At 48.3% G+C, this 68,740-nt stretch overlaps 3 protein-coding genes across 15 annotated transcripts; all 3 read left to right on the top strand.

Annotated features, from left to right (window-relative positions):
* Positions 1 to 11,297: 11,297 nt before the first annotated feature.
* Positions 11,298 to 23,970, top strand: MSL1 (MSL complex subunit 1). Of its 4 annotated transcripts, none has more exons than XM_036339094.1 (9): positions 11,299 to 12,692; positions 15,350 to 15,573; positions 16,627 to 17,009; positions 18,919 to 18,966; positions 19,427 to 19,491; positions 20,117 to 20,184; positions 20,622 to 20,746; positions 20,918 to 20,990; positions 21,401 to 23,970. In XM_036339094.1, the coding sequence occupies exons 1-9, from the start codon at positions 11,925 to 11,927 to the stop codon at positions 21,489 to 21,491; spliced, it is 1,845 nt and encodes a 614-aa protein (XP_036194987.1). In that variant the 5' UTR covers positions 11,299 to 11,924; the 3' UTR covers positions 21,492 to 23,970. The 4 variants fall into 4 exon arrangements, 3 of the variants coding, with proteins under 3 accessions (XP_036194987.1, XP_036194989.1, XP_036194990.1); XM_036339097.1 differs by lacking the exon at positions 11,299 to 12,692 and adding an exon at positions 14,189 to 14,341; XR_004972666.1 differs by lacking the exons at positions 20,918 to 20,990; positions 21,401 to 23,970 and adding an exon at positions 18,780 to 18,834 and having other exon boundaries at positions 11,298 to 12,692; positions 20,622 to 20,703.
* A 1,419-nt stretch (positions 23,971 to 25,389) lies between these two features.
* On the top strand, positions 25,390 to 43,072 carry CASC3 (CASC3 exon junction complex subunit). 6 transcript variants are annotated; one of them, XM_036339091.1, is made up of 14 exons: positions 25,396 to 25,713; positions 26,111 to 26,138; positions 26,448 to 26,485; positions 33,425 to 33,583; positions 33,669 to 33,808; positions 34,323 to 34,499; positions 34,646 to 35,334; positions 37,636 to 37,700; positions 38,472 to 38,586; positions 38,826 to 38,924; positions 39,155 to 39,369; positions 40,187 to 40,309; positions 40,489 to 40,552; positions 41,496 to 43,072. In XM_036339091.1, the coding sequence occupies exons 1-13, from the start codon at positions 25,483 to 25,485 to the stop codon at positions 40,510 to 40,512; spliced, it is 2,103 nt and encodes a 700-aa protein (XP_036194984.1). In that variant the 5' UTR covers positions 25,396 to 25,482; the 3' UTR covers positions 40,513 to 40,552; positions 41,496 to 43,072. The 6 variants fall into 6 exon arrangements, 4 of the variants coding, with proteins under 4 accessions (XP_036194986.1, XP_036194983.1, XP_036194984.1 ...); XR_004972665.1 differs by lacking the exon at positions 40,489 to 40,552 and having other exon boundaries at positions 25,391 to 25,713; positions 40,141 to 40,309; XR_004972664.1 differs by lacking the exon at positions 41,496 to 43,072 and having other exon boundaries at positions 25,391 to 25,713; positions 40,141 to 40,309.
* Positions 43,073 to 46,609: 3,537 nt separating this feature from the next.
* On the top strand, positions 46,610 to 60,905 carry RAPGEFL1 (Rap guanine nucleotide exchange factor like 1). Of its 5 annotated transcripts, none has more exons than XM_036339060.1 (15): positions 46,610 to 47,507; positions 50,313 to 50,391; positions 51,290 to 51,425; positions 51,618 to 51,715; positions 54,217 to 54,329; positions 54,522 to 54,689; positions 55,400 to 55,512; positions 55,601 to 55,723; positions 56,269 to 56,447; positions 56,578 to 56,668; positions 57,131 to 57,181; positions 57,512 to 57,599; positions 57,783 to 57,847; positions 58,212 to 58,266; positions 58,876 to 60,905. In XM_036339060.1, exons 1-15 carry the CDS (start codon positions 46,985 to 46,987, stop codon positions 58,998 to 59,000), a joined length of 2,007 nt encoding a protein of 668 aa, XP_036194953.1. In that variant the 5' UTR covers positions 46,610 to 46,984; the 3' UTR covers positions 59,001 to 60,905. The 5 variants fall into 5 exon arrangements, with proteins under 5 accessions (XP_036194953.1, XP_036194955.1, XP_036194956.1 ...); XM_036339061.1 differs by having other exon boundaries at positions 46,612 to 47,507; positions 55,415 to 55,512; XM_036339062.1 differs by lacking the exon at positions 50,313 to 50,391 and having other exon boundaries at positions 51,304 to 51,425.
* Positions 60,906 to 68,740: the final 7,835 nt, after the last annotated feature.

The raw sequence follows: 68,740 nt of genomic DNA, 5'->3' as shown, positions 1-68,740 counted from the left end.
TGGGACCGAGGGCTCTGGGCTGTGTAAAGGCCAAGGGGCTGCCTGGGAAGAGACTATGCCTGGAAAAACCATGTTTCTTTCTTGGGTGTTTGCTCCCCTGGTGCCTCAAGAGAGACAAAAGGAGACAGTAGCAGGATAAAGAGCCAGGAGAGGAGCAGAAGGGCACCCAGTGCCCTTCACTCCTTCCCCTTCTTCCCTCCTGTTTCCCGGGCCAGCAGAGGACAGGGCCCAGTGTGTTTGTGCCGGCTAGAGGCTCACGCGGGCTGCCCGGGTCACATGGGCTGGGCATGTGCAGCCTGCTCCATTTCTACCACAACAACTCGCTCATAAACAGCCGGGCTGCTGCTGGCGGTGGCGGTAGAGACATGTGCAAGCGAGGGGGTGGGGCACGTGGCCCTGCCCGAGCCAAGGGAAGGCGCTCGCTCAGCACTGCCCCGCCCTCCCCACACTGGGGCTGCCTCGCCACAGGAAATTCCTAGTGCTCCCTTGCTGCTGCAAAACATGTTTTTGGGAAGTGACTTTCAATAAGGATGGAGTCGATGGGCTATTAAAAAAGAGAGAGAACGGGTAATTAGTCGGAAAGCTGGTCCTTCCTTAGATCCCTGTACTGGTTGGGGTGGAGGGCTGAGCAGGAGTCAGGTGTTTCTAAGTCTTACCTGTTTCTCCCTTCTAAACCTATATGAAAGCGGAACCAGCAAGGGCTCCATGGTGAGTGTTGGGGTGAGGAACAGAGTTCCCTAAGATGGTGGCCCCAGGACTAGTAGCAGGGTCAGCAGCAGTTGAGGACCTATCAGAAATGTAAATCCTCAGACCCCCTTGAATCAGACACTCAGCAGTGGAGCCCAGCAATCTGACTTTTTAAAAATATATATTTTTTTATTGATTTGAGAGAGGAAGGGAGAGAGGGAGAGAGAGAAAAACATTAATGAGGAGAGAGAATCATTGATCAGCTGCCTCCTGCATGTCCTCCTCTGGGGATCAAGCCCACAACCCAGGCATGTGCCCTAACCATGTGCCCTAACTGGGAATGAAACCATGACCTTCTGGTTCATAGGCCTACGCTCAACCACTGAGCCACGCTGCCAGATTCAGCCATCTGAGTTTTAAGGAGCCCTCCAGGTGGTGGGTTTGGTCCCCAGTGAGGGCACATACCCAGGCAACCAATCAATGTTTCTCTCTCAAATTTCTCTCTCTCGCCCCCTTCCTCTCTCTAAAATAAATTTAAAAAATAAAAAAGTTTGGCCAGAGTGCATAACCAGATACAGTTAGAATCAGTGAAAAAAGCATTTATTGAGTTCCTACCTACCATGTGCAAGGATTCTGGAAATGAGGGCAAATGAGTAGTAGGAAGAGAAATAGCTGAGATCTGAAAGGGAAAGGGGCGGGGGGGGGGGGGGGGAGGAGAGAGAGATAATAAGGGGAAGAGAAGGCTAGGATTGTAATTGTGAGTCTAATTGTTTATCTTTCCTCCGTCTTACCTACTTTTCTTCCTGCCCCGAGGCTCCTGTTAGAGCAATGGATTGGGGTTTAAATGGTTTTGAGGTTGGAGGTAGAAATTGGTCCCTTGTCTATTTTTGCTGGCATGGAGACCCCAAGCTAGATGCAGCCATAGGTCCTTGCTTCCCATGCACAACTAAAAAAGGATATGAGCAACACACACACACACACACACACACACACACACACACGCTCCCTGGGATCTCCGAGGCAGGGCTAGGGAGAGCCAAGAATAGGAATGAGGCCCCAGAGGGTTGGAAGTACCCCACAAAATGAGTTTAACAGATAACAAGCAGGAAAAAGTCTTTCAATGGGGGAGGGTGGGGACAATCCTGGCCTTTTCCAGCTTCCTGAGACCCAGAAACTGTGACCAGCAGCAGCAGAGGGTCCCTAAGGCAAGTCACAAAGGCTCCTGAGAAGGAGACCTGAGCCTGGACAGCTCAGTGACTGGAGAGTGCTGAACTGGGGATCAGAAGGGTTCCCTGTCGCAAGCAAACAGAACAAGGGTGGGCATGGGTGGCAGGGGGGTGGGGGGGTGGGGTGGAGGGGGTGGAGGAAGCTAGGGATGGGAGCCTTGCTCAGCCCTCTCCTCAGGCCTTCCCTCCCCCATCACATGCAGCCCCTCAGGGGCACAGCTCTCCTACTGTCTGAAGTGTGACCCGTTGACTCCTGGTCTCTCCCTGCTCATTATGAGGAATAGACTTTCCTGTGATTCGCATAATGCCCTTTCTTAGGCTTCTCTGCAAGGTTTCCTCTCTGCCTGAGACACTCTGGGCTCTCAAGGAGCAGACATCCCTGCAGGCTCAGCTGCAGTGACCTACATCAGCTCCTCCAGGCCCAGAGGATGGGGGTTGAGGTCTCAAGATAGGAACTGGGGAATCTGGCACAGGTCTACAGATGATGACGTCAGAAAGGCAGGCTGCAAAAGTGTTATGGGCCAGAGTTCATCCACCTGGCGCCAGCAGAGCCAAACAGTAAACATCGAGAATTGCAGTGGAGGAATATTGGCTATTTTATTGAGGAATGGCAACACCCCAGAAGAATGGAGAGAGAATGCTCAAAAAAAAAAAAAAAAATGGCATGTAGGTTCCAGATTACATAGGGCAAAGTCACAAGACTGGTGGGTTAGGGGTTGTGCTGGACACTGATTGGTTGGAGGTAAGGTAAAGGTAATAAGTCATTTCTTCATGTCTTACGGGCAGTTCTGAGGCCTTTTCCAGGGTCCCTTTGTCCAGTTTCATGGGAAAGTAGCCAGGGAATAGTTCCACCTTAGAGATCAGGAACTGAAACATAACTTAGGTTAAGATGTTATCTTTAGCCTGCCAGAGGTCCAGACTATGTGCTCATTGGTCAGATCTGGACTACTGTTTGGTGCCTCGAGGACTGCTGATTTTCAGGGGAAAGGCTCTGTCTGGGGCAGGTTGGGAGAAGAGAGAGAGAGAGGATTTCTAGAATTTAAAACATGTAATAAGTCATAAGGACACCCAGTTTGAAAAATGGCATGAAGAAAGAGCGAGGCAGGGGCACCACTGGATGGAGTGTAGATGATATCAGAAGACTCCCTAACCCCCAAATGCAAACACATTTCTGAGCACAACCCCTTGCATAGGTGCCAGAGGTCTTTGACAGGCCTGGTCTCCATTCATTAGATCTGGGAGTGGTTTCTGCTGCTGCTCATTCCTGCTGAATCCACCCCAGTCTGCTGCAGCTGCTGGAAAGGTTTCTTTGGGCTTGATATGAACCAGTGAATTGGATTTCAGTTGATTGACTTCATGGACATGGAAGTTGAAATCCACTCCCAGGCTTTACTATATAGAGACACACGTACTTCCTTAGACCCACAGATTCTGAAAAGGATCCATAAGGAACCCCGTTACTAATTACCATTCATAAACCCCTGACTTTGGGACCCTGGCCGCGGAACCTTTCCTTCTAGCTACAGGCCTTCTGGGACAGGGAAGGCAGGTTCTGAAATAGGTGCTTTTTCTCTCTCTATGAACCACCGTGTTTAGGATGCCCACTGCCTCCAGATTGTGGATGTTTTGCCCTGGCAAGGAAATCCTATTGTGGGGGCAGGAAATTAGGTGGTGGTGACAGAGAATAATAGATGAGCCCAGAGAAAGAAAGGGAGGGAGGGAGGGAGGGAGAGAAAGAGAGAGAGAGAGAGAGAGAGAGAGAGAGAGAGAGAGAGAGAAAGAATATGAGCCTGAGCTGGTGAGCAAGCTGTGCAAAGGGTGGCTCTCCCTGTCCAAAGGGCTTCCCCTTAGCCAAGCTCCACCCCAAAGCCCAGGAAGTCCACAGCTTGGCACCCAGCCAGGGTGAGAGCATTCCTCAGGACTCTGACAGGCTGGGGGGATGGTGCTGGTGTTCCCACCGCCAGGATGGGGGAGGGGAAGGAAACGCGCAGGGGAGGAAATGACCACAGAGAAGAGGGTGAGGGTAAGAGGTGGGGAGCTGGTTCTCTGCCACGAGTTCCTATTAGAGAGAAAGTGGAGGCTGAATGCTTCCCAACGGCCACAAGAAGGGTCTGCAGTTTCAGAGCAGATGACCCCTAGGTCAACTCTCTGCTCAGGGTCATTACTGAGGTCTCACACTGTCCTCTGGGCTCGCTCCCTCCCTCCCTCCCTCCCTCCCTCACCCTGGGGCTGTGGTTGAGCTCGGGAGCCCCCGAGTGGTGAATATGTGGAACTGCAGGTGGGCGTAGAGAGGAGCTCATAGGGTCTCCCTCCGTCTCTCCACCAGGCCCCCTCCCTTCCCTCCCCTGGGCCCAGGACTCTGGAAACAGCACCTGATAACGGGAGCGCTGACAGATGCTGAGTTGTAGGAAAGCAAGCGTCTTCCCTAGTCCTTAACGTTCTAGCTGAGGCCTGGATTGCTTTTGGGCTGTTTCCCTGGAAAATAGGACACTATTTCCCTATTTGCCCTAGGACTCCTTCCATTTTCTTCCACACATGCCCCAGAAGTAGCATGTTTATTGGCTACAATGAGGTCCCCTCCTTGCACCCCAAGATTTGTAGTTCTTGGGCTGTTTACTATTCATGACTTCTATGACTTTGGAGGGACAAATAGCCCAGGAATCATTGTGATTTTATGTCCCTTCCTTCTCTGAGCACTGTCAGATGCACATACAACTCTTCCCCCCAGCCAGTCCCCAACCACATACCTTCCATCACCCCAGTTCCCTACCCAGTCTCTCAACCCCACATCTCATGTGGGGAAAAGGAGTGGGGAGGAAAACAGCAAAGCCTAGGCCAGAATTTTCCCCAAGGAAACCGGTTCCCTCTGTTTGGCTTCACTTGACCTATTTTCTAGCTTTTCCTGGTTAGTCCCCTTGTTCTGTGCACCACGCCTTCCCACTGGGCTAATTTTTGCTGTCCTGCCCACTCCCCCTTCCTCCCACATGGCCTTCTGGGGTTCTCCCCATCCAGAGCAACTGTTCCCAATGTTGAGAAGAGGAGAGTCCGTTTTGGAAATAACTTATGTCAGCTTCGGGAGTGTGAGCCCATAGAGGGAGAACTACTTTGTGTTGTCAGGGGAAGGGAAGGTAGGGAAGGAGGCAAAAAGAACCCTCACCCCAGGAGAGGCTGTGTTCCCGCTATCCAGCCCCTAATTAAAGAACCGGGTTCTCAGACAGCTCTCTCTACCAACACCCTGAAGAACTCCAGGGAAATGGAGGGGGAGGAGCGGTAACCGACTTTGCAACTAGGGATTAACATTTTATCCAACTTGACCCCAAGTAATTTTTTCTTTTTTAAATTGACTTGAGAAAGATTGATTTGTTGTTCCATTTATTTGGTGTGTATTCCTTGGTTGATTCACGTGCCTGACGGGATCAAACCCTCAACCTTGGTAGATTGGGAGGATGCTCTAACCAACTGAGCTACCCAGCCAGGGACAAGAGGGTGAGGGAGATTCTCTTGAATTTGCCTCATTTGTGGTGTGATCCTTAATGTTATTAACTAGGGAGCTACGTGGATATGGAATCATTTTAAGCAGAAACACCCATTTCCCCTATTGTACTCCGGCCCTCAATCAGCTTTCCCCTCCTCCCCCGGCTGCTGCTCCACATTAACCCTGAAGGGGGCACTTTTGTTCAGTCGGTAGTTGGTGCCAGCCCAAAGGGAGCCCCAGGAAGGAAACATAACAATTGGTCACGTGCTGGGGGTGGGGTTCTCGCAGGGGTTGCTGGGACAGGGAAGGGAGGTCCACGTGGAGTGGGTGGAGCTCACTGAAAGTTTTGGCGGGGCTGGCAAAGGAAGAAAAATACCCAAATTTGAGTTGTGATTTAAAAAAAAAAAAAAAAAGTCAGCAGGGAGGGTGTGTTCCGCCCTCGGAGAGGCCTAGCAGAAGGGAGAAGGGGAGCGGCCCACGAGCATCTTGCTTGTGGACGCCTGGAACGCAGGGCAGGGTGTCTGGGAAAAAGAATTCTGGAGCAGGGGCCGAGCTCGGAGCCGGAAACCTCTGTGGCTGCGTGCTGGTTCCCACCCCCACCCTCCCGGAGAAGGGAAAAGCGGCCTCTCCGCCCATGGTCTCATTTTGGTGCCATGTGGGGCTGGGCTAATGCCAGGTACGCAACCCGTCTTTATTTACCTTTCCAAGAGACTCGGGAAGCCGCTAAGATGAATCCTCTCTCCCTGGGAAAAAGCCAAAACAAGCCTCCTTTTTAAAAATATATTTTTTTAATTGATTTTAGAGCGGAAAGGACAGAGAGATAGAAGCATCAATGATGGGAAACAGTGATGGGCTGCCTCCTGCATGCCCCCTACTGGAGATCAAGCCTGCAACCCAGGCGTGTGCCCCAACCGGGAATCCAACTGTGACCTCCTGGTTCATAGGTGGATGTTCCATCACTGAATCATGCAGGTGGGGCCAAGCCTCCCCTTTTCACTACCTAGTTGTGCCTCACGGTCAGCAGGAAAACACAGCTTCACGCAGGCTTTGAGCCAGAAGGAGCTCGAAAGATGGTCTAGTTTAATTTTCTTTTGGGGCTGGGGAAACCAAGCCCCAGACAGGTAAAGGGCTTGCTGCTGCTCTTTTCCTACCACAGGCATTCCCTTCAAAGAATGTAGGTCAGAGGAAGTGTACTCCACCTTTCTAAAAGCCTAGGGCCAGAGGAATGGTAAAAGTGTTGGCTCAACTCCATCTGCACCTTTAGCCAGAGGGCAAAAGGGAATGATCATTATCCCATTAGAAATAAATAGGCAGAGAATTGTTTAGGAACTTGATTTATGGGTCCTACTCCTTTCCTAGGTTCCCTCACAGGTAAAACAGCTCCACTTTCTCCCTCTTGGCCTTCACTCTTGGCTCTCCAGTGTTCTTGTATGTCTTAGTTCAAGGATTACTACAGCTTCAAACCTAATGATTTGGAAGCAAGATTTCTCGTTCCTTACTAGAAGATCTTCTCTTACCAGGTTTCAGTTTTCGGGTGGATTATCCACCTCATCCTGTGAATTAAGATCAGAATTCCAATCCCAAAATGCCAGCCTTTTGGCTTTGGGGAAGGAAAGCATGTTTTCTTCATCTGGATCAGTGAAATCCTAGACTGGACTTTAGAGCTGTTAAGGTTCCAAGAAAAAAAAAAGTGGGGGACAGATGTAAGACTGCCAGCCTTTTATTTTGCCAAGTAAGGGCATTAAAAAACGACCTCCACTAGTTGCTACTTACTATCACCCTCATTTCACAAAAGAAAGTACATTTTAACACACACACAATAGGAAGCATGTAATCTCAGAATAAATAACAGTCCTAGGCTTCCTTGCATTGACTTACATGGGTACTATAGTGCCCCCCTCCATTTTGTTGAAAATAGATTCTAGTTTGGTCTATGGGTCTCTAGACCTGAGTGCCAAACCCAGCCCAATGCCTGTTTTTATATGTGCTACAAGCTAAGAATAAACTCAGAATTTTTTAATACATGAAAAATCTAGAATAGTATTCCATGACACATGAAAAGTAAATGAAATCCAACCCTGGCCAGTGAGCTCACTGGTTAGAGCGTTGGCCCTCACACCGAAGGGTCGTGGGTTCGAATCCAGGTCAAGGGCATTTACCTGGGCTGCAGGTTCATTCCCAGACCTAGTCTGGGCACATGAGAGGCAACCCAGTCGACGTGTCTCTCTCACATCCATGTTTCTCTCTCTCCCCTCCTCCCATCCTCCCTCCCACTCTCTTAAAAAAATTCAATGGGAAAAATATCCTCAGGTGAGGATTAACCAATATATGTAATACTACAATGGCAAAGTTAAATAGTGCAGGAGACCCGAAGGGCTGTCAAAGCCTAAAATATTTACTGTCTGGCCGAAACCGGTTTGGCTCAGTGGATAGAGCGTCAGCCTTCGGACTGAAAGGTCCCAGGTTCGATTCCGGTCAAGGGCATGTACCTGGGTTGCGGGCACATCCCCAGTGGGAGATGTGCAGGAGGCAGCTGATCGATGTTTCTCACTCATCGATGTTTCTAACTCTCTATCTCTCTCCCTTCCTCTCTGTAAAAAATCAATAAAATATATTTTAAAAAAAATATTTACTGTCTGGATTTTTCATTGTTGTTAATCCTCACCGGAGGATATCTTTTCCATTGATTAGAAGGGACGGGGAGAGAAGAGAGAGAAACATCAATGTGAGAGAGCCACATCAATCCATTGCTTCCCGCACGTGCCCTAACCGGGGCAGGGAACCTGCAACCCAGGTATGTGTCCTTGACCAGAATCAAACCCACAACCCTTGGGTTCATGGGCCGACACTCTAACCACTGAGCAATGCCAGCCTTTGATGGTACAGCTTGGCTGATAAATTATCCATTCCTTAACTGGGCCTTCAGACCTTCATAATCTGGTCTCAAAACCCACTTGGCCTGCTTTATCCCCTATACTCCTCACCATCCAAGCTAAACACCAGCCAACTTCTCCCATTTACTCCAATACATTCTTTTGTCCCATGCCTTCACAATATTCTCATGTCTGAGATGTCCTCCCACAGTCTGCATCTTCAAGACCCACCTCAGTTGTCATTTCCTCAATTCCTTCCAAGATAGTATGTTCTTTCTTCTCTGTGCTCCTAGACAACTTTCTTCTTCCCCAGGTTTTACTATTTTTTATGCTATGCTGTTAATATGACTGTCACTCTCAAGGTCAAGGGTAGATGCTTTGTCTTTAATATAACTAAACAGCTCATTTACTCATTCACTGAATATTTATTAAGTGCCTACTGTGTGCCAGGTATGGTTCTAAGTGCTGAGGATACAGCAGTGAACAAAACGTGAAGCTTACATTCTAGAACAGCCGTTGGCAAACTACGGCCCGCGGGCTGGATCTGGCCCGTTTGAAATGAATAAAACTAAAAAAAAAAAAAAGACCGTACCCTTTTATGTAATGATGTTTACTTTGAATTTATATTAGTTCACACAAACACTCCATCCATGCTTTTGTTCTGGCCCTCCGGTCCAGTTTAAGAACCCCCATTGTGGCCCTCGAGTCAAAAAGTTTGCCCACCCCTGTTCTAGAAGGACAGAACAACAAATAAGGTAAATTACATGTTAGATGGTAATAAGTTCTACGGATTAAAATAAAGCAGAAAAGGGGAGAGGGATTTGGAGGGGAGCTGTGAGTTTACATAGGGTGGCTAGAAAAGATCTGATGAAAAGATATTTAGAGAGAGGATATCTGAAGGAGTGAACCAGGTGGAGGGAACAAGCGAAAAGACCCAAGCAGACATATGGCAGGTGTGTTTGAAAAACAGCTAAGAGGTGAGTGTAGCAGGGGTGGTGAAGAAAGGGAGAGCAGTAGGAGTGGAAGTCAGAGAGCAGTACCAGGGGGCCAGATCCTATGTAGGCCATAATAATGATGATTTTATTTTTACTCCAAGTAAGATGGGAAGCCATGAGTTTTTTGTTGTTGTTAATCCTCACCTGAGGATATTTTTTCCATTTATCTTCAGAGAAAGTAGAAGGGACAGGTGGGATCAAGCCTGCAACCAAGGTATGTGCCCTTGACCGGAATCGAACCTGAGACCCTTCAGTCTGTGGGCTGATGCTCTAACCACTGAGAAAACCAGCTAGGGCACCATGAGTTTAGAAGAGAGAAAAAAACATGATCTCACTCATGATCGCTATGGCTGTTGTGCGGAGAACAGATTTAAGTAGGGGAAGGCAAAGGTTGAAACTGAGAGACTAATTACAAGGTTACTGCAATAAAGAAGTGAGATATGGTTAGGGCCTAGACCAGTGGTTCTCAACCTTCCTAATGCCGTGACCCTTTAATACAGTTCCTCATGTTGTGGTGACCCCCAACCATAAAATTATTTCCGTTGCTACTTCATAACTGCAATTTTGCTACCGTTATGAATCGTAATGTAGATATCTGATATGCAGGATGTATTTTCATTGTTACAAATTGAACATAATTAAAGCATAGTGATTAATCACAAAAACAATATGTAATTATATACGTGTTTTCCCGATAGTCTTAGGCGACCCCTGTGAAAGGGTCGTTCGACCCCCCAAAAAGCAAGATTTAGGTGGGGGAAATTCAGGAGTGTGATTTTAGATGTAAGTGTGAAATGCCTATTAGACATCCAAGTGGCTATGTCTCCTAGGGAGTTGGATGCACGATTCTGAAGTTAGGGGGTGCATCCAGGGAGAAGACATGCATTTGGGAGCTGGTCAGCGTAGAGCTGGTATTGACCGTTTTCATCCTGGAAGAGATCAGCATTTGAAATCGCCTCCCCCCACATCACATCCCCCTTCACTGGTCACCCCTCCTCATCCCAATACTTCCCTGGCGGACCCGGGGCCACGGGGTCTGGTGGAAGGGGACTGGGCGCTCCTGGCTTCTTAACCACTCACACCCAGAGTTTAAATGCCCAGCGCGCCATGCTGTGGGCCCACCAGGCAGAGACGTCAGTTTTAATGAGAGGTTTTCACAGGAGGCCAAGAATGTTAGTCTTCTTCATCTCCAAACGGGTTGAAAATATATACACAGACCTCAACAGAAAAGGAAAACAACCAATTACAACGGAAAGCTTTTTCACGAGGAATTCTGGGAGGACTTACTAGCTAAAGTTGCCTGGAAATTAAGACACACAATGAACCCTGAAAGGCGGCAAGAAGCGCTCAGCAAGTCCGCGCGCCCTAGCGTGTGCCTCCCCGGGAAAGGTAACCCCCTTTGCTCCAACCCTGCAGGAGCCCCCAGGACGGGAAGGAGGCGCCGAGGCTGGGAGAGAACTGTCGGTAGCTGGCAACACCCATTCCAGGGAGGTTGTGGCCACCTCCCCGGGCGGACATCATGGATGGGACCCCCTCCGACAACCGGGGGTCCGCCCGTTTCTGACCTGGATCCCTTAGAGACAAAGGACTTCACTTCCCCCCACACAGTGTGGGACTAATGGGTGGCTAGAGCTCCACCCCGGAAACACCAACCGGCTCCCCGGGGAGACTGAGTCACGAGCTGGTCCAGGAGGCGGGCAGGGCTGCAGGGGCCGCTGGCCCGGGGCGCGGGGTCCACGTCCGCCCAGGGCGCCCTGCCGCCCCCTCCCGCCTCAGCGCCCTTCTCTCCGCTCCTTTTCCCCGGGAGCCTCCGCAGGCCCCCTCCGCCGTCGCCGCCCGCGCCCGGTCTTCCCTCCCCGCGCCCCGCGGCCCACCTTCACCCCGCTCCTCCGCGGGCTGCTCGGTCCTCGCCCGACCCCCGGCCTCCCCGCGCCCCCTCCCGCCCCCTCGCGGCGGCGGCGGCCCCTTGCACAATAGCGCGCCCGCCTCCCTCCTCCCGGCTCCCGGTTCGCTCCCGCCCGCGGCCCGCCCCGCGCATGCGCCCTCCGGTCGGCGGCGGCTGCGGCAGAGTCGGCTGCGAGCGGCTCCGTTTTTTTAAAGGGAAACGCTGAGGCGCCGGGGGTGACTGTGGGGGAGGGGACCCCGAGCCGCGGAGACCCCCGAGGGAGGCGACAGACCCCCTCCCGGAGTAGGAGGGCTTTGGGCGGACCCATCCCTCCCACCCCCTCCTGAGGAGGCGCGGGGGGGAAATGGAGGCTCGGGGCGGCTGAGGCGAGCTCGGGGCGGGGGGCCGGGCGGGGACGGGGGGTGCGGGGTGGGGAGACGAGGCGGGCCCGGCCGGGCCAGGGGGGGCCGCAGCGAGCGCCGGGGATGAGCTCGGGGGCGGCTCGGGGCGAGCTCCTGCCTCTGAGGCGAAGGCGGCGGCGGCGGCAGCAGAGGCGGCGGCGAGGCCCCCGTGGGCCGGCGGCGGGCCTCAGCCGCGGCCTGCACGCGTCCGCACGCCGGCGGGATGGCGCCCGGGCCCCGGAGGCGCCGCGCTAGCCGAGGCCCGCGGCCGCGCTGCTGAGGCGAGCCCGCCAACTCCCCTCCCCCTCCGCCCGCGACCCCCCGCACCTCGCCCCTTCCCCGCCCCCTCCCCGTCGCGGGCCCCGCGCCGCTCCGGACCACTATGACCATGAGATCCGCCGTGTTCAAGGCGGCCGCGGCCCCTGCCGGCGGCAACCCCGAGCAGCGCCTGGACTACGAGCGCGCCGCGGCGCTGGGCGGGCCCGAGGACGAGGCCGGGGCGGCCGAAGCCCACTTCCTCCCCCGGCACCGTAAGCTCAAGGAGCCGGGGCCGCCGCTGGCCTCCGCCCAGGGCGGCAGCCCCGCGCCCTCCCCGGCCGGCTGCGGCGGCAAGGGCCGCGGCTTGCTCCTCCCGGCCGGGGCGGCCCCCGGGCAGCAGGAAGAGAGCTGGGGCGGCTCGGTGCCCTTGCCCTGCCCGCCCCCGGCCACCAAACAAGCCGGCGTCGGGGGGGACCCCGCGGCCGCCGGCGCCGGCTGCAGTCCCCGGCCCAAGTATCAGGCGGTGCTGCCCATTCAGACGGGCTCTCTCGTGGCGGCGGCCAAAGAGCCGACGCCCTGGGCCGGGGACAAGGGTGGGGCGGCTCCCCCAGCTGCCACCGCCTCGGACCCGGCGGGACCCCCACCACTACCTCTGCCCGGGCCGCCACCCCTCGCGCCCACCGCCGCCGCTGGGACCCTGGCGGCCAGCGAGGGCCGATGGAAGAGTACGAGGAAGAGCCCTCTCGGGGGTGGCGGCGGCGCGGGAGCCTCCAGCCAGGCCGCCTGCCTCAAACAGATACTCCTGCTGCAATTGGACCTCATCGAGCAGCAGCAGCAGCAGCTGCAGGCCAAGGAGAAGGAGATCGAGGAGCTCAAGTCCGAGAGGGACACGGTACGCGAGGGGTTAATCGGCGTGCGGGGCGCGCGGTGCGCATGCCCGGGGCCGGGGGCTGTGGGAGGTTGAGGGATCCCTGGGTTGGGGGTAAGGAGGGCGGCCACCGGCGAAGGAGAGCCTCCGGGGCCGGGTCCTGGGGAGCCAGACCCGCAGACACGTGGGGTCGGAGGGCAGGGTGAAAGGGCAGCCTCCCGAGGGGGCGGGAGGGGGGCGGGCAGGGAAGGTTGCAGGCGCCAAAGGGTTAATTTAAAATGACAGCGCCAGGCTGGTGGGGAAGATGTTTGGAGTGGGGAAGGAAGAGCTGGCTTGCGAGCGGTTGGAAATGCCGTGGTGGGATGCACCCGTGGCGGCTTTGTGGCAGGAAAGAGCCGCCGGGTCAGAAAGGCAGGTCCTGGAGGAGAGGGACGCGGCGGCTGTAGCATCTCTGGGCAGGAGAACGGTCGGCCTGCTCGCCGGCAGAGGGGCAGAGGGGGTTCACCGTGGAACCCTGTTTCAGTTTTCTTAAATGATAGGAAGAGACCGACTGCTTTCGAGTTGAGTTGTTTTTTAAAAAAAACTGAAATCTGTTCTAAAACCTGACCCACTGAGCGGCTCCCTTGGATAAGAATGGTGTTTAGCCCTGGCTGGTGTGGCTCAGTGGGTGGAGCGTCGGCCTGCGGACTGAAGGGTCCCAGGTTCGGTTCTGGTCAAGGGCACATGCCCAGGTTGCCGGCTCGATCCTCAGTAGGGAAGGTGCGGGAGGCAGCCAGTCAGTGATTCTCTCTCATCATTGATGTTTCTGTCACTCTTTCCCTCTCCCTTCCTCTCTGAAATTAATAAAGATGTTATATAAAAAAAAGAAAAGAATGGTGCTTAGAGGCTGGAAGGTGTTAAGGCATCAGGGGAAAGTGAGCTTATTAAATGTGTTACATAGACCCCTCCACCCCCCAAAATCTCTATATTTTAGAATCTTAAGGTAGCAGGGAAGTCATTTATTATTTATTTGTACTTCTGAGCTGCCTTAAGGGCACCTTATGTGCTGAAACATATTCCTTCAGATATCAGGAAAGCTGTGGTGATGGGGTATTACTGTGCTAGCATACCTTGCAGCTGCCTAAAAATAAACATGGTTTCTACAATTGTGTTAAGGTTGCAGCAGTCCCTGCTCTCTCTCTCTCTCTCTCTCTCTCTCTCTCTCTCTCTCTCTCTCTCTCTCTCTCTCTCTGCCAAGGGCTGAGCACGGGAGCAGAGGGCTATTCATTGTGTTTGCTTTCCGAATGAATTGCATTAGGCAGCGGCTGTTGTATTGAAGGATGCATTCTGCAAGGTGGAATGGGAGCTGGGTAGATTTCATGAAAATACCTCATGGTGTTGATTTGTGGAAGTTACTCAACATGGAGGTGGCACTGCTCGGCGACTGTACTGCAGTCCAGGGGTGTGATGGTACTGTAATTACAACACACCTATCCTTACATTGGAGGGGGAGCAGGAGAAGAAATCAAGGAAATGTCACCCACAAACCATGGCTAAGTAATGTTCAGGCTGCGAGTCAAAACAGAAGGGCATGAAATGAACTCTGGTGCCGGGGGCTCTGCTGGCTGTGGAGGTTTCTCTCAGTTCCTGAGGTAATGGCCTCTTTGCAGATGTTCCTAGGCAGGAAAAGTGAGGTGAGTCAAGGATAGAGTGTCAGTCTGAACTTGGCATTCGCTGCTTCCTTGTGTATTGCAGTCTTAGTGTTGTTTAAGCTTGTTTCTCTTTTTCCAGTTGTTGTTTGGCCTCTACTGAAATCTATGTACAGCTAAGTAGATGTTACAGAGGCAACATCAATATCACTGTCTAACCCAAATAAAATTCTTATTTATAGGGTATAAGTGGCACAGCTGGCACCTTTTCTCAGAACATTTTAATGTGATGTTTTCAGTGATAATGGACTTCTATTTTCTATTTGATTCTGTAGTTCTCCCTTTAGAGTAAAAAGACTACTTTTAGTCAATATTCAGATAAATAGGTATTATTTTCTTCTGTTGTCAAGTGCAAAGCAGCAAAGCAGTATGCATATTTCATCATTGATAGGATTTATGGGTAATTTCTATTTCAATTCTTCCAAATGTTCATTGTTTACATGACACCCATCCACCCAACCAGACCCCTTTCAAATAACACTGCAATCCCTATTGGCACTGTGACTGTGTGAGCTTTTAATCCCTTCTCAATGCACTCTTTGGACTTTGCCCTTGCGTATAGCGTCTTGGAGTGGAAGTAGAGAGGATAGGATTTGGAGAACCCTAGGGCCTCCTAAAAGAACCTAAGGTTAATTCTGGAAACTACCAAGCTGACTTGGAGCCACATGGTTAGCCGTTGCAGGGACCATGCCATTTAAAAGGCATGTTGTGGCCCCTCCCAGTGAAGAGGATCTTCTTTCAGAAGAATGAACTACAAATTCCCCCACGTCCCTACCCAGCTAGGTTAGCCCCTAAAATTAAGCAATGTAATGTTCCTTGTCTTCTCTCTTGTGTTTAAGGAAAACTATTTAGATTAATGTCTGCCTATTAAAAATAAGTTGGATTGCTGTGGTCCATGGAAAGAGGTAGAAGACCAGATGGATTCCTACGTGGCCTAAGTACCTGCATTTAATTTTTTGTGTATTAAGTCTGCATTTTGCCGCTCTCTTTTAGCTCCTTGCTCGGATTGAACGTATGGAAAGGCGGATGCAGCTGGTAAAGAAGGATAACGAGAAAGAAAGGCATAAGCTGTTTCAGGGCTATGAGACTGAAGAGAGAGGGGAAGCGGAGCTATCTGAGAAAATTAAACTGGAGTGCCAGCCAGAGCTTTCTGAGACGCCCCAGACTCTGCCTGCCAAGCCTTTCTCATGTGGGCGGAGCGGAAAGGGACACAAAAGGTGTGCTTAACTTTGTTACGCTGTCTGGACATGCTGAGGACCCTTACTTCCAGTGACTGGCAGTAGGGTGTTGGGACTTAGAAATTAGCTTTACTACAACCACATTCTGAATTATGAGGTCTTCTGTGTTGAGAACGTATCTTGAGACATTTTTGTGCAGGCTATAAAAGTCTGTTAGGAACATTTTGGTCACAGTAGTAATTACAGAATGCAGAGTACATCATAAAGAGAATGGACAACAAATGTGACAGCTGAGTTTCTTAAAGAAAACTACAGCAGTTCACCTCAAGTCAGGAAGTGTTAAACTCCTTCATTGTGCTAGGTATTGGTGGATATAAAAAAGTAAGATCCAAAAAAAAGTAAGATCTAACTGTCCTTAGACTCAAGAGATTAGCTGAAAGGATGGCATAAATTTTAAAAACTAACAATTCGACTGCAATAAAATATGCAGATAGACAACAGTAAGATGAACTAAGTTTTCTAAGATTCAGGGATAGTAAAGATTATTTTGAGTTAAGTAGGAGATGGATCTTGAAAAAGAAGTATAGACTTTAGGTTGCTAAAAAGAAAAGGAGATGGCATTCTAGGAATGTGGGGTAGTGGTGGGGCAGGGGGGGGAGGATAGTGGTAGGAGAAAGAGAGCCAGCAGTTAGCAAGAAAAAAGAAATAGAGATTGTAACTATCATAGTATAGGATGGGGGGGGGGGGGGGGCTGTGAGGAGAAAGAAGAGCTTGGTCTTTGGTTGACAGTAATGAAATAAGCCACAGGGTAGTGGCACCTAATATTAGCTGAAATGTCTTGAAGAAAATAGGGACCTTTTTAGTTTTAGTAGGCAATAGAATGCTATACAAGTTTTTAAGCATGTAAACTCACTTGTTCAGTAAACATTTACTAAGGGTCTATTATATATACACCGTTAAGCATGACTGTCAAATGAACCTAGATATTTAGATACCTGAATACAAGCTAGTTCTCTTACCCCAAAATGAAATCAAATCAGATTTTATCCAAGAGTCAATGAATTGTATTATGTTTTCTCCCCTATCTAATAGGAAATCCCCATTTGGAAGTACAGAAAGAAAGATTCCTGTTAAAAAGCTGGCTCCTGAATTTTCAAAAGTCAAAACAAAAACTCCTAAGCACTCTCCCATTAAAGAGGAACCCTGTGGTTCCTTATCTGAAACTGTTTGTAAGCGTGAATTGAGGAGCCAAGAAACTCCAGAAAAGACCCGGTCTTCAGTGGACACCCCGCCAAGACTCTCCACTCCCCAGAAGGGACCCAGCACCCATCCCAAGGAGAAAGCCTTCTCAAGTGAGATAGAAGATTTGCCGTACCTTTCCACCACAGAAATGTATTTGTGTCGTTGGCACCAGCCTCCCCCATCACCGTTACCATTACGGGAATCCTCTCCAAAGAAGGAGGAGACTGTAGCAAGTAAGGCATAGAGAACACTTGCTCTTATACCCTAGTGGTGGCGGTCAAGCTAACAAGTGTGAAAATGCCCTTGGCATTTTTTAAAAAGTGCAATCAATAAAGCAGAGTTCTGTCAAGAATGAGTAAGTTAACAGCCAGAGACAGACACTGTGCAGGCATTGCAAATAGATGGAATTACAGCAAAATGTGCTCAATGTATTTGCCTGCTTACAACACTGGGAGATGTGTTTGCCAGTAAGTTGCTCATCACAAGAGCACCAGACTTGGGGGTGTAATCTCCGGCAACTTGCATGCCCTCTGAAAGAAGGGTTTTCTGTGCTGTGAAATGCATAGAACTTATACTTTGCTATGCACGACTGTTCCTGCAATTGATATTGTGTGAAACCTGGGAGGGTGGTCTTTGGGTGTTCTCAGGGGCCAATGGTAATTTTTGGGTTGGGGAGCCAGCTTGGGGTGGGGAATTTCACCTGGGCCTCCGCTCTTTAACTATATAAACATTTATCTGTATCTCTATGTCCCGGTCTGGGGGGCAGGAGGAATCTATGAAAGACCAACAGTCTTACTTTATCTTACTATACTTCACAAAGGTTCTAAATGTGAAGAGTTTACTTGGATTGCAGTAGCCCATTGGTTGTTCATATATTTAAATAAAATGGTCTACAAACTATTTTTCAAACAATAAGGACTATCTTGGGATATCTGAGCTGCTTGGGGAGGGTGTGGGGTGTGGGACCTTGGTCTTCATTCCCTTTTTTCTTTATGGCTTCCACACAGAGATACTCCCCTGTCTCCTACATCAATCAGTAACTGCAATGTGCCTTCAATTGTGTAATGTTAGTCTGTGACAGTCACTGTGGGTGCTCCGGGTGATGGTCGGGGAAGCCTTCTTGAATAGAGCTGCAGCCCCGAGTTTCTACTACTGTGTCTTGCCCCAGCAGGGATGGGGATGGGAATCCATTCCAATAAGATAAGAGCATTCTCCAGGCTTTGTCAGGCTGTTCTGGTTACAAAATTAAGTGGGGAAGATAGATTACTCTTCTTAATTATCTAAAATTCATTAGGCCTCACATTTGAGTACATGAAATAGGCCAGGATCCTGACCTAGGTTTAGGTTTTTTGTTGGTTCAGTCAGTTGAACAGGTTCATCCTTAAGTTAACCTTCTGGCTGTCATGGCAATACTGTGTAACAAGAGAAACGGTGAAGCAACTTCCCATCCGGGATTGGGAAATAGCTTGGTCCAGAGCTGCTCTATGTGACTGGCTGTTTTTGAAAACCGTATCTGCCCTAGTACAGAACATTGGAAGCACCTCTGAGATTGTGGGCATAGCAGGCAGTACAGAAGGAGTCTGATTCGGGGGGTGGGGGGATCCCAGTCCTTTGAGGAGCCTGAGTTGTGAATAACATGTGAATCCTTATTCTTGATGCCCTATCTCAAGAGGAAGTCTCAATGGCTTGTTCTAAGGAAGCCAAAGTCTTTGTGCATGTTGTTCAGGCTGGACCAGCAAGGTAGTTTGTGTGGAGGGAGGAGGGAGCTGTTTAAGAAGACTACATATGTAAGTTTTGAGAACACTGATCTTTTATTTGAAAAATAGGGTCAACTTTTACTCACCTGCCATGTTCTGAGTTTAAGGTTTGATATCCTTGGCCATCAACTGTTGCAGGGAAACCACCCTAAATAATGAAGAAAAGAAGTCGTCTCAGTGTAAAAAAAAAAGTGGTGGGCTTATTTTCTTTTCTTTTGTCTGTTGTTCCCTCTTCCCCTCCCCCAGAGAGAAATTCTCAAAAGAACAACTCAAAAAAACCAAATGGCTTCCTAGTGAGAACGTCAGTGATGCTCCTTTCCTCCATTTTGGGTATGGGCGTTTTTCTTTTTACACTGAGATGATTCTTCTTTCCTGCATTATTTAGGGTGTCTGATGCCATCAAGTGTTGCAGGAGAAACTTCAGTCTTGGCTGGTGAGTAGAATAGGAATTGTGCCGGCTGGGCCTGGGGGGGCTGGGGGGTGGGATGGTGGATGGTTGGGAGCTGCGTTCCCCATCAGCTGGATGTGGGAGAGTGAGACTCCTTGGTGTATGATTACACTATAGACTTCAAAATGACTACAAATTTCAGTTGTTTTTCAGGAACTGCAATAGCATCCATTATATGAATTGTCAGGTATTGACTTAGGGTTTTTTTTGTGATCCTGTGTTTGGCAGACTGCCATGGCATTTTAGGTTTTTTTATACCATAGCGAGGACACTGAATATGGCTTCAGGTGAGGCCATAGAATGGATTCCTATCACTTGGTAACTTTGTCTAACTGGGGAGAGACCTCTTGTCCTAGTGAATAGGAGGAGGGTTGTGTGATCTTGGATTTAAGAGTGGTTCCACCCCTCCTCCCTTTCTTTTTCTTTTTCTCTTTTTTTTCTCTAGTTCCTTCTTGGAGGGACCACTCAGTAGAGCCTCTAAGGGACCCAAATCCTTCAGACCTTTTGGAGGTAGGTACCCAAGACCTGTCAGTGGAAGGTAGTGAGAGACAGAGTAGAAATAGGAGTGTAATGTGAATATGTCATAATAACTGTATGGATGGGCTAAATAAAACTTTAAAGCCAGAGGTTCCTTGAGAGATTATCCACTCCAACTCTTCATTGTATAGATGAGAAAACTGAGGTCCAGGGTGGTTAAATAATTTAGCTAGGGAGTGTTCAAAGCTAGAGTTCATGTTAAGTAGAAAAGTTAGCATGAACCACCACTCAGCAACAAAATTATATATTCCAAACTCATTTGATTCTTAAAAGTTTGATATTTATTTTAAACTCTGATTCTTATCAAGTATGGCGGGTTTATGACTGTCTCATGAGTTGTTTTAGTTTAATGTGACTTCCACTTGGAAAGTTATGGAAATGACTTTGAAATTTGGAGATTCCACAAGGCTGGGGATAGGGGAAGGAGAATGTGTTTTATTGATTCTGTTACCAGGAGGTTCCCATAATATCCATAGAACTCACAGACTCAGGTGGGACCTGAAGGTGGAAGATTTTACCTTCCTGGAAGCTGGAAGTGGATTAGTATATGTGCATCACATGGTGATAAAAAGCTTATCAAATTCTGTTCTTTACACAGAACCTAGATGACAGTGTGTTTTCAAAGCGGCACGCAAAACTGGAGCTGGATGAAAAGAGAAGGAAAAGGTGAGGCTAGCGATGTCCATCCTGGGAACAGCTGAGCCCTGGGACCCTGCCACCTCTCTCGCCCATGCTGTGGAGAGTCCTGGGTCTCCTAACACTTTTAACTTACTGGCTTCCCAGTTGGTTGAGTATCTTTGTTTGAAGTGGTTGTAGGTAAAATGTTTGGCTTCTTTTTCTTCGGGTGTGCTCTTTCTCAGTTCCACTCTCTGTTGAACATCAGCACATGATTTGAACTTTTAGACCTAAACAGTGTTCTGTAACCAGGTAGGCAGTTCTCTGGAAAAAAAAAAATACAATCCTCCACCCCATCCCGCTACCCCCAATCAAGAAGAGTCAGCAAAGATCTTCCTAGCATCTGGATTGTGTGAGTTGCTTTTATAGAGAAGGTTTTCAGTAATGTTGGGTTTGTTTATTTTGTTTGTCTGGTTTGTTTTTCCCAGATGGGATATTCAGAGGATCAGGGAACAAAGAATTTTACAGCGACTGCAGCTCAGAATGTATAAAAAGAAAGGAATTCAGGAATCTGAGCCTGAGGTTACCTCATTTTTCCCTGAGCCAGATGATGGTAAGTTTTGTCTATCTAAAAGAGTAAATGTTGTTTTAAAGAAGAAAAAGGGCACAAGGCTCCAGGTTACAACTTGTTCTGAATGAATGAACAGTACGTTGGAGCAGGTATAGTTGACAGACCTTTCTCATCTACGTCACTAACAAGGTTGCATTTGGCTTTCTTCCATAGTTGAAAGTTTGATGATTACTCCCTTCTTGCCTGTTGTAGCATTTGGACGACCATTACCAAAATTAACTCCACAGTAAGTATAAAGGGTTCTTTTTCCCTCCCCTCTCAGGTAGCTGGTACTTCACCTCCCTTTCAGACTGTATGAAAACCTGGATATAAGTGAAACGGGTAGCTTAGGGGTTAGCCATGGTTCTTTGATAGAAGTGAGACTACCTGGGCAACTAGCTTTTGCAGTGATAAGATTCCCAAGCCCAGAAATAGGAGGATTTGCTTTTTAAGTTGGAAATAGATTATTCAATCACTTTGAGGCAGGAAAGACATTCTAAAGTTGGGACTTTGGAGTCAGGGCTAGGGGTGGTGAGGGACATTGTGGGTTTTTTTTTGTTTGTTTTTTGTTTTTTGTTTTTTTTTTTCAGAGTTATTCTCATGTCCACACTCCCTCCCTCTAGTCTTAGACGTTGATTTCCTTATCCTTTTTGCCAGGAATTTTGAGTTGCCCTGGTTGGATGAGCGTAGCCGATGCAGGTTGGAGATCCAGAAGAAGCAAACACCTCACCGGACGTGTAGGAAATAACTGTGCTGGCAAGAACCTTCTGTCTTCAGATAGTTGTAGCGTGCCATTCCCAGAGAGTGGCAGAGACCTGTATATGTGACCTGTGTCCTCATGTATGTTATTCACTGATAATGCCCTTCCATACTCCCTTGATCTTGGTTTTGTTTTCATCATTCTGATTTCACAAAAACTCTTTCATTGGGCTAATTGTGAGTTATAGAAGGTGATTGGGATATCTTTTCCTCTTTTGGGGAAATGAGCTCTCAATCTAAATCTCTAGGGTGGCAGATTTGGAAGCTTACAGGGTCTGCTTCTATACATTTGCCTATGTTAATGGGGTAAAAGGGCTCTTTCATTACACTTGTGGAAATAAAGCATCCCCTGCCATTAGATCTGTGCTGCATGGCACTCTTCTTGCCCTAGTATACCCTTCCATGTAGTTTGAGTATAGTGGTTTTTACCCTAAAACAAAACAAAACAAAAAAACCCAACACCATGAGCTTAAGGACCAGATGAGGAATTATTGAAGTGATGAAGCAAGTCATCTTCACAGGGTAGAAGTGTTTGGAGAGTTTGTAGATAAATATCTGAAAAGACAGTTCTCTTAAAACTACTCTGTGATATAGCCATGTGGGAAAGGATGTTTGGCTGTGATTTTTTTTTTTTTTTTTTTTGAGTTAATGGGTAACTGAATTTTTTCCCCTACCCCTCAAAAAATAAAATCTTTGGAAAACAGAATGGGGATGGTTACTTTTGGACAAGTTATGGCTCTAAACGAAAGCAGTTGACATTTGGGGATGGCATGCCAGAACCTGTATAGATGTCCTTGTGTCACATTACTTCTCAAGTATTCCTTTGTTGGGCTTTATCCTTTTAGCTGAGCTCTTGGTGGTGGGATAGAAATTTAGGGAGGGTGGGGGGTGTATGTGGAAATATGTGCTTCCTTTGGCTCACAAATGTCTACATCTTTAAACAAACAGGTGTACCTAATGAGCTTCTCTATTCACTTTGTAAAAACTGATTTGTATGTGTACCATCTTGGTCCACCACCACCACCACCACCACCACCACCACCACACCCCTTTTGTTAAAAAATGTCAGCCCAGCACTCCAGGCCACTTTAGTCTCAGTGTAAGATCCCTGTAACTATCTGGAAGGAAAATAGAGCCAAGACCTCTGGTCTTCAATATATAGGAATTGCCTTTCTTTAGCCTTCAGGACTACCGTGTGAAAACAAGTAGGGGCCTAATCTCCTAGAAGATAGGGACTTTCATCCTTGAAGAGAGTATGTCCCCAGATTATTAGCACTTTTAGAGGAGAAGCCAAGGTATGTAGGGTATGTGGCCGGCCCATCAGTGGAGCATGAGAGAATAGGATACCATTGTGGGAAGACAAGTTAAGTTCCTCAGGGGCCTCCCACTGCTAGAGCTTTTTGTGAGATGTTAATCTGTGCTCCCTGGGTTTTACTTTAAAAATAATTATTCCGGCAGCACATGTCGTATTCTTGGATGATCTTGCTGCTCTTATTTCTCGTGTGTGTGTGTGTGTGTGTGTGTGTGTGGCTGTGGCTTTGGGTTTTCATTTGTAACTCCATCTGCTTAGGAGAGTGGGCTCTCCACAAGGGAACCTGCTATGAACTTCATTGCAAGAGTGTAGAGAGAAATAGGACTCATTCCACTAGGGGCTCTCGTCTCACACCTCGAGAAGAGGAAGGGGATTTCCAGAGAAATGGCCAGATTTTCTTTGTTCTCCATCATTTTAACATGGCAAGCTGTTCGGTTTTCCTACTCTGCTATGTTTCTTTATAATGTGCCCAAGAAGAAAAAAGACCAGTTAGTGTCTTTACTTTGTTCCTCGATTCCTCAGTTTCTTCTTGATTTTCAGCATTTTTATTGGATTCCTAATTTGGGTATGAGTTAGCAAATTAATCTTTTGTTTGTGCCCTACCCAGAGGACTCCCCAGATTCTGAACTTGAGCTAGACGAAGAGGAATCCATGAGGTGCTATCTGGCCAGACTTAAGTGGATTCTATTTCCTTGGTTCTCCCTCTACCTAGAACCTCCTATTTTATTGTCCCCTCTTTTAGATCAATTCTCCTTTGATTTGGATATATTGAGGTTTATTGAGAAGGATTTTGGAGAGTAGATTAGCAAAGTTCCAAGAGTGAAATTACAGTGTGATAAGAGTGTGGGGGGAAAATTCATCTTATTTTTTCCCTACATGGAGTACAACACTGTGAAATTCAGTCTTCAATTGAAGGCCCTGCAGTTCTCCTAAAACATAGATCTTTGTTTCTTTCTTTAACAAAGTTTAAGCTAGTGTTAATAAATTAAAAAGAGAAATTGCTTGTCTGTCCACTTCAGCTTTGTTTTAAGCTCATTTCATATTGTTGTCTGTGTTGTAATTCATACTTTTGATACCATTTCTGATGTGTAAAATTGGTTGTCTTGTAAATATCTTATAAAGAGTTCAATTGTAAATAAACTACTGTGGCTGTTAATTTTTGAACTTCTGCTTCAATTTATTTTATTGGGAAGCATTAAACAGTTCGGTTTGTAGATTTTATTTAGTTTAATATATTTTATTGATTTCAGAGAGAAAGAGAGAAACATCATTGATGAGACTCATTGATCAGCTGCCTCCTGCATGCCCCCCACTGGGTATCTATCGCACAACCTGGGCCTGTGCCCTGACCGGGATGCAATCGAACCGTGACCTCCTGGTTCATAGGTTGATGCTCAACCACTGAGCCACGCTGGCCGGGCTTTCTTTTTTTTTTAAACATTAAATCATACATCCTCCATTTTGAACTAGGGCAATTGGTTTTTGGAACTGGATTTACAAGTTGTCACACTTGGCAACTTGTTTAAACAGTTGAGATCTGTTTGGACCCTGGTTCTATCTCTGAAGGCATTGAGAATGCCTTCTAGTTTCATATTGCCTGTAACTCTGATAAGCATCAGGATTCTTAATCATACTTGTAAAGAGATTACACATGACAGAATCCTGTGCCACAGTGACCTTTTCCCGATATATGTATATTATTAAGGTGTATTCTTGTAGATGCACTAATAGCTTAGCTCACATATCTTGTATGTCATTATGGTCCAAAGAAAATACAAGTGGGAAAAAGGTTTACAGTTATTTTTATGGAATACAATAATTAGTACAAGAATAAACTTGTGCGGACACACAACTGTAAACCTACTTTTGCCCCACCTGGTATACTGATTTTTTTTGTCTGACAAACGCCTTGCCAAAACCAAAGTATTTCCCCATCTGGTTAACAAGGAAATCATGTCACTATATTGAACCAACGACGGTTCCCAATCGTCTTCTCTCTTTTAAATCAGTTCTAAAATCTTGGTAAGACTAGCATCATGCCAGCCTGCACTTTGGGAGAAGTGATGGCTGGGGTGGAGAGACATGAATGAAGAGGAAATGAGAGCGCAGGGAAAGTGCAACAGGAAATCCCGGGCTTCGCTGCAGACATGGTTTTTCCTTCGCCCTTTAGCCTAAAATGGGACGGTGTGGCAAACCTGATGCAGCAGCACTGCTTTAGAAGTTTACCTTGATTTGTGATTTTACCACACAAATGCAGTAAAGTGACTTGCTTCAAACGTAGGCAGAAACAAGAAATCGAAAAAAAACCCCACCATGAACAGCTCCAGCGCCGCAGTGAAGCTGTCACCGGTCGACGCCTTCCACTCGGAAAGCCCAAGATGGCCGGGCGAGCAGCCTCAGGAGGCTCCCCAAACGCAGACGCCCCTCGCCCTGAGCCTACCCAAAGGAAGTCGGGCGGCACACCACGCCCCCTGACGTAACCCATTACGTAATCCGCTCGCCCGCAAACGTGCCGCAGCGCGCCGGGCCCGCCCCCAGCGCCCCGCTCCCGAAAAGCGGGCGGTCAGTACCTCACGCGAAGCATGCTGGGACTGGCTTTCTAGCCTCCCGGCGGCCCCTGCGACGGGCGTACGTAAGGAACTGGCTGGCGGCGGCCGTTCTCCGTAAGATGGCTGACCGGCGGCGGCAGCGCGCTTCGCAGGACACAGAGGACGAAGAGTCTGGTGCTTCCGGCTCCGACAGCGGCGGTTCCCCGGCTCGGGGCGGCGGGGGCTGCAGCGGTAGTACTGGAGGCGGCGGCAGCGGCTCTCTGCCTTCCCAACGCGGAGGCCGAGCTGGGGCCCTTCATCTGCGGCGGGTGGAGAGCGGGGGGGCCAAGAGCGCCGAGGAGTCTGAGTGTGTGAGTGCGCGCGGGCGGGGCGGGGCGGGGCGGGTCGGAGCCGGTGGCTTGCGGGCCGGGGGCGGGTGTAGGTGGTGATGGGAGGCTGAGAGTCGGTGGTCGATGCTGAGGCACCTTGCGTTGGAGTGGAGGACGGCCGTCCCAGGGCGGTTTGCACCCGGAGCCCCCAGGGAAGAGGAGCGGGTGGGGGTTTCTGGGAGGAGTGCAGAGCCGCTGCGGATGGGCAGCGACTGTGTGTTCAGAGACGGGGCTTGAGGCGAAGAGACCGGACCTCCCTCAGATGCTCCTTGTTAAAGATGTGCCAGTCCTCACCTCCCTTTTTAACCAGTTTGTGTTGAGTCTTCAGCTCTCCGCCCTCTGGAAATCACAGGCCTAACCCATGACTTCTTTCTTGCAGGAGAGTGAAGATGGCATCGAGGGCGATGGTGAGTAGCATCATGGTGGTGGTATTTTTTGCCCTAAAACTCAGGTCACCTATTCCCAGCAGTTGGCCTCTCGGATGTTAGGGATTTGGGGGAGAGTGGTACAGAGTGGCTCTTTGCAGCATAATACTAAAGAGCATACCGTTTTAGCAGTATGGCCACTCTCTGAGCCTGTTTGCCATCTGTAAATGGGAACTATAATTTTACCTACCTCATAGGTTGATAACAGATTTAAATTATATTTAGCAGTCAGGAAGTGTAATTATAATTCTGTTATTTTTTTTTCTTGACATATTTCGGTTTTCTTTTCAGCTGTTCTCTCGGATTATGAAAGTGCAGAAGACTCAGAAGTGAGTGTGATAGGTTTTTTTCCTTTGGTGTATATATTTAAATGTATTTAAAAAAAAAAAAAAAAATATATATATATATATATATATATATATATATATATATGCCTGTGGTTCAAAAGTGTCATGACCTACTTGTTAACTCTTCTTTTGCATTCTTCACTTACGCTTTGGAAAAACTGATGCAAAAGGTCTTTTTAACATTTTTAATTTTATTTATTTATTGATGATTGAGAGAGAAACACTGATTTGCTGTTTCTATTATTCATTCATCCATTCATTCATTCATTGATTCTTGTATGTGCCCTCACTGGGGATCAAACCTGTAACCTTGGTGTATTGGGGTGATGCTCTAACCAACTGAATTGCCTGCCCAGGGCCCAAAAGGTCTTGTTCATTTAGAGCAGGAGTGGGAACCTTTTTTCTGACAAGGGTCATTTTGATATTTATAACATTATTTTCAGGCCATACAAAATTATCAACTTAAAAATTATGCTGCTATGAAAAAAGCTCCTAGATTTATGGAGAGACACACATTGATTGGTTGACCCCTGCACACACCCCCGACTAGGGCTGGGGATTGAGCCTGTGACCAAGGTACGGGGCCCTTGACCAGAATAGAACCTGGGATCCTTCAGTCTGCAGGCTGACACTGTAACCAGCGGTTCTCAACCTGTGGGTCGAGACCCCTTTGAGGGTCAAACGACCATTTCACAGGGGTCGCCTAAGACCATCGGAAAACACACATATAATTACATATTGTTTATAGTAGCAAAATTACAGTTATGAAGTAGCAGCAAAAATAATTTTATAGTTGGGGGTCACCACAACATGAGGAACTGTATTAAAGGGTCGCAGCATTAGGAAGGTTGAGAACCACTGTCCTAACCACTGAGGGCTCATTTTGAAATAGAAATTATAATTTTTTTTTCTCTCGAGAAATTATAATTTTGATAAATGTGCATGTCTTTCTGGCATGCTTTTATTGTCTGTAGGAATGCTGTTCTTTGTTTCTCATAATAATTATATATGAGATTTAACCATTATATTTTTCTGTCGATTTTTATGAAAAATTAGTTTTTCTGGTTTCTTTGAAGTGGCTCAGAATAGCTTTTTCTAACTTCACAGAGCTCCCTTTTTGTTGTTGTTTCCTGTAGTGTTAAAAAATATATAGTGGCTTGCTTTTTGAGATTTTCTGCTTTTATTCCTGCTAACTTGTTTTATTTCTGCTAACTTGTTTTGGAGCTTCTCTTTCCTTCATTTCTTTTATCCCTTTTCTGCTCAATATGATTCTCCTCTCAACCATTTCTCTTCAGTGTGGGACCCTATCTGAGCAAGGAACCTTGGTAGCCAGGTCAATTTCAAGATTTCAGAGGGGTTGGACTGCTCTAGCCCCACTTAGACCTCCTTATCATAGAATCTTTATGCTTATATGCTTCCGGAGACAGTACAATTCCTCCTCGTTTCAATTGTTCTCAGTTTTGCTTTCCATTGAATACTTGTTGATTGTTTCAGGGTTCTCCTGTTCTCAGATCCACTTACTTCTCTCTGCTTTCTCTGCACTGACAACCAGTTTGATGCAGGTCTTGTGACTGTTGGTGCTTTGTTCTTTTTGTGTGTGTGTACTTTGTTATGTGCATTTATTTTAGGATACTCTAACCTAGTTGTTGTTTTTTTGGTGTTATTAGAAGGGTTTTGATTTTGCTGTCTAGAAGTTCTCATTTCATGTGGAGATTTGAAGAGATCAAAAACTATGCTGCTGCCATTTTTTCAGAATCCTTCAAGGAATTTTTTTAAAGAAACCTGACTCTGAAGGAGAGGCTGGAGAGAGGTGGTAGCTGGAAAGAAGCCTGTGAGGTTAAGAGAGGGTTTGTTGGTTATTTTTTAAAGTTGGAGACTCAAGTACGGTTAAAGATGGAAAGAATGAGTAAAAGGGAAGGAAAGGGGGGAGTAGGTAATAAATGTACTGGTGGTTCTTGACTGAGTACATGAGGAAATAGGGACGCGACGAGGGAAACATTTGTAATTGTAATTATGGAGAGGTGGGAAGGAAGGTGTGTGGGAAGAAGCTGGTGTTCCCTTCTTTGTTTTGTTTTCTCTGAGAAATAGAAGGAAAGACATGAAGAAAGAGGTTGGTGGAGAGTAGAGGTAAGAGTTGTGAGACTAGCCCGGCTGACGTGGCTCAGTGGTTGAGCATCAACTTATGAACCAGGAGGTCACAGTTTGATTCCCGGTCAGGGCACATGCCTGGGTTGTGGGCTCCATCCCCAGTGTTGGGTGTGCAGGAAGCAGCCGATCAATGATTCTTTCTCATCATTGATGTTTTTATTTATCTATCTCTCCCTCTCCCTTCCTCTCTGAAATCAATAAAAATATGTTAAATTTTTAAAAAAGAGAGACTTGTGAGACTAAAAGAGGTTTTGGTAGCTGAGATTGAAGGTGACATTGATGCGTGATGTGTTTTTTTAGCTCCTTTCAGTGATGGTCAGTAGTCTGTCTGTAGGCCTAGAGCAGTGGTTCTCAACCTTCCTAATGTGACCCTTTAATACAGTTCCTCATGTTGTGGTGACCCCCAATTTCATTGTTACAAATTGAACATAATTAAAGCATAGTGATTAATCACAAAAACAATATGTAATTATATATGTGTTTTCCGATGGCCTTAGGTGACCCTGTGAAAGGGTCATTCGACCCACAGGTTGAGAATCGCTGGCCTAGAGAAAGGAGACATATGAGTTGGTCCAATCCTGAGCACATGGGAATGGCAAGGGAATTGAGAGTGTTATTAGTAGTGATTAAAGTGAATGGGCCATCGAATCTAGAGAGAGGAAAGGACTGAATGATAGGGTGAAAGTGAGAAGGTCAAGGGAGTGGATATCTCAGGTTGTAGGTGAGAGGGTAAGGGGAAAACCAGGTAAGAATAGAAATAATAGGGTTTAAAAAAACCACACAAACCCTTTATTGACATGCCATGTAATTTATCCATTTAAAATGTACAATTCTATGGTGTGTTTTCTTTAAATACATGAATGGGAATCCTTGTTACTTATTTTTTTTCTCTCAGTATGTTTTTATTTCAGAGAGAGGAAGGGAGAGGGAGAGAGAGATAGAAACATCAATAATGAGAGAGAATCATTAATCAGCTGCCTCCTGCACACCCCCTACTCGGGATCAAGCCTATAACCCGGGCATGTACCCTGACTGGGAATCAAACCGTGACCTCTTGCTTCATGGGTTGACACTCAGCCACTGAGCCACACTAATTCTATGTTTTTTAACGTATTCACATATATATGTGGCCATTACTACAGTTTCAGAACATTTTTATCACCTCAGAAAAAACCCTGTTATTGAGTTATCACCTCTGCCCCTAGTTCCTCCATCTGCATCCCTCCTACCCCTAAGCAACTGCAAGTCTACTTTCTGTGTCTAGAGATTTCCCTATTCTGGTCTTTCATATGAATGGAATCATATAACATGTAGACTGGTGTGACTGGCTTCTTACACTTAGCTTGTTTTGAAATTGTAGCATGTATTAGTAACTTCATTGTGTTTTCTGGTTGAATAATACTTTGTTGTATGAATATGTCACATTTTGTTTACCCATTCATCCATTGATAGATATTTGGGTTGTTTCTAATTTTTTCTTATTATGAGTAATGCTGCTATAAACATTAGCATACAAGTTTTTGTTCAGAAATATGTTTTCATTTCTCTTGGGAATGTACCTATGATTGGAATTGCTGAGTCATTTGGTAACTCTGTTTAATTGTTTTAGGAACAGCCAAACTGTTTTCCAAAGCAGCTGTTTACATTCCCAAAAGCAATGTATGGGAATTCCAATTTCTCCACATACTAGACAGCACTTGTTATTGTCTTGATTTTTTTATTCCAGCCATCTTAGTAGGTGTGAAATGGTATCTCATTTCAGTTTGCATTTTCCTGATGACAAATGATGTGTTGAGCATTTTTTCTTGTGGATATCAGCCAGTTTGCATACTTTCTTGGTGAAAGGGCTCTTCAGATACTTTGTCCTTTTTTTAAAATTTGTTTTTATTGATTTTGGAGAGAGTGGGAGGGAGGGAGGGTGGGAGAGAGAAAGAGAGAAACATCGATGTGAGAGAAACACATTGATTGGTTGACCCCCGCACACGCCCTGGCTGGGCTGGGGATTGAACCTTTAACCTAGGTACATGCCCTTGATCTGGAATCAAACCCGTGACCCTTCATTTTGCAGGCCAATGCTCTAACCACTGAACACACAGACCAGGGTTTTGACGTTCAGCATGTTTTTCTTTTGTTGCTTGTGCTGTTGGTGTCATACCTAAGAAGCCTTTGCTGAATCCATGCCAAACCCAAAATCATGAAGATTAACCCCATGTTTGTTTCTTTAATTTTTATTTATTATTTGAGAGAGAGAGAGAAACATTGGTTGTTTCACTTATTTATGCATTCATTGATTAAATCTTGTATGTGCTCTGACTGGAATGAAACCTGGGAACCTTCAGTACGTAGGCCAGCGCTCTGTCCACTGAGCCAAACCAGCTAGGGCGAAGGTACTTTCCATTGAACCCCTTGTTTCGCCCACACAGGTAAGACTGGTCTGGAGTGTGGCCATGGAAATGGTTGCCTGAAGTGGAGGTGAAGACTGTGAACTCATTGCTAAAGTATTAAAGTTAATGACAGGGCAGGCCTAGGCAGAGGCATAGAGGTAAAGGCAGGTGATAGGCGCCCCCCAGAGGAGCAGGAGTTTAAAATAGGCTGGAGGAGTTGGATCTGGGAGACATTGAGAACAAGGAAGAACTCCACCCCTTACTCTGAAATATGTGGAGTGGAGAATGAGCTAAAACCACTGCAGTGAGAATTCTGCTAGGGAAGCAATTGATTTAGAGGGGAGTTAGGCATTAGAGTTGGGAAGAATGCTCAATAAAGTGGAATCAGCAGTAGGGGAGTTTGTCTCTGGAAAAGGGTTTTGATGTTAGCTCTGAGTCAAAATAGCATGACCCTAGAGTAGCACTTTGGCTTCAGTTAGATCAGACTTTGACTTATTTGGAGTCTCCTCAGCACTATGCCATTGTATCTTTCTGCCCTACCCTGGAAACAAAATTAGTTTCTCATTTGGAATAAAAATGTTGCCTCATTTGACATTCTACCACAAACTAGAGGAGGTGGAGCATAAAACAAAGTTCCCTTATTAATCATGATACTATTTTAGGATGTTTGAATTCAGTCTGTGTGTATGTGAGCGTGTGAGTATGATTGATTAAGGTCCATAAAACACCAAGCAAGATTCTTGCAATTTCTGCTTCAGAACCTGCACAGAACATAGGATCAAGGAAAGAACTGAATGATTACCACACACCTATTCCCATCTCAAGAGGAGGGAAATCTTATGAAAGGGGAAATGGAAAGAATCAAGGGTATTTGGTTTTTAAAAAGCTATGAGTAAAGGCTTAGTGTGGGTAGGATTAAGCAGTCTTCCTCAGTTCTGTGGGTTTCATACTAGTATCACCTTTCTGAGAATCTAATCCCAAACACTTAGAGGCCAAAATGCCCAGATGCTAAACAGAGAAGAATGGGGAAGAGGAATTAATTGGCTTGTCTGGACCAATCAGGCCGATTCAGTTCTTTGAAGAAAGGGCAAGAACTTAGAGCATCTTGCCTCATCAGGAATCTCACAGTGAGTCTCTGATCATTATGGCAAACCAGATTCCTGAGGCCAGCCTGGGTCTAGTTACAGAAGGGTCTGGTTCAAGTCACGGGTCAGACCCTGTAGGAGAATAAGAGTAGTTATACACATATTTTTACCAGGTTAAGAATAATAGTGCCTTGGGAAATCATGGAGTTATTACAGAGAGTTTACAAATCCATTAGCTCAGCTAAATTTAAAGTATTATTGAATGTATAATAGTTGTTTGTCATTATATGTCTTAGTGGATACTGCCCTGAGCTGCTGTCTCATAAGATCTATGAAAAATTTAGATCTTGAAAGGGGGTTCACATAATCTAAAAGGTTGGAATCTCTGTCCTAAGCCATTTTGAGCTGAGAGAATTCATAACTTGAGTTAACAGTATAGTTATTAGGCACTGCATGTTTAAGAGACAATTCATGGAGAAGGAAATTATCAATACAGATTAAGCTCCCTCTGTATGCTAGGCACTTTCCTGCCTCCTATCTGTATTCCTTGGATTCCTTCCCAGAGGCTGCTACTGTTACAAGTTGATTGCATATCTTTCTGGAAAGCTAATATGAATTTATATATGAATATGTGGATATATTTTGTGATTTTATTTTTACAGTGCCCTTATTCTCTAGAAACCTTAGTAAAAATACTGATTTTTTGGTTTTGTTTTAGTTTTTTAAAATATATTTTTATTGATTTCAGAGAGGAAGGGAGAGGGAGAGAAACATCAGTGATGAGAGGGAATCGTTGATTGGCTGCCTCCTGCACGCCCCCTACTGGGGACCGAGCCTGCAACCCAGGCATGTGCCCTTCGATTAGAATCGAACCTGGGACCCTTCAGTCCTCAGGCCGATGCTCTATTTACTGAGCCAAACTGGCTAGGGCTGCTTTTAATTTTTAAATTTGTTAGAAAATGTTTTCCTAAAGAATGGAAAACTTTAAAATGCACCTTTCAGCCCTGGCTGGGTGCACCTTTCAGCCCTGGTTGGAGTGTTGTCCCATACACCAAAAAAGGTTGTGGGTTCGATTCCAGTTAGGACACATACCCTAGGTTGTGGGGTTTGGTCACTGGTCAGTTGGAGTGTGTAAGTAGGCAACTGATGAATGTTTTTCACATCAATGTTGTCGCCCCCTGCCCCCTTCCCTTTCTGGAATCAATGAAAAACATATCCTTCGATGAGGATTTTTAAAAAAGCAATTTTTTTTTTTAAGCACCTTTGAGATCTTTCTCCACAGCTGACAGGGAAACTTTTTTCAGGGTGAAGAAGGGGAGTACAGTGAAGAGGAAAACTCCAAAGTGGAGTTGAAATCAGAAGTCAATGATGCTGCTAATTCTTCAGCAAAAGAAGAGAAGGGAGAAGAAAAGCCTGACTCCAAAGGCACTGTGACGGGGGAGAGGCAAAGTGGGGATGGACAGGTCAGTACCCACCGAAGGCCTCCGTTCTGGGGCTGGAAGAGGGGCTTTCAACTTCTGAGGGAGTAAGGAGCCCTTTGTCCTCCAGGAGAGCACAGAGCCTGTGGAGAACAAAGTTCCCAAGCACTTGGATGACGACGAAGATCGGAAGAACCCTGCATACATACCCCGGAAAGGGCTCTTCTTTGAGCATGATCTTCGAGGGCAAACTCAGGAGGAGGAAGTCAGGTAACAGCCACTTGCTGCTACTGTTTTTAGTATGGATTTACTGTTTATTGTATGCTAGGCACTTTGCTGGAGTACTTTACCTACATTCATAACATTTTTAAAGTAAGTATTACCTCTTGTACAAATGAGGAAAGTGCGCTTAGAATATTTGGTAACTCTTGGTGCAGCAGCTAGGATCCACACCTACCCTTCCACTTGCCTTCCTTAATCTGAGGCTCAAGGCCTCTGGAATACTAAGTACTTGCATAGACTGCCTTATAGTAGAGAGGTGTTCCCAAGGTGCTGAGTAGTTTGCGGTGAAATCTTTCTTTATTTCTGTTCCTGTTGCATTTGAGCCCAGCAGGCCCTGAGGTACTGATTCGCTTTTGCTTTTGGGAGGCCTATTTTACATCTGGAAAGATGGAAAGACTACATGAAGTTTCTTCTGATTCCATGCCCAGCCCTGTTTGTTTCATGAACATCTTTACTTGACAGATTCTGCCAACCTAAGACACTTTTTCCTGGTTTTATCCAGACCCAAGGGGCGTCAGCGAAAGCTGTGGAAGGATGAGGGTCGCTGGGAGCATGACAAGTTCCGGGAAGATGAGCAGGCCCCAAAGTCACGACAGGAGCTCATTGCTCTTTATGGATATGACATCCGTTCAGCTCACAATCCTGATGACATCAAACCCCGAAGAATCCGGAAACCCAGGTGAGGAAATTTTGGAGCCTAGACTATTGATATGTAGAAAGAACTCTGCCTTTTTAAATACCATTCCAGCAAATAATTGAATGGGTGAGGAATATGGGACATCTTCCTCACCTTCAGTTTAAGACTTTTTTATTCCATTTATTCAGGTTTGGGAGTCCTCCACAAAGAGATCCAAATTGGATTGGTGAGCGACCAAACAAGTCTCATCGCCACCAGGGTCCTGGGGGGACCCTACCACCAAGGACATTTATCAATAGGAAAGCTGCAGGTACAGGTCGCATGTCTGCTCCCAGGAACTACTCTCGATCTGGGAGCTTCAAGGAAGGTCGTGCTGGATTTAGGCCTACGGAGACTGGTGGACAGCATGGTGGCCGGTCTGGTGAGACTGTTAAGCATGAGAGTAGTTACCGGTCACGGCGCCTGGAGCAGACTCCTGTGCGGGATCTGTCTCCGGAAGAAGATGCTCAAGTGCTTGGCAGTCCTGAGAAGGAAGAGGTGGCCTCAGAGATACCAGCTCCTGCTCCTGCTCCTGACACTGCACCACCGCCCCCTGACAGACCTATTGAGAAGAAATCCTATTCCCGTGTAAGAAGAACCAGGATCAAAGCTGGAGATGCAGTCAAGATTTCAGAGGAGATGCCTCCTCTACCTGAAGGGCTGACCCCCACACCTCAAGTTCCAGAAACTACTCCTTCCCCTGCTAAGACTGGGAACTGGGAGGCTCCAGTGGATTCTCCTACAAGTGGACTTGAGCAAGACGTGGCACAACTGAATATAACAGAACAGAATTGGAACCCAGGGCAACCTCCATTTCTGCAACCACGCGAACTTCGGGGTAGGTACCTTAGAGTTAGTAACTAGGTCCCCCCCCCCCCCCACACACACACACACACCTTTGCAACACTGGGTTTAGGACATGGGACTTAATCTCAGGGATGTGGTGTCTGATGAATATCCGTGTTTTCATTAAACGCAAAAAAGCAGATGGATTCCTATGTATTTTCATCCAAGGACCTCATAGCAGTTTTATCTGTTATCTAAGACTATCCTACTACCTTGCCTGCTATTAACCAATAATGAGTTCCTGGCCCTGGCTGGCGAGGCTCAGTAGGTTGGAGTGTTGTCCCATATACCTAAAGGTGGTGGGTTCGATTCCCGGTCAGGGTACGTACCTAGGTTGCACGTTCCATCCCCTGTCAGGGTGTATATGGGAGGCAATCAATTGATGTTTCTCTCACATTGATGCCTCTCTCCCCCTCTCCTCCTCTCCCTCTCTTCCCCTCTCTCTTCCTCCTCCCCCCCCCCCCCCCTTCTTCCCTCATTCCCCCTCTAAACATCCTGGGTGAGGATTGCGGAAAAAAGTGAGTTCCTAGGTGCAGAATCCTTTAGCACTCTGTAGAATAGTGGAAGAAGAAGACAGTGTTTTTATTATTTGAGCTGAGCTAAGGTTAAAGTTTGAAGGCAGAAACGTATTCATTTGAATTTAGATGGGAATCTTCTAATCTCTTTGAAAAGAAAGTCTCTCTAATTTCCTTAATCTAGAGGCAGGCTACCTAAAAGAACTTTCTGTGATGATGGTGCATTATTTTTATTTTTTAAATTTATTTATTAATTATTTCAGAGAGGAAGGGAGAGGGAGAGAGAGATAGAAACATCAATGATGAGAGAGAATCATTGATTGGCTGCCTTCTGCACGCCTCACACTGGGGATCGACCCTGCAACCTGGGCATGTGCCCTGACCAGGAATCAAACCGTGACCTCCTGGTTCATGGGCTGACTCTCAATCACTGAGCCATGCCAGCCAGGCATGATGGTGCTTTTTGAATACTTGTAATGTGGCCAGAGTGTCTGGGTAACTGACGTTTTAACTTTAAACATTGAAATTTAAATAGCCTCATGTGGCTAGTGCAGTGGTCGGCAAACTCATTCATCAACAGAGCCAAATATCAACAGTACAACGATTGAAATTTCTTTTGAGAGCCAAATTTTTTAAACTTAAACTATACAGGTAGGTACATTGTTATTAACTTAATTAGGGTACTCCTAAGGCTTAGGAAGAGCCACACTCAAGGGGCCAAAGAGCCACATGTGGCTCACGAGCCGCAGTTTGCCGACCCTGGGGCTAGTGGATATCGTATTGAACAGCATAGTTCTAGAGACTAGACCAGCCGTGGGCAAACTACGGCCCACGGGCCGGATTCGGCCCGTTTGAAATGAATAAAACTATTGAAAAAAAAGACCGTACCCTTTTATGTAATGATGTTTACTTTGAATTTATATCAGTTCACACAAACACTCCATCCATGCTTTTGTTCCGGCCCTCCGGTCCAGTTTAAGAACCCATTGTGGCCCTCGAGTCAAAAAGTTTGCCCACCCCTGGTCTAGAGACTAGGACATATCTATCACCCATTTTGCCCATCCTTTGTCTTCCTCCAACCAGATAGATCAAAGAATCTTTTCCCTCGTTTCTGAAATCTAATTTGAACTTACAGGTTGGAAATCCTCATGTAGTCTGGGAGTTTCAGCATCCTTCTCTGGTGTGCATGGTTTTTGAACAGCAAAAACCAGTGTCATCTCAACTGGGCCTGGAGTTGATCTTTGGATCAAGGAGCATACCCTTCCATTGATATCTTATTATCATTGGAAAACAATCTCTAAAAATGTAATCTTTTTGTTGTTGTTGTTGTTCTGAGTCATTTTCAGCCAGAAGGGAGTCTCTTCCCAAGCTTCCAGGCCAGACCTTGGTGGCTAGGGTAGGTTTACAAAACATTCCTCACTTTCTAGTTGTTGCTCAGAAACTCTTGGGCTGATATTTTTTACTGTGTTTGATAATGTAATGTGCTAATTGTAACCTCCCAGTGATTCTGTGCAGGGAATTATTTGGTGGGGAAACTTTGAACTTGTATTTTCTCACTGAAGTAAATTTTTTTTAATTTCCAAAGGCTTTATTGCGGTATTAAGGTGATGGACAATGGGGGCAAATATCCAAATGCTGGCATTGACAGGAAGCAGAGATAGTTTAAAAGGGATTCCGTTAGATTATAAGCAGAAAGCCATTTACTTTATTTTCTTGATGGTATCTGTGAGTCGCACATCTGTCTGCTCTGCAGCGGTGACTTTTTTGGTGTGTTACAGGTATGCACAACCACATACACATGGGAGCAGGACCTCCACCTCAGTTTAACCGGATGGAAGAAATGGTACAGAAAGGGAAAGGGGGTAGATGGAGGAGGGAAAGGGAAATGCGTGTAATAGCTTTTGAAATGATTTTTCCCATCAATTACCTATGTTTTGTTTTATTTTATTTTATTATTATTATTATTTTTTTAATATATTTTATTGATTTTTTTACAGAGAGGAAGGGAGAGAGATAGAGAGTTAGAAACATCGATGAGAAACATCGATCAGCTGCCTCCTGCACATCTCCTACTGGGGATATGCCCGCAACCCAGGTACATGCCCTTGACCGGAATCGAACCTGGGACCTTTCAGTCCACAGGCCGACGCTCTATCCACTGAGCCAAACCGGTTTCAGCTTGTTTTTGTTTTTTTAAAATATAATTATTATTATTTTTTAAAATAAATTTTTATTGATTTCAGAGAGGGAGAAGAAGAGAGAGAGAGAAATATCAGTGAGGAGAGAGAATCCTTGATTAGCTATCTCCTGCGTACCCCACACTGGGGATTGAGCCCACAACCCGGGCATGAGCCCTGACTGGGAATCGAACCAAGACCTGGTTCATAGGTCGATGCTCAACCACTGAGCTCTGCCATCTGGGCACCTGTGTTTTGTTTAATTTGCGTCTCCAGAAATGTAGAGAGTTTATGTTCAAATCTTGATGTTTTTCACTGATTTTTCAATTCATTTTTAAATACGTGCCGTATACAAAGTCCCACATAAAAGAAGGTGGGACTTGAATGAGAGTCAGCCTTCTTGAAGTCTTCTGCTCAGTCCTGTTTCTTTATTTCAGGGTGTCCAGGGTGGGCGAGCCAAACGCTATTCATCTCAGCGGCAGAGACCTGTGCCAGAGCCCCCTGCCCCTCCCGTGCATATCAGTATTATGGAGGGACATTACTATGATCCACGTGAGCTTTTTTCTTAATGTTGGGGTATCTTTTTTGGCTTGGTGAAGCAAACTAAATAGAACAGCCTCTTGCCTTCTGCTTTTCTTTCTGACCTCTCACAGTGGTTGTCATTATCTGGTTGGTGCTTTCTTCACATGGAAAATTGAGAACATCTCTTAAAGGGTTTGGGAGATGGGCAGACTTGTCCGTGTGATATGAAGAATGAGAGTTTATGAGAATCCCAATGTGATATTTTACAGTGCAGTTCCAGGGACCAATCTATACCCATGGAGACAGCCCTGCGCCACTGCCTCCTCAGGGCATGATTGTGCAGCCAGAAATGCACCTTCCCCACCCAGGTAAGCAAGCATTGCACCTGTCCTTGCGTGCTTCCTGTACATGAGATTGTGTATTGGGGGCTTTACAAACTCCATCCTCCTGAGCTCAGTGCTGCTTGCCTCTGAGGCTGGTCACTCTGGCTGCTTGGGCAACAGAGCTCATGGGTCCATCCTAAGGACTTCCATCCCGAGCCTGTCTATGCTGGAATTGGTCATTTTCTATTTTAATTTGTTTCCCTCTCCTTGTTCAGGTTTACATCCCCATCAGACACCAGCACCTCTGCCCAATCCGGGCCTCTATCCTACACCAGTGTCCATGTCTCCAGGACAGCCACCACCTCAGCAGTTGCTCGCTCCTACTTACTTTTCTGCTCCAGGAGTCATGAACTTTGGTAATCCCAGCTACCCTTATGCTCCAGGAGCACTGCCTCCCCCACCACCTCCTCATCTATATCCTAATACACAGGTGAGATGGCTAATGAACAGATTTTTAAATCAGACAGGAATGTGGTATGGGGAGAATGCTCAAGAAATTTGAGAGAATATTTCAATGCCACTAATTTACATGTGGTGCCCGGATGCCTCTTAGTGGTCAGCACCTGGAAATGCAGCTTATGTAATGCCCATCATCTGTTTATTCTCTTCCATTTCTTTTTTTATTTTTAAAATTTTTATTGACTTCAGAGAAGAAGGGAGAGGGAGAGAGAGAAACATCAGTGATGAAAGAGAATCATTGATTGGCTGACTCCTTCCTGTATGCCTCCTACTGGGGATCAAGCCCACAACCTGGGCATGTGCTCTTGACCAGAATCAAACCTGGGACCCTCTATTCACTTAGCCAAACCAGCTAGGGCTCTTCCATTTCTTTAATGGTGTTTCATTTAAGTGTTTTAGTATGTCTTAGGTGGCCATTTATTCAACAGCATAAAGAAACTATTCTGTTTACCAGCCCTATCTCTCCCTGTACTGCTTAACTCCCCATAAGTTTAAACCATCTGGTATCTAGTGTCATCACTGAGCTCAGGCTCTTCCATTTGTCAGCTGATGGTAGGAATTAGAGAAAGCTGGGCAGTACTTTGAAGAAATAGGAATTGGAGCATAATTAGACATAGTAAGACAAAAATGAATATTCATTTTATTTTTAAGGGGTGCAGCTTAGAGATTTAAAAAATTATAAATTCCATAATATTTTTATTTTTGAGTCTGAATAATGTTTAATGTTTTCTATTCATCATAGTTTGGATTAAATCCTAACTTTCTCTTCTGGCTTGTGGGGTGTCCAGGCCCCATCACAGGTATATGGAGGAGTGACTTACTATAACCCCGCCCAGCAGCAGGTGCAGCCAAAGCCCTCACCACCCCGGAGGACTCCCCAGCCAGTCACCATCAAGCCCCCACCACCTGAGGTATGAGAGCTTCTTCCCATGCTTTAGGGCACATCTACTTCAGTGGGCTTTCCTTTTCTTCAGAAGATTTCCCTTCTGTTCTGGGTGTGTTTTTATTGAAACAGTTGTCTTTTTTTTCTTTTTTCTTTTCTTAACTTTTTTTAATGACCTGATAACAGATTCTAACTTTGTTATTTCAGGTTGTAAGCAGGGGTTCCAGTTAATATGAATTTCTGAATATTTTAAATCTAACATAATATAAAAGTAAGTGCACAACTTACTGTGACTCTCATAAAACATTCTTAAAACTAATGCTCATGCTTACTTGTGTAACAATCGCCTAATTAATTCTTTAAGTTGTAAACATGGGTTATCATGGGAGGAGGCTTAATTCCCAAAATTCACTAGTCTTTGTTTTAAGATTGCATTGAACAGGGTTGAAATAGAAAACATTATTAACTTGGCAGGATTTCATTTGGGAAGCTGCAAGGAAAAAATGCAGGAGGGCATTTTTTATTAAGGAAATCTAAATTTGAGGTGTTACCTCCGCCATAAAAAAAGAATAAAGTCTTACCATTTGCAACAGTGTGGGTGGACCTACAGGGTATTATGCTAAGTGAAATAAGTCGGAAAGAAAAAGACAAATACCATATGATTTCACTTTTACATGGAATCTAAAGAACAAAATGAAAGAGCAAACCAAGTTGAAACAGACTCATAGATAACAGAGAACAGACTGATGGTTACCAGAGGGGAGGGGTACTTGGGGAACTGGGTGAAAAAGGTGAAGGGATTATAGTCATGGGGAATGTAAAGTATAGCATAGGGAATATAGTCACTAATATTGTAATAACTATGTGTGGTGTGCCAGGTGGGTACTGGAAATATCAGGGGGAACACTATGTCAAATACATGATTGTTTAACCACTATGCTGAACACCTGAAACTAATACAAAACAATATTGAATGAAAGGCCTAATTAAAAATTAAAAAATTATATGTTAAAAAACAAATTTGAGATGTTACAGTTAGAGCCAATTCTAAAGGTCATGGAGGAAAAAGACTATAGGGGTTTTGTTTTTGGCAGGGGCGGGGGTATTACTTTAAAACACATTATTTAGAATGTGGCTTTTTGAGAGCAACTTATAAATACCGAGAAGGTCCACTAACACCTTGGTGGTTCTTCCCTTTTCCCCACCCCTGTCAGAACAGCAAAGGTGAGAACCCAGGAAAGAAGAGAAATACAGCTGGCTGTCTACTACCAGGAGGGCTTCAAAGATAAAGGGTGGCTCCTACCAGCAAACAGCTGAATGAGGAGGACCCTGGCTCCCTCTGAGGACAGGCTCTGTTAGAGACGGGGAGAAACAAGTGGACTTCCTACTGTCTCCACTCTCTGCTGGAGTTGGCTGTGCTCAGAGGAGCAGAGATCAGCCCACATCTAGTCTACATCTAGAAAACCCAGGTTTTTGGCTCTTCTTCACTTGTCCTGGGAAATTCAAATGTCTTCTGCTGCTCCCAGGGAAGCTCCTTCCTGTTTGTTTTGTGTGTGTCTCTCCCCCCCCCCCCCCCCCCGCCCGCCTTTAAATGAAAAAAGTTCATTTTTCTGGTTTGCTGGCTCCTCTGGTTCCCTTTTGGTTCTTCCCTACAATGCAGATAATTGAGAATTGCCAGCTGGTCTTTTCCCACCAGATCTACAGAGAGCTGGCCTTTCACTTTTGGTTGGACTTTGTTATATATTTGGATTCTCTTAACTTCTCTAAGCTCAAAGTTTGTGGTAGGAGCCCTTCTTCTTGACTTCAGTTTTTAGGAGCCTGAGTCTCCGTCATTAGTCTCTGGTAGTCTTCAGGCCTCTACTGAGGATAGAGTCTGTACAGTGGGGAGGGATGGCAAATCAGGTGTTTTTGTGAGAAGGGAGGGTAGAGTGAGAGCCTTTGCACCTTAGGGCTATGTATTCACACAGTCCTCAGGGCTCAGTCTCTGAGGTAAGTGGAATTAGAGGACCCTACTTTTCTTATTTCCACCAATCCTAACACACTCCTTTTCCAATTGCTGTGGACCAATGCATCTCTCTAGAGGCAAATATTATCCAGCAAGCAATCTATCCTGTCCTTTATACTTGCTCTTTTTCATGTATTGTCTGCTGCAAGTGTTTTAGGTGTTACTACCTTATTTTCCTCTAGTTCTACTCCTGTCCTTGCAAGCAGAAGAAGGTACAGCACCTGGGCTTAAGGCCTAAGGAAGCCAGTCACTTTTGCGGCAGGGGCTCCTTTCCTCCCCATCCACAGCACTGAACCACTTTCCTGCTGCCTGCGGAAGAGATTCCTATGATTGCAGCACTTGTGTCTGCCAAGGGTACCTTGGCCATTGTCTCTGTCCTACAGAACTTGAGGGAGAAGGTGGCAGCTGTGTCTCTCCCCAAGTAATGTCAGTTTGTATTCCTTCTCTTAAGCAGCTGGCCTGACTGCTCTTGAGTCCATAGTATGTGGGAGGGAGGAGAGGCACTCAGCTGTAACCCTAAAGGAGGAAATATCTAAGAGATTCTTCCAGGGGCAGCTGGTGGTTGTGCCTGTGGTAGGCTCTTCCCTTTGCCTTAAACCTGAAGATGTCTCCTCAAGCCTGTGGGCAGCATGCCCAGATTCCCAGACCTGAAGACACTGTGACAGTTGTCTATGTTGGTCCACTGTGTTTTGTTGCAAGAATTTCTTGTTGTTGTTGTTACTGTTTTAAAGGTACACGTTTGTGATCAGTATTGTGACTTGACGATAATAAAATTTAGACTGTAAACTTGGCTTTTTTGCATTCATTTTGATTTGAGAGGGAGGGAAGATGACTTCTTAATTCCCCAGAGTCAGTCACAACTTGAGCCGGCTCAAACTTGTGAAACGGAAGCCCACAGAGGTGAGGCTCCCCTGTGAAGCCACAAGTGTGTCTGTACTCCCCGTCACTTATCTTTCCAAACCACATTGCCACATGGACTCCAGGATACCCTGCAGTCCCTTAGTCTGGAAGTGTCAGGGACAAAAATTAGTAAGATGCTGCGTACCTATGTGTACATCATATCCCTTAGGCTTGCCTTTGTGTTTAACAAGTAAGTTTCCCGAGATAATGTGCCAAACGTCAGTATAGCTGTACTAAGTCCTAGAAGAGGGTGAGGTTCAGCTAGCTTTCTTCTTGAAAAGTAAAGACTCACACTGGCACTGAAGTTTCAAAGACAACAGTCTAAGAGAGAGGTTCCTATCAATCTTAGTACAGGCAGCGTGGAGGGGCAATTGAAAGACCTCTAGCTGTGGCTTATGCTGCCAGTTGCCTTTGCCACTTGGCCTGTGATGAGCACAGGGCAGTTCCTAGCTTTGAGTTGACTGTTTCCTCCAGATCCAGGGTCGGGTGGAAGTTTACTACAGAAGCTATCCACAGTGTGGGGGAGCAATTGAATTTAATACGGAGCTGGCAGTATCTGTTGTTGAGTCGCGCAAATCTCTGTGCACTGGGGGCATGGACATCATGGCACAACTTAAAATGACAGTTGGAACTCCCCCTCCACCCTTGGGTGGTATTACAGCCAGAGGACCATGACTTTCCTCACCTCCATCCCCATTCCTCTTCAAATCATGTCAGTTTCCTTCCCTTCTTCCCCATAGAGTGATGGGTATTTCTGGGCCTGATCTGGGGTCATGTAAATAGTGCCAGTCAGCCTTGGGGGTGGTTGCTGGCAGGAGGAATGAGCGGTTTAAGATACTTCCCCCTCACCCCTGCCTCTTGCTTCCTCAGATCCCATTGCTCTCTGTTGCCCTGGTAACCAGCTCAGCAAGAAGAAACTCAAGCTCAGCAAAGCCCCCAGGTTCTCTGTCCTTCCAGCCTGCCTCTCAGTGGGCAGAAAAGAAGAGTGTAAGGGCAGACAGAATGGGCCTTAGGTAGCCTTGCCCATCCCCTTCTGGAAGTCCATGGGCTTCCTGCCTGCATCTCCTCATAGCTGTTAATTATACCACCCTCTTTCCCTCATTTTCTTCCACGATAGAGTATAGGTGCCCTCCAGCCCTCCTCCCCCTTGAGGTCAGCACACACGTCTGCTACCCTGTGGGCGAAAGATAAAGAATCCCAGTATCTCAGTATCTGCAGCCCACTTGGGTTGGGGTATCCCGCTGGGGCAGTGATTTTCAATCCTGGCTATTTGAATTACTTCGGGATCTCTTTAAAAATACCACAGTCCAGCGGTGTTGCTCAGTGGTTGAGCATCAGCCAATGAACCAGGAGGTCACAGTTTGATTCCCAGTCAGGGCACATGTCTGGGCTGCGGGCTCGATCCCCAGTGCATGGTGTGCAGGAAGCAGCCAATCAATGATTCTCATCATTGATGTTTCTCTCTTCCTCTCCCTTCCCCTCTGAAATCAATAAAAAAAATACATTTTTTTAAAAATACCACAAACCTTGGCACCCTCTCAGTGTTTTTTTAAAATATATTTTTAGTGATTTCAGAGAGGGAAAGAGAGAGAGAGACATCAATAATGAGAATCATTGATCAGCTGCTGCCTGCAGACCCCTTAGTGGGGATCGATCCTGCAACCTGGGCTTATGCCCCTGACCAGAATCGAACCCAGGACCCTTCAGTCGGCAGGCCAACACTCTATCCACTGATCCAAACCAGCTAGGGCTCTCAGTATTTTTGAAAAGTTCCCCTGGATTCCAGTGTGCAGTTGGGGTAAGTACCACTGCTGTTCAAGGAAAACCATGACTCAATACTGGCTTTCCTCCCTGATTTAAGGTCTTGAACTTATTCTCTGCCTAATATCCTTGAGTAGTTGGGGGGATCCTGGGGTCCTGTTCCCAAAGCTTCCAGTTTCTAGAATCCTCTCTGCCCCTTTTATTTTCAGCCCCCACATTCTCCACACTCGCCAGTTCTTCCCCCTTCCTAACCGACAATCCCAAATCCTGCCCAGAGAGGAGGTTACCAAGGCAACCAGCTTAATCTGGTAACTGTGGCATGTGCTGGAGTGGAACCCTCCCCTTTTCTTATTTGGTTCATAAAATGCCTGGAGAGCTCCAAGCCACTCCAGCCAGTTGCCCCTCTTAACCCCAGGGATATTAGGGTGTCTAGTACAGGGAGCCCAAGAAGCTGATACTTGGGTCTCTATTTCAGCTTCTTAGCCAAAACTGTGCTCTCTCCTATTTACTGTTCCCTTTCTAAATCCACAGACATATGGGTATGCGAGCTCATTTCTGTGAACACATGCTCTAGCATACATAGGACCAGATCTGCGCACACCCCGATATGCCAGTAGTGCACACCCTGTTCGATTCTACCACCACTCCCAGCCTTTAGCATTCCTGTCCCTGCCTGGTTGGTACACAGTATGCGGGTGCGGCATTGTCCAAGGCGCCTCAGCCCATCTGGAACCTGGTGCCACTCCCCAACCTTGTTACCTTAATCTCGATGTGCTTACACTGAGCCTGTCTCTCTACCCACTTCCTCAGGAACAGAGTGCTCCTGGCATAGGCATCAGGAATAAGGATTATTTGGAGTGCAAATTTGGCACCACTTTCCCCACTCCATGGTTGTGTCAACTCTGGGGAGCTCGCTATACTTAATGATGTCAGATGGCAGCGCTGGAGCTTGTCACCCATCTCCACAGCCCTGCTGCTTTCTGCTGCCAGCTGGGCTTAGGTGCCCTTGTGCTCCTGGTCTCCTCCCCCTGCCTACTGTCTCTTCTCACCCCAACTAGACCTGCCACAACCTGCTGCTCCCCACCTGGCTCCTACCTGCCTGCCAGTACCTGCCTTTCACAGGCCAGGCCCTCACCATCTATTGTGCCCTGCCAGAAAGGTTAGATGAGTGCCGCCTCCAGGGCCAATGCCAAGCCACCCCAGGCCTTCCCAGCCCTTCTTGCAGGAAGGGAGATAAAGACCACATATTCCTCCTGTACGTGTGTCAACAGAGTAAACTCTCTGGGTTGAGAGTGATGGATACCCAATCAGCAATCTTTGTAGCTCTCACCTGAGTACAGGTAGGTGCGTCAAGGCATGCAGGCCACAGACCTGCCCTGGTTCTTGGAAATGACCCTAGCTTCCTCTGTAAGCCCCCGAGCCAGGAATCCCTCTCCATTGGTGTGTCCCTCTTACTTTGCCCTGAATTTCTGCGTCTTCTCTGAACTCCCCATCCAATCCCATTCAGCTCCTTACAATCCCAAGTGGTCCCCGTAGCCCCCACAACCAACCCCAACGCCCAAGTTCAAGCCTCGCGCGGCCCAGGGGGCGGGCCCGGGAAGGGAAGGGGCGGGGCCGGGGCGGGGCCTGGGCGAGGGGGCGCGGTCTCCGCTCTTCCACCTTCCCCGCGGTCGGGAGCGCCGCCGCGTCCTCTCAGCCTTGCGCTCCGCCCGCTGCCTCCGCCGCCGCAGCCCGGCCCACGAGCGCAGCGCCGGGGCACCGGCCCCGCATCCGACCCACCCTTCGGGCCGCGGGCCGGCTGCAGCCGGCATGGGAGGCCACTAACGACGGGCACCCCTTCCCTCTGGCACCTCCCCGGGCCACTGGCCACTGGACTCCGGCCAGCGAGCCTCGGGCACCTCTGGCCCCCGGTCCGGCGCCTGGCACGGCCCTCCGCTCTGCCCCTCCGGCTCTGAGCATCGCGTCCCCGCCCCCCCGCCCGCGCCCGGGACACCTGGGTCCCCCGGCGGCCCCGAGAAGAGGGGCGGGTGGGGGGGCATGAAGCCGCTGGAGAAATTTCTGAAGAAGCAGACGTCGCAGCTGGCGGGGCGAACGGTGGCGGGAGGTCCCGGCGGGGGCCCGGGGAGCTGCGGTGGGCCCGGCGGGGGTGGGGGACCTGGCGGGGGCGGCGGTTCAGCCGGGGGACCGCGGCCACTGCAGCGGCGTCAGAGCGTATCTCGCCTGCTGCTCCCCGCTTTCCTGCGGGAGCCCCCCGCCGAGCCGGGGCTGGAGCCGCCCCCAGAGGAGGAAGGTGGAGAGCCGGCGGGGGTCACGGAGGAGCTCGGCGGCAGCGGGGGACCCTGTTGGCTGCAGTTAGAGGAGGTGCCGGGGCCCGGGCCGCTCGGGGGAGGGGGGCCGCTGCGGTCCCCTTCCTCGTACTCCTCCGACGAACTGTCCCCGGGCGAGCCCCTGTCTTCCCCACCCTGGGCCCCCCTGGGCGCCCCCGAGCGGCCGGAGCATCTTCTGAACCGGGTTCTGCAGCGGCTGGCCGGAGGGCCCACCAGGGACAGCGCCGCCTCAGGTAAGGAAGGATCGGCTGGCTCATCCGCCCCAGAACAGGGGGCTGCCGCCGGGTTCCTCGCCCTCGCCCTGGCAGCCTGGGCTGGCGCTCCGCTGGAGCCCGGTGTGGGGTTGAGTGGTCGGCCGAAATGGGGTAGGGGCTCATCGGAGGAACAGAGTGGCAGGGCCACCTGCCTCCCGGTAGCAGCCTCACCCGCAGCTGGAGAAGAAGCTGAACCTCTGTCTTCCCTTAAGCCACCCTTCCTTTCCCCTGGACATTTTATCCACAGACTCTTGGGTCTCTGATGTTGATCACCTCCTTCTGGGGCCCAAAATTAGGGCCTGACACACTAAGATGGAAGCTGCCCAGAGCAGCTGTGCTCCCCTCCCCCCACCGAGGTGCCCAAGCCTGTAAGACCTTCCAGGAGTCCCCGGTTCCTTCGGTTTAGAAGCCCAGAGCAGAGGGCTGGCCCAACCAGTGGGGCAGTGCCAGACCGGCACAGGGCCTGAGCTGCGTTTGGGGCTCCGGCAAAGGGATGCATTGTCCTTAGCTGCTTGGGAGTGGAGGGAGGTGTTCCAGTTGGGGGCTGACTCAGAGATGTTGTTGGGGGAGAGATGACTGGGCAGACACCATGGCCCTGTGGCGACTAGGGGGGTCTGGGCCTTTCCAACCCCCACCCTTCCCCTGGCAGGCCTCAACACACCGCCTCTTTCAAAAAATAATAACCACACCCTGAGAGGCTTATTCCCTAAATGATGATGCTATTGCACCACTCCCCACCAGCACCCCTCCTAAGGGGACTTTGAGGAAACTGAGGCTCCAAATTGCTGGGCAGTCGCTAAAGTAAAACACCTGTGGGTCTTTAGGCCTAGTTCTTGGCCTTTTGCTAAGCCCAGCAGGGTCTGGGGATTGGGGACCCTGGTTGAGCATTTCACGACGGGGGTTCCCCCACTGTGCTCTCAGAGCTCTGCAGGGAGCCCTAGCCTTGGTGTGTGGGAGAGGGCTCCAGTCCCCTAGCTTTTTCTCAAGACCCGGGCCCTCTCTCCTTTGGCTCAGACTGTAGCTGCCCTGGGGAGCTGACACCTTTTGGATTTAATTAGAAAAGTATCAAACACATACAGCTCTTCTAACCATAACTTCCCGCCTACGCTACACACCCTGTGTCTCTATGACACATTCCCTGGGGAGGCTGTGCATTGGACCAGAGCCTGCCTTGGAGGAGACGGACGCCAAACTGTAGCCCCCACAGCAGCATCTCCCCCATTCTGCCCCGTGCTCTTCTTCCTTCGCTCTGATTTCGTTCACCAGTGGGATAAAGAGTATAGGACGGGCGTCAGGCATCTCTAGTCCTAGTCCCTCATCCCTGGAGCTTGACATCCGAGTTGGGGGAGCACTCTCATTTTAAGAACATAGCAGGGTAGCTGGACAGAGAGGTAAAGGGAGAAGCTGTTTTTCTGGTGCCTGGGTGCCACAGCCTCTGCCCAGTCTTTCCTGGGGAAGGACTCCTGAATTGACTGTCACCTGTATTATCTGGCCTGGCAGGCTCAATTCCCAGAGTAACTGGTTTGGGAAACAACCCCAAACCAGTCCCAGAATGAATGAGAGTCAGTTTAACCTGCCGCTCTGATATCCTCCAATACACCCAATGTGCTTAAGCCATCTTGGTTCCCTCCCAGGGTGTGTGGGAGGAGAGGAGTTACAGACGGTACCCCAAACTAGCCAGCCTCTCAAAAGTCTAAGCAGCCCCATTGGACCACTGGTTCTACCCAGGCAATCTGCCTCAGGCATATTGAGAACAGATCAAAGATTCAGGAGTGCGGGTTCTTAGCCCAGCTCCAGGCAAGTCCCTCCCAGCTCCGGGATTCCGTTTCTTCTCATTTGTAAAGTGAAAGAGTCGAAGTAGAGGATCTGGTGTTGGTACTCCTCCTCCACCTTCCTGGCTAGAACTGGAGGCCAGGGATGGTGAGCCAAGGGCCCACAGAAGCCTTGGTTTTGTCTTGAGGCAGTGCCTGGGGACCTGGCCCTAACCTGTCCGGGTAAGGACACCTGGCTCCCTCCCTGCGCCCAGCCTGTTTGTGTGTGCCAGGCTGCCCTGCCCCACCCCAGGGCTGGATGCAAGTCAGGGCGACCTTGTACCTGGCTGACTGGCTGAGCCAGGCCCAGATGGGGGTGTGGAGGGGAAAGAAGTGGTGGGAGGAGCCACTCCCCTCCACCCTTCCATCATTAACCCAACGATCTCTGAGCATCTAGAGGACACAGGGTTTTTCTCTTTAAAGGTTTTAGGATCAAAGAAATGGCAGTTGCTCCATCTCCCTTTTAATCGGGCTGGTTCTCACCTGCCTAGTTGGAACTCAAAGCTGTTAGGTAGGGAGTGTGGAGGGGAGGAGGGACACACACACACACACACACACACACACACACACCCTGCTGACCCTGACCTCTGTGTTTGGAAGTTGTCTCTGTCTAGAGACCTCTTTTCAGAGGGCTGATCTCAAGCTTGGTGTATTATCTGACCAGCTTCCCATACACACTGAAGAGAAGTGGGCGTGGCCATCAAAGGGTGCCCCCTCCTTCCCTCCAGCTGCCTTGGCAGCTGCCAACCCCACCCCTGCAGCGGCTGCCCAGAACCTTCACACACGTGTTTGTGTGTGTGTGTGTGCGCGCGCGCGCACGAGTGTGTGTGCAGAGCATGATGGGGCAGGTGGCTGGGGCTCCAGTCTGGCTAAGGAGAACTCGCCCTTGGAGGCAAGAGAGTGGGGTGGGGAGTGTCCGGTTGGATCCCGGAAGTGCCCCTCTGACATCAGTGGTGCCGAACGATCTCTACAGATATCCTGCTGGATGACATCGTCCTCACCCATTCTCTCTTCCTCCCCACGGAGAAATTCCTGCAGGAGCTACACCAGTAATATCCTTTTGGGGAGCTTGCAAAAGGGGAGGTCAGGAGGGAGCCACTCCCACCAGCCCACATGGGATGTCAGTCCTAAGCTCTCCCTTACAAAACACCCTTGGGTTTCAGCCCCAGTTTTTCTGTCCGCCAGCTGTGTGACCTTGAGCAGGTCGCCTAACCTCCCAAGGGCCTCCGTTTTCTCTCCTATCAAATGAGGGTAAATAGCATCTGCTCTGCCTACCTACCGGGCTGCTGTGGGGATAGATCTGATCACAGATGTGGGAGCGCTTCGGAGATTGCAAAGCCCTGTACAAACCTAAGGTGTTATTATTCCATTAAGAGTGCCTCTCTCCTCACTGAATTGTTGCTCTAAACATCTGGTTGCCCAGTGAGTTATTACAGGGTCCGCTGTAAACATCGGGTCGTGGCTGTGCTTCTGTAGGGTCTACTAGAGACGAGCCACTGGCTGGGCTCTTCATAGGGTCTCATGTAAGCATAGGGCCTCTCACTGAGTTATTTTAGGACCTAATTGCAAATGTCAGGCTGCTGAGTAGAATATCATAGGTTCTCTTAGAAACACCGGGCCTTACTTACAGGTGTGGTCAGGTTTGTGGTGAGCGCCATGACCTTTATCAGCCTGCTGTGAGCTCCGGGCGTGGGCTGGTGGAGGTTGGGTTGGTCCAGACAGGGTATCCTCAAGTGAAATTCAGAGGTGGGAGCTGGATGTGGTCACGTGGGTGCCATTCCTATTTACTCTGGGCTGGGGCATGAGGGGGCTTGGTTCCAGGGACCCCTGGATCTCCTCCTTCCCTGGCCCCAAACCTAGAGAATATTTGGGGTGGTTTAGCCTCTCATCTCCCTTCCCACTTTCCTCAGGTCTGCCTGTCTGGGGGTTTTTCCTTAACGTAAGGGTCAGCTTTGTTTTGGCAGGAGGCAGGGAGGGCCCCGAGGGACTGGGCCAGAAGCAGGCCTGTCTAGCCATGCTCCTTCATTTCTTGGACACCTACCAGGGGCTGCTGCAGGAGGAAGAGGGGGCCGGCCGCATCATCAAGGTGGGCCTGGGAAGAAAAGGCGGGTGAGCAGGCAATTAGCTCTGGAAGGGGGCCCCTTTGAAGGAGCCATAGTCGTCAAGCGGGGCACTAGAAGGAGAAGGTGCCCCGGGGGCCCTCGCTTCCATGGCTCTCCTATGCTCGAAGGCATGGAGACCTGACAGAGTGATGCCCCCACGTCTTTCCTCTCCCCAGGATCTGTACCTGCTGATTATGAAGGATGAGTCCCTTTACCAGGACCTCCGAGAGGACACACTGAGGCTGCACCAGCTTGTGGAAACCGTGGAGCTAAAGTGAGGGGAGTGGGTTGGGGAAGGGGACAGGAGAGAAATCCCCTCGAACAGGGGCTGCCTCTGGCCTTTTGGCTCCAGTGTGGTCTTATTTCAGTCCCTTTCTCTTACTGGAGAGCAGCACAAAGACTGTCTCCCAGTCACTGTTTTCCTCTCACCTGAGGATCTGTTCTGACTGACTTCATAGTTTCTAAGAGAACCTATGATATTCTACTCAGCAGTAGAGTAGAATTCATTGGTTGTTTCTTATATGTGTCCTGACTGGGGATCAAACTGCAACCTTGGCGTATTGGGACAGTGCTCTAACAGAGAGAGGGAAACGTGAAACATCCATGTGAGAGAGAAACATCCATTGATTGCCTCCTGCATGCACCCCAACGGGGATGGAACCCAAAACCTGGACATGTGCCCTGACTGGGAATAGAACCTGCAACCTTTCGGTATATGGGATGACACTCCAACCAACTGAGTCACACTCAGCAGGGCTCCAGTCATATTTTTTTCCCATTCCAATGGCATACTAGTGAATATTTAACAACCAGCACTTCGGGGCGGGGAGACACACCCTGATTTTGTAGCTTTTGCTGATTTTCATGGTATAAATTCCCTCATCATGGCTGGTTTCAAGCTACCAACATGACATCACTGACTGCGAAGCTGGGAAGAGATATGCAGTAGAGGCTATTGTATAGTCACTATACAATAAAAACACTATACTATAGTGTTTTCACCATACAAATACCATCGATGTAAATCCCCGGAAGAGCAAAGATAATAGCGAAACGTAGTAAGACATTTAGGAGACTACTTTTTTTGGTAATAATTTGGCTGTAGGATTAGAAACACACACACACACACACACACTGTAATTTAAAAAAATTTTTTTGAGAGAAACATCGATTTGTTGTTCCACTTACTTGTGCATTCATTGGTTGTTTCTTATATGTGTCCTGACTGGGGATCAAACTGCAACCTTGGCGTATTGGGACAGTGCTCTAACCAGCTGAGCCACCCAGCCAGGGCTCACACACTTCTTTTAAAGTGGCTTTATTTTAAAGCCAGTGGGCAAAATTTAGCAATCTGCTTTCATGAGGCAATGCCAACTGGCTTTAGGACACCACTGCACCCATCCCTCCTTCCATCCACCCATCCGTCCGTCCGTCCATCTATCCATCCATACCTTGGGCCCTTTCCGTTTCTCTCCCCTCGGTCCCCACCACCACAGCCCTCACTGAGGCCTCATGATCTCTCACCTGGATTATCGCCACAGCCTCCAATCCAGGGCTTCGTTTTAATGGTCTGTTTTTTAAAATATATTTTTTATTGATTTCAGAGCTTCAGGGGAGAGGGATAAAAAGATAAAAACATCAATGATGAGAGAGAATCATTGATTGGCTGCCTCCTGCATGCCCCGCCGTGGGGATCAAGTCTGCAACCTGAGCATGTGCCCTGACCGGGAATCAAACAGTGACCTCCCGGTTCATAGGGTGGACGCTCAGCCACTGAGCTAATGCCGGCCAGGCTTCAGCTTATGGTCTTGTGTCTGTCTCTCCCTTCTTATAGTGACAGCAGAGAGAGAGATCTTAACAACTTGACATCATGTTCCCTTTCCAAAAACATCTTGGCTCTCTATTGCCTATAAGACAAGAAAAGTTGCAATATCCTAGCACAGAATTCAACACCCTTCCCTTTCTGTCTTCTGCTAATTCTTCTCATCTCAACTCCTACCTAGCCCTATGGCCACACGCTCCCTACACATCTCATCCCCTAAACTTTTGTGCTTTCCCAACTTCCTGCTGTCATTTAGATGGTCTATTCCAGAAGGACCTCCTCCCACCCCCTTCTCTTCCTGTTGTCCTTCAAGGGCCAGGTCAAATGCCATCTTCTCAATGAAAGTTCCCCAGACCTTCCCTTTTAGGAATAGCTTTCGCCCTCCCTTAAACCAACGTAACTCTCCGTGCATATTTGTCATAGCACCTAGCACCTGCCTTGTGTTAGAAGTAGCTGTGTGCACATCTGTTTCCCTCCCAGAGTGTGAAGTTCTTGTTGGCAAAACTCAGCAAACAGCTGGTTACCTACACTTACCATGTGCCAAGCAATGTTCTAGGCCTGGATGATGGAAAACAAAACCAGTAAGAACGAATCCCAGCTCTCAAAAGCTCTCAAACTTGTAGAAGAGATAAGATACAAACATAAACAAATGTTAGCCCATTGTCCTATAGCAAAAAAAAAAAAAAAAAAAAAAAAAGCAGCATGAAAAATGACCTTTCCTGGTGGGTGGGATAGATCAGACAAGAATTCATGGAAGAGGTGGCATTTGATTTGGGTCACTTGGACAGTTGTCCCCTGCTGGCCATTGTCCTCACTTCTGACACCTCCCACCACTCTCTGAACCTGATGCCAGTGCATCCCTGACCCAGTTCTGATATCCCTGCTTGATGTTGCCTGCCTGGTACTCCATATGCCTGGCAGGGCTTCCTGATGCCCAGCTGTGTCCATGCCAGGATCCCAGAGGAGAGCCAGCCGCCCAACAAGCAGGTGAAGCCACTCTTCCGCCACTTCCGCCGGATAGACTCCTGCCTGCAGACCCGAGTGGCCTTCCGGGGCTCTGATGAGAGTGAGTGTGGGCATTAGGAGGGGCGGAGCTTCCTGAGTGGCTCAGGGGGCCCAATGGGGTCTTGGTCACCCTCCATGGATTCTCCCTGGGTTAGGGGTGGGATGGAGTGGGGAACACCGGTGTCCTGGAGGGGACTATGCCAGTGCTGCCATTCTGCCCTCTGATGAAAGCCACCTTCCTGTCTCTGCCCAGTCTTCTGCCGCGTCTACATGCCTGACCACTCGTACGTGACCATACGCAGCCGCCTCTCCGCATCTGTGCAGGACATTCTGGGCTCTGTGACGGAGAAACTGCAGTACTCGGAGGAGCCTGCGGGGCGGGAGGATTCCCTCATCCTGGTAGCTGTGGCCTCTTCAGGAGGTGAGGGTCAGGAAGAACTCCGCTGGGACCCCCCCCCCCCCCAGAGGAGAAGCGCACAAGCCCAGTGCCTGGGGCGGGTAAAAACTGACTTCTCGGTCCTAGCTGCTCACTGTGGTGCTGGGACCAGCCGCGTGAGCATCTCCTGGGAGCTCATTAAAAATGCAGTATTTCAGACCCCAATTCCAGACCTGCTGAATCAGGATGTGCATCTTAACAAGATCCCCAGGCTATTAGTCTATGCACGTTTAAATTTGGGAAGCACTGGTCCAGGACACTTGGATGCTGATCTGGGTGCCTGCCTTACTCGTCTTGGGATCTCATCCTTTAATCTCTTTGAGAACCTGAGGATGCTTTGTTTTTGAGGCTAAAGATGCAGGGTGCGCCTGCAATCCCTGTGGGCAGACAAAAAGCCTGCAAGGTAGCCATCGCCTTATTTCCCTCTAAGACAGGAAAAAATTCCGGCTTTTCCAGTGTCACAGGGACGATAGAATGAGAGAAGCGCTGTGATAGGACATTGGGAGCAAAAAAGAGGTTATAAATGCAAAAGAAGTCATTCTTTGAAAAATGTCAGAAAAATATAGCCTCCACTGGTGATATTACAAGTCCCGTGAGTCTAGAATGTGTCCATGCAGGCGGGGAGTGGCTGGGTGGGATGGCGACGGTGGCTGGGATGTGTGAGGGTGCAGGTGGCCGGGCCTGAGGCAGAGCAGCTCGTTTTTCTGCAGAGAAAGTCCTTCTCCAGCCCACTGAAGACTGTGTCTTCACCACGCTGGGCATCAACAGCCACCTGTTTGCCTGCACCCGGGACAGCTACGAGGCGCTGGTAAGAAGGCCTTCACAAGGCCTGGGCTGGGGGCGATGGCTGGGAGGGGCAGCGGGGAGCCCAGCCCTGTCCCCCTGCCTGCCACCAGGTGCCCCTCCCCGAGGAAATCCAGGTCTCCCCTGGAGACACCGAGATCCACCGAGTGGAGCCTGAGGATGTTGCCAACCACCTTACGGCCTTCCACTGGGAGCTGTTCCGCTGTGTGCACGAGGTGCGACTGAGGCTGGTGCTGGGCGAGGGGCCAGGAGGGAGGAATGTGCCAAATGTAGGGGCCTGGAGCGAGACAGTTTCTGCGCCAAAAAGCCTGGTCGGACACCGACTTGCTGCATGTCCTTGGGGCAACGCACCACCAGGACCTCGCTAAGCCTTTGTTCCCCTCATCGGAGGAAACAGCAAAGAGACAGACCCCTAGCAGGTGGCTCAGGGCCCAAGCTGCTTACCCAGAAGCTGAACCGTGGTTTATTAGTACTTTTTGAGTATTTACCATTAAAGAAATAAAACAAGGCAGCGATAATAATGTCTGTTACATGGGTTAAGTGCCTGGCACCTAGTAAGTGCTCAATAGATGGTAGAGTATTATTCATGTTGGCTGTTTCCCCCTATCTCTGTTGCATCCTGTGCTGGCCCCGATTTTTCTATTTTCTACCCCTCCCGCCCCAACCCTCCTGCCTTTCCTTCCTCACCGTCTGGCACTGCCATCTTCCCACCCACACGCCCCGCGCCCTGGCCGCCCCTCTGCCACCACCGTGGGTGCAGCTGGAGTTCGTGGACTACGTGTTCCACGGGGAGCGCGGCCGGCGGGAGACGGCCAACCTGGAGCTGCTCCTGCAGCGCTGCAGCGAGGTCACCCACTGGGTGGCCACGGAGGTGCTGCTCTGCGAGGCCCAGGGCAAGCGCGTGCAGCTGCTCAAGAAGTTCATCAAGATCGCGGCCATGTGAGTGCGGCCAGCTGGGAGGAGGGGGGTGGGGGGGGGCGGAGCTAGCACGGAGGCCTGGGGTTGGGGGTGCGAGGGGCGGTGCCAGGGCCTTCTGACCGCCCGCTGACCCCGCCTCCCAACCCCTCAGCTGCAAGCAGAACCAGGACCTGCTGTCCTTCTATGCCGTGGTCATGGGGCTGGACAACGCCGCGGTCAGCCGCCTGCGGCTCACCTGGGAGGTAATGCAACCTCTTCCCTCTCCTCCCCTCCCCCCTGCACTGGCCCACCTGGGGATCTTGGCCGCCAGCCTGTCTTGACACCCTGGGCTCACCTCCATGGGAAGGAGGTGCCCACACAGCCCTAGGGTACACCGCTCTGGTAATGGACCCTGTCCTTGTGCAGATGAGTAACTGAGGCCCGCCTGCGTGGGAGGGCAGGCAGCTCAGGCCAGGTGGCACAAGGGGCTGTCCGATGGCAGCCAGCACTCAGTGAGGCCCCCTGGTGCATGGCAGAGGCCTCCATTTCCCCAGAATAATTCATTTCTCTGGGCTGCTTCCAGCCAAGGGGGACTCCACTTCCCCACCCACCGGCTTCCCGGCCCCTGCAAGACACGCAGGCCCTCTCCCCTCTCACACCTGGGGATCCCATGAAACTCAAGGAGCTCCACTCTGACACTCCTTCTTCCTTCAAACTCTCTGCAGAAGCTGCCAGGGAAATTCAAGAACTTGTTCCGCAAATTTGAGAACCTGACGGTGAGTGGGTTTGGCTCTATCTGCCCTCGGACTTGTACCCCAGAGACCCTCTGTTCCCATAAACCTTCTCCCTCAAGCTTCCCTTTCAAGGTTTTTTTAGTGCCTAGGATCCCCCTTCTCTTCCCACCATGCTGGGGGGTTGCTCCCCTATTTTCCCTGGAAAAGACTTCCCTAGCACACCCCTACCTGATTGGAGACCAGCACCCCCCAGCGACACCCCCCCTTCACACCCCTCTCTGCTAGGGCAGGGGGATGAGGGAGGAAATGGGGGGTGTCTTTGGGGTACCCTGGGTCTATCTGCCCCTTTATCCCTCTTCTGCGGAATGCCAGGACCCCTGCAGGAACCACAAAAGCTACCGAGAAGTGATCTCCAAGATGAAACCTCCTGTGATTCCTTTTGTGCCTCTGATCCTCAAAGGTGAGAGTTGTTCCCAAAGGATGCTCCTCTGTCCCCGTGCTTCATGCCCCAGTTCTGCCTCTCAGTCCCCTCTTAGCTGAGTGCCCAGAGGAGAGTTGCCCCCCAAGATTGAGTGGCTTCCAGGGAAGGGGAAGGGCCCTTTGAACCTCCTCTTCCTCACTTGTTTCTCTCTCCATTCCCTAGACCTGACTTTCCTGCACGAGGGGAGTAAGACCCTGGTGGATGGTCTGGTGAATATCGAGAAACTGGTAGGTGGCACTGCCAACCCCAGTCCCTCCCCCTCTCCTGGCACCCCCTGGAGACAGCAGCCTTTCTCCATGGTGCCCAGCTTGCCTGACAGACTCCGACTATCTTCCTGGTGGCATCGCTGTGGCAACCCGCCCACGGGTGGGGTGGCAAAGCTGACAGGCAGGCAGCTCAGGGGGAGGGGCAACTCTACCTCCCCCTCATCTGGCACCCAGTGACACCTACTTCTCTGGTGCTTCGAGACCCTCCAGAATTGGGGACCAGAGGGAGCAAAACCCACAGAGTTGGAGATCAGAGGAAGGGGAGCGTAAGGGGGGGAGCGTCTGTCTGTGACCATCTCAGGGCTCATTCCTTGTCATCCCCCAGCATTCAGTGGCTGAAAAAGTGAGGACGGTCCGCAAATACCGGAGTCGGCCCCTTTGTGAGTACCCAGGGTCCTGAGAGCCTTACAGGGAGAGTGTTTACTGAGAGGGAGGGTTCTGGGGAGAAATGTTTATTTCCTTAAATTCATCAGTTCTCCACGCTCTCCTGGGCCTCCCCAGGGGCCCTCCTGCTCCACACCCATCCCAGCCTGCACCCTTGTCCTCTGGCCAGTGTGTGTATGTGTGTATGTGTGTGTGTGTGTGTGTGTGTGTGTGTGTGTGTGTGGCAGCAGTTCTCAACCTGTGGGTCGCCAACCTGTGGGTCATGACCCCTTAGGGGGTCGAACGACCCTTTCACAGGGGTCACCTAAGACCATTGGAAAACACATATATAATTACATATTGTTTTTGTGATTAATCACTATGCTTTAATTATGTTCAATTTGTAACAGTGAAAATACATCCTGCATTTCAGATATTTACATTACGATTCATAACAGTAGCAAAATTACAGTTATGAAGTAGCAACGAAAATAATTTTATGGTTGGGGGTCACCACAACATGAGGAACTGTATTAAAGGGCCGTGGCATTAGGAAGGTTGAGAACCACTGGTGTAGAGGAAGAAGAGAGTCTAGCAGCCTAATGAGCTCTCTCCTTACCCTCCAGGCCTGGATATGGAGGCATCCCCCCATCACCTGCAGACCAAGGCCTACGTGCGCCAGTTCCAGGTCATCGACAACCAGAACCTCCTCTTCGAGCTTTCCTACAAGCTGGAGGCGAACAGTCAGTGAGAACAGACGTTTCAGTCAGCCCCGCAGGGTCCTCAGGCACCTGCCACTCAAGCACTTTGCACCATGTCCCAACCCACCCCCGACATCTTTCCCCTGGAGCAACTTCCCGCCCCACCACGGGGAAGAGAGAGTCGGATGGACTTACTCCGGGACTCATAAGCCTGTTTATCCTGCTGAAGTCCTCTGCCCCCTTGCTCCTTCAAGCCCAGACCACGCTCTGCTGGCCCCTGCCCTCCCAGGGAAAAGGGGCACAGAACTCTTTCCTCTGCCCCCTCCCATCCAGGTCTATTCCCTAGTAGAGTTCCCAACCTCCTCTTCCCACGCAGGAAGGAAAGTGGCCCACCCTCTGGTCCCCCATTGGGGGAGGCCTGGCAGCCTTCCTCTACACCCCCTGTTCCGGTTCCCCCAGGTCAGGGCTGGGACCCCTGGCTGCACCCTCTGAGTATTATGTTGCCCTCGTGTCTGTGTGCGTGTGGGTGTGTGTGTACATATGCCCCCCTTCAAGGAGCAGAAGTGCACCTGGTCATTGAGGCAGGGTGTTGTGTGTGCTGGGGGTGGGGAAGGTCCTTCTGTTTGGTGCTACCCTTGTCTACTCTGCCCCTGGGTCAGTGCATTGTGGGTGCTTTCCCCACGCCCACACTCCCTGCTTAGTTACTCCTGCTGCCCTGCACCCCTGGGCTGGTGGGCGAAGCTGCTGGTGAGGACAGGGAGCAGCGGCAGGTGGGAGGGGTTACCCACCAGCCCTCGGGAACCCCCCCGCAGCCAGGCCTCCTGAAAGTCCCTGGGTGGGCTCCACTGAGAGGATAAAAGATGCTCAGGGAAACACAGGCCTACTCTGCCTCTGGGACCCGCCTTCTGTGTTCCAGGGGGATGTGGTGAGGTGGTAGCAGGAGTTAGGGGTACCTGCTGCCCACACTCCTGCTTCTGGGGTGTCTCACTGCTAAGGAGGGAGCCGTCACCCCCCTTCTGGCTCTGTGTCTGACACTAAGAACATGATCTATCCTTTGCCCTGTCCTGACTCCCTCTTGGTCCTCCCCGTCAAGCTGGGGTGGGGTGGATCCCTGTCCCTGGGGGCAGGCAGACCCCCAAAGTGGGGGAAGGAATGGCGGAGACTGTAAAGGCAGACTGGACTCTAGCGATGCCTTTATTGCCTCTGTCTCCCCTCCCGCTCCCATCAGGGCCCTCTGGGCTGAGGGGTGCAGGGGCTCCTGGCAGCTACTGGGTGAGATTGCCAGGCGCAGCCTCACCCTCCTTTCTGGCACCACCTCTTTCCCTTCTGAAGAGGCAGCAGCAGCAGCAGCAGCTGCTGTTCCTGCTCTGAGGATGTATATATTTTTTACCCAAAGCTCTGGAATTGTAATTTTATTTTTTAAAACTCAAAAGAGGGAAAGAGCCTTGTATCATATGTAAACAGTGTACCATAGGTTATGTTGTACAGTCCCTTTTATACAGTGGCCTGTCTTGTTCCTGCAGCAAAAAATGTCTATGGATTCCCGCCCCCACCGCCGCAGCTGATGCAGCCCCTGCGTCCCACCCCCTCCCCCACCCCCTCTGTCCCTTAAAGACAGGGACCAAGGCCCTCCTCCTGCTCCCTGCCTCCTCCCTGCAGCTGCTGATGCACCCCCTTTCCCTCTTCTCCCTGTAACCCCCTTTCCTCCCGACCCCTCTCAGCAGCCTTCTCACTCCAGCTCCCACACCCTCCTCCACCACTGGGCCCACTGGGCCGGTATTGGCTGCTGCCCTCCCCTAGCCTTGCCACCTGCCCTGCTGCTTCCCCGGGGCCTCCAGACCTCTTCCCCTGCCCACAGCTTTAACAGAGTGAACCCTGTGTGCCGCACAGGCTCAGTTGGCATTGCAGAAACTGCTGGGTGGGAAATAAGCGGATAAAGTCTTATGAATCAACCCTCCTGCTGTTCTCCATTCTGTTTCTTCGAGGCCGAGGGAGGCGAGAGGGGACCGCCTCTCAATGTGCCGGGCCCCCACAGCAAGAAGGTTCTGGAATGACTTTGAACATGTGGATGAGAGCCCTAGCCAGTTTGGCTCCGTGGATAGAGCTTTGGCCCGTGGACCAACAGGTCCTGGGTTCAGTTCCAGTCAAGGGCACGTACCTTGGTTGCAGGCTCGAGCCCCAGCCTTGGTCGGAGCAGGTGCGGGAGGCAACCAATCGATGTGTCTCTCACGTCAATGTTCCTCTCTCTGTCTCTCCCCATTCCCTTCCACTCTCTCTAAAAATCAATGGAAAAATGTCCTCGGTGAGGATTAACAAAAATGTGGATGGGAGGAAAAGGTGCCCAACTCTTAAGACATATCACATTGTGCCTGGCACTTGGAAGAGTGAAGGTTTTAGTTCTTCCATGTTCCAGGTGCCATAGATACCTGATCCTGTTGGATTCTAACACTGTAAGGAGGAAGGTGGAGGCTGGGCAGTCCTAACCTGAGGTCTATGTTACAGGGCGAGTGAGAGGGCAGACCTGGGCCTCTAACCCAGATCTGTCCCCTGCAGACAGCATGCACTCGTCACACACCACTACTTACCAGTTATGCTAAGGCACGGGCAGCTAGAACCGACCCTCCAGGAGATATCCTATATGCAGACAGCTGCACTGGAGCCCTTGACCTTCCCTTGTCCTACATGTTATTTTCTTGATCTTCTGGATGTCAGAAAATGCTCCTCTCATCCAACCAGGTTCTCCAGGCAAGAAAGAATATAGGACTCACCCTGAATGGCTCTTTCTCTCATACTTCGTTCACCTCCTTGGTCAGGCCCAGAATATATGCCGGATTGGTCCGCTATTACCATGACCATGACTTCTCTATCACCACTTAGTCCAAACCACGTTCATGGCTTCCCAGGACGACTGCACTAGCCTCCTCCTGCGCTCTCAGCTTCCTCTCTCCACCCCGCCCTTAACCCCAGCAGCTAGTTCTCCACGCTGCAGCCAGGGTGCTGGTTTAAAAACCTAAATCAGATCATGTATGGCTAAAATGAAAAAGAGAAGCGTGCCAAGCGTCAGTGAAGATGTGGAGCGTGGAGCAGCTGGGACTTTTAGATTCTGCTGGTGGGATTCAAAGTGGCACAACCACTTTAGAAAATTGTCTGGCAGTATCTACTAAAACTAAATGCATCTCAACTCTGACCTAGTGTGCATCCAAGAGAAATTAGTGCTTCTGTCCACCAAAAGACATGTACACCAATGATCATAGTGGTTTTATTCATGATAAATTGGGAAAAAAACAAGTGTCCTTTAACAGGTGAATGGTTGAATGGACAAGCCAGTTGTGAGACTATATATATATATATATATATATATATATATATATATAGAGAGAGAGAGAGAGAGAGAGAGAGAGAGAGAGAGGAAGGGAGGGGGAGAGACACAGAGAGAGAGAGAGCGAGAAGCATCGATGTGAGAGAGACACATTGATTGGTTGCCTCCCACATGGGTCCGACCAGGGCTGGAAATTGACTGTGGCTGGGGATTGATCCTACAACCGAGGTATGTGCCCTTGACCAGAATTGAACCTGAGACCCTTCAGTCTCAGGGCTGACACTCTAACCATTGAGCCAAACAAGCTAGTGCACGATATATTCTTACAATGGAATGCTACATGGCAATAAAAAGGAACAAAGGATTACTATCTGCACGAATGAATCTCATAGACATAATATTGAGTGAAAGGAGCCAGACACATAAGACTACATGCTGTGTTAGTCCATTTAAGAGAAGTTCAAGATTGGGCAGAATTAATCTATGCAGATAGAAGTAAAAATAATGGTTATTCAATAGGGTGGGAGAGAGCATTGGCTGGGAAGGGCATGGAGAAGCCCTCTGTGGGGATAGAAATGTTCTGTATCTTGACCTGGGGGTGGAACACGCGAGCGTATATGTGTGTGTGTGTGTGTGTGTGTGTGTGTGTGTTCATTGAGTTGTTCATGTGAGATTTATACATTTCCCTGTAGTTATTTTATACCTCAACTGAAACAATTTGGATCATAACACCCATTTCTGATAATCCTTAGATTAAAAATCAAAATCTCCTGCCCATCTCCTACCCCCTGTCCCTTCACTCACTCCGCTCCAGCCACACTGACTGCCTTACTGTTCCTAAAACACATGACATTCATTCTTGTCTCAGGGATTTTACCTTTGCCCTTCCCTGAGCCTGTCCTGGCCACTCTGATCCCACCCCCTCTCAGCCCTTACTCTCTGTCCCCTTAGCCTCCTGTGTGTTCTTCAAGGCACTATCGCTTCCTGACATCATATACACTTCTTTGTGTATTTGTTTTGTGGTCGCTCCTCCACCAGAACATCAGCTCCATGAGTCTGACATTCAGTCACTATTCAGTACCCAGAACAGTACCTGGCACAGAGAAGACAATACATATTTGCTGAATGAATAAATTAGGTTGGTTGAAATAGGAGTCATAAAACACAAGATGATAAGTGCACTGGGGATTAAGCCAAGGATATTCACTACTGGTCTGAGGATGGTGGTGGGGCGCAATCAGAGAAAAAAACTTGGAAGAGATGACCCAGGTCTTGAAGCAGCATAGGATTTGATGGCCAAAGTGTGGAAGTGGGAATCAGGAGGGCAGAGAAAGTGGTGTGGGTTATTCCGCTCATCCCATTTCAGCTGTCATCAGACCCAACACCTTTCAGGGTGATGATAAAAGTTGACATTTGGAGGGAAGTCCTTGGCCACTCACTGTGCTGGGCATTACGTGCATTCTCTCATTTAATCTTCTCAACAAACCCAGGAGGTTGGCTCTATCCGTTCTATTTTCCAGATGAGAATTAAGGTCTGGAGAGGTTTCTCATCAGAGGCACAGAGAGGCTAAGTCCCTAGTCCTGAGTTTCATGGCTAGTAGGGATTTGAACCTAGTTATTCTGACTCCAGAGCCACAGTTTAAGCTCCGCACAATCCTGGGATCTTGGATAGCTGAGAAACGCCCTCCTTGTGCTCACCAGGCTGCAGTGGCCACCTGACTATAGCTGAGGGGACTATCCTTTCTGGTCCCTTTCCTACCTATGTTCTGCTTCCTTGTCGGGGAGAGTGGCCAAGAGACTCAATAGTTGGTCCAAGGGTTCTGTGGGCTGGATGGGGGAGAGAATGAGCTTATTAAGTAGCATTGCACCTTCTAGGCTGGTCTAGCAATGGTGACAATAATTTGGAGCGGTCAGAAGACCAGTGTAAGAAGATGCCTGCCCTCCTGATCAGGTAGGTGTTAAGGTAAAGAGTGAAGAATTTAAGCAATACCCTTTGAATCCACTAGGTGTCGCCACCAAGACTACTTTCTCACCAGGCTTGGGAGCAGGGCGGAGGCGTGGGACAGGGAGAGTGGGCTAGAGAGCATTTCTTGGGGCTCTCTTCTGTCTGAAAGAGTCTATCCCCAAAGATGAGAAATAAATTTGACCAGAATAACTTGTATCATTTATTCTCTCCATCTCTACGGGCTCTTTGCCATTAGCATTTAAACCCTCTCAAGTCTCTCTTTGTAAACACATGTTCCGTGCCCACCATGCCTGCTCTAGTTACTGTGCCCTCTCTCACTTTAGTTCATGGCCAAACTTCTTCAAAGGCTTGACTCCACTCATCGTCTCCACTTCCTCATCTCCCATTCATTCCTTTTTTTATTTTGTCTTGTTTCTCCAACTTTTCATCATGGAAAATTTCAAACATAGAAATGTTGAAAGACTAGTACAATGAATACTCTTAAACCTTTCTAGGTTCTATCATTAACATTTTGCTTTTGTTCTCCGTGTGTGTCTCTCTTTCTGCACACACACACACACACACACACACACACACACTTTTTATTTGACTAAGCTATTTGAAAGTAAGTCGCTTCAGCGGGCATCTCCTAAGAATGACATTCTTCTACACATCCACCACTCCATTGTCATATCTTTTTTTTTTTTAAATATATTTTATTAATTTTTTTACAGAGAGGAAGGGAGAGAGATAGAGAGTTAGGAACATCGATGAGAGAGAAACATCGATCAGCTGCCTCCTGCACATCTCCTACTGGGGATGTGCCCACAACCCAGGTACATGCCCTTGACCGGAATCAAACCTGGAACCTTTCAGTCCGCAGGCCGACGCTCTATCCACTGAGCCAAACGGGTTTCGGCTCCATTGTCATATCTTAAGAAAATCAATATATTTTTATGAAATCTAATTTCCAGTCTATATTTATTCTCCCCAGGTCGTCTCAAAAAAATATCTTTAAAAAATGTTTTTAAAAAAAGCCCTTCCTGGTCCAATCTAGTTCCATGTGTTGCATTTGGTTGTTATATCGCTTTACTCTCTTTTAATCTAGAATAGTTTGTTTTCTTTTTTTAATTTTTTAAAATTGATTGCGGAGAGAGAGAGAGATGTTGCTCCACCCATTTATGCACTTATATGACTTATGTACTTATATGATTTATGCACTTATATGACTTATGACTCCTATATGTGCCCTGACTGGGGATCGAACCCGAAACCATGGCACATCAGGATGATGTGCCAACCAACTGAGCCAGCCCTGGACTAGTCACATTTTAATTGTTCAATAGCCACAAGTGGCTAGCAGCTCCCAGTTGGATAACATAATTCTAGTGGTTTTCTGGAGCATTAATATTCTAGAGAATAATACTTTATAGGTGATGTTAATAGCCAGAGGTTGGCCTATATTAGTGATGTCTGAGTTTGACTCCTGGTTAGGGGGCTACTACCAGATCTCTCCATTAAAAATATACTCTTTCTTTTCAGTTGTATCTGGTAATTTTTGCCTCTGGAAAATATAGGGTGTCCCCATAAATGTATACACACACTTCAAATAGTTATAAAGGCAGTGCTTATTAAAGTACATTTCATTTTCAAAATTGAGCTATCAACTGCCAAAGTGTGTGTACATTTTGGGGAGGGTACCCTGTATCCCAATCATTCACTCTTTGTAAAATATTATTTTTAAATGTGTTGTGTAATATTTTGATCATACAAAAAGTTTCAAGACTAACATAATGAAGACCTATTTCTCCACCACTTAAGAAATGAAACATGACCCTACAGCTGAGGCCTCTGGTACCTGTCCTTGATCACATCTTCTTCGTTTCTCCCCAGAGGCAACCACTTTCCTGACTGTGGTATCATTTCCATGCATTTTTGTGAACTTTTACTACATATGTATACATCTCAAAACAATATAGTATTTTGCATATTTTTGAGTAACAGTTTTATTGAAATATAATTCACATACCATGTAATTCACCTGGTTAAAGTATACAGGTCAATGACTTTTAGTATATTCACACAGTTTGCAATCATCACCACATTCAACTTTTGAATATTTTCATCACCCCAAAAGAAGCTCACTGTGCAAGAACGTTCATAGTAGCATTATTCAAAATAGCCAGAAAGTAGAACAACTCAATGTGTGTCAACTGATGAATGGAAAAACGAAAATGTGGTATACCCACAAAATGGAATGTTATTTGGCCATAAAAAGGAATAAAGTACTAATACATGCTGTAACATGGATACACCTTAGAAACATTATGCCAAGTGAAAGCTGGATAAAAAAGGTAACATACTGTATGATTCCATTTATATGAAATGTCCAGAATAGGCAAATCTGTAGAGACAAAGAGTGGATTGTGGTTGCGAGGGGATGGAAGGAGGGCAGAATTGGGAGAGACTGGTAATGAGTACAGGGTTTCTTTTCGGGGTGGTGGAAATGTACTAGAATTAGTAGTAATGGTTGCATAATGTTGCGACTATACTAAAAACGACTCAACTGTGCACTTTAAAGTGATTAAGATGAGTTCATGTTATGTAGATTTTATTTACTTGACTTGTAGACCTATCACTCCAATCTCTGTTTCCATCTTCACATTGTGTTCTCTCTTGTATGGGAATTTAGGGCTCACCCTAATCTAATGTGACCTAATCTCCATCTGGCATGACCTCAATTTAACTAATTGCATCTGCAGAGAACTTACTTCCAAATAAGGTCAAATTCTAAATGAATGTGAATTTTTGGAGGACATTATTCAACCCACTGCAAGATCCGAATTAAATGTTCTGACACGTGAAGTTATGACAGTGCCTAGCACACGGTAAGTACTGTGAAACAGTTATGGCCACTTCTTTGACCTAATTTCTTGCCTCTCCCATAGTTCTAGCTCTAACCACATCAAAATGCTGTTTTTACTGGTATTTTATTTTCTTTTAAAAATGTTTTAATCCTCACCCGAGGATATGTTTTTATTGATTTTAGAGAGAGGAAGGGAGAGAGAGATGGAGAGAGAGAGAGAAAGAATGAGAGAAAGAGACATTGATCAGTTGCCTCCTGTATGTGCCCCAGCTGGGGATCTAACCCTCAACCTAGGTATGTGTTCTGACTGGGAATCAAACCTGAGACCCTTTGTCACGTGGTCCAATGCTCTAACCACTGAATATGCTGGTCAGGGCTAAAAAGCTTTGTTTTAAGAATATGCCATGATTCTTGTTTCGCACATACCCTTCCTCTGCCTTGAAATGCGTTCCCTCCCCTCTGCCCCTGGCCAATTCCTACTTACCCACCAGGCCTCACTTAGAAGTTACTTTCTTTATGAGGCCCACTCCTATCTCCCTAAATCTGGGTGAGCTGTGCCTGTATTCCACCCCAGTGGCTGCCGTTATCATAGAGTGATGTTATAGAGAATGGAAGCTTACATTAGCTGTGGTGGGTAGGGAAGACCCTCTGAAGTGGGGGCATTTGAGCTAAGGCCTGAAAAATGAGGATGAGGATGAGGCAGAGTAAAGCCAACACACACACACACACACACACACACACACACACACACACACACACACACACAGTGTGTGTGTGCAGGGCTGCAATGGGAAGCAGTTCTGCACAGTGTACAGTGAGCGAAGACGGAACAGAATAAAAATGAGGCTGAAGAGCTGGGAGTTTAGATCCACCATCTCCCTGGCCCAGTCATCCTGATTTCAGGCACGCAGGGCTACATACATGAAAATCTTTACCTTCGCACCTACCAATCCCTATGTCTGGAATGTGGTCCTTGCCTTCTCTGATTAATAATGAAATTCGACTCATCCTTCAAAGCTGAGTTTAAAACTGTTTACGAAACCTTCTTCCATTCTTTAGCAGGAAGTAATCACTCCCTCGCCTCATGCCCCAGAGCCCATATGTCTCCATAGTACTAATCACATGCTGACTGTATTTCAGCGAGCTGTTTACATGCCAATCTGCCCCACCACGGTGAGTCCCCTGAGGCAGAGGCTGTCTCAGCCACCGCTGCAGCCTCTCCTGGTGCCTAGCCGGGAGCCTCGCCCACAGCAGGTGCTCAATGAATGCTGTGACATTTACTTGACGAGTGGGAGGTGCTTAGCACTACTAATGGCAGAACAGGAGGAAAACAAAAATAATAACAACTTCTGGTTTAGCAGACGTTTTCCCATTCATTACCTGATCGGCGCCTATGAAACAGTTGAGACAGGCACTATGAGCTCCGTTTTTTGTTTGTTTTTAATATATTTTATTGATTTTTTACAGAGAGGAAGGGACAGGGATAGAGAGTTAGAAACATCAATGAGAGAGAAACATCGATCAGCTGCCTCTTGCACACTCCCTACTGGGGATGTGCCCGCAACCAAGGTACATGCCCTTGACCGGAATCGAACCTGGGACCCTTGAGTCCGCAGGCCGACGCTCTATCCACTGAGCCAAACCGGCTAGGGCTGAGCTC

This window comes from Myotis myotis, unplaced genomic scaffold (assembly GCF_014108235.1).
Source record: "Myotis myotis isolate mMyoMyo1 unplaced genomic scaffold, mMyoMyo1.p scaffold_m19_p_17, whole genome shotgun sequence".
Classification (NCBI taxonomy): domain Eukaryota; kingdom Metazoa; phylum Chordata; class Mammalia; order Chiroptera; family Vespertilionidae; genus Myotis; species Myotis myotis.
Note: the sequence above shows the minus strand (reverse complement) of the source record. Positions and strands in the feature narration are given on the sequence as shown.

Excerpts from the sequence above, each read along its gene's own strand:
- CASC3 (XM_036339090.1), top strand. The coding sequence starts at position 25,483 with ATGGCTGACCGGCGGCGGCAGCGCGCTTCGCAGGACACAGAGGACGAA. Across the intron at positions 25,714-26,110 it reads GCGCCGAGGAGTCTGAGTGT|GAGAGTGAAGATGGCATCGA; the intron begins GTGAGTGCGCGC and ends TCTTTCTTGCAG. Across the intron at positions 26,139-26,447 it reads AGATGGCATCGAGGGCGATG|CTGTTCTCTCGGATTATGAA; the intron begins GTGAGTAGCATC and ends TTTTCTTTTCAG.
- MSL1 (XM_036339094.1), top strand. The coding sequence starts at position 11,925 with ATGACCATGAGATCCGCCGTGTTCAAGGCGGCCGCGGCCCCTGCCGGC. Across the intron at positions 12,693-15,349 it reads TCAAGTCCGAGAGGGACACG|CTCCTTGCTCGGATTGAACG; the intron begins GTACGCGAGGGG and ends GCTCTCTTTTAG. Across the intron at positions 19,492-20,116 it reads ATCCTTCAGACCTTTTGGAG|AACCTAGATGACAGTGTGTT; the intron begins GTAGGTACCCAA and ends TTCTTTACACAG.
- RAPGEFL1 (XM_036339060.1), top strand. The coding sequence starts at position 46,985 with ATGAAGCCGCTGGAGAAATTTCTGAAGAAGCAGACGTCGCAGCTGGCG. Across the intron at positions 55,513-55,600 it reads GGGACAGCTACGAGGCGCTG|GTGCCCCTCCCCGAGGAAAT; the intron begins GTAAGAAGGCCT and ends GCCTGCCACCAG. Across the intron at positions 58,267-58,875 it reads ATACCGGAGTCGGCCCCTTT|GCCTGGATATGGAGGCATCC; the intron begins GTGAGTACCCAG and ends CTTACCCTCCAG.